At 39.5% G+C, this 72,089-nt stretch overlaps 2 protein-coding genes across 2 annotated transcripts; both read right to left on the bottom strand.

The window, feature by feature from the left end:
• Nucleotides 1-25,359: 25,359 nt before the first annotated feature.
• CA2 (carbonic anhydrase 2) lies at nt 25,360-41,976 on the bottom strand. The gene is made up of 7 exons (XM_032421877.1): nt 41,328-41,976; nt 40,008-40,205; nt 31,858-31,976; nt 31,262-31,354; nt 29,913-29,975; nt 27,619-27,774; nt 25,360-26,169 (listed from the first exon to the last, which is right to left on the bottom strand). Exons 1-7 carry the CDS (start codon nt 41,359-41,361, stop codon nt 26,050-26,052), a joined length of 783 nt encoding a protein of 260 aa, XP_032277768.1. The 5' UTR covers nt 41,362-41,976; the 3' UTR covers nt 25,360-26,049.
• Nucleotides 41,977-54,979: 13,003 nt separating this feature from the next.
• On the bottom strand, nt 54,980-65,912 carry CA3 (carbonic anhydrase 3). The gene is made up of 7 exons (XM_032421785.1): nt 65,804-65,912; nt 64,795-64,992; nt 62,321-62,439; nt 60,264-60,356; nt 59,166-59,228; nt 57,319-57,474; nt 54,980-55,940 (listed from the first exon to the last, which is right to left on the bottom strand). Exons 1-7 carry the CDS (start codon nt 65,835-65,837, stop codon nt 55,821-55,823), a joined length of 783 nt encoding a protein of 260 aa, XP_032277676.1. The 5' UTR covers nt 65,838-65,912; the 3' UTR covers nt 54,980-55,820.
• Between the last annotated feature and the right edge of the window lie 6,177 nt (nt 65,913-72,089).

Genomic DNA, 72,089 nt, shown 5'->3' with positions numbered 1-72,089 from the left:
CGGGGTGACACCCAGGTGATCACTTTCAGAGTTCTTTTGTTCTTTTATTCACAGGGTAAGAATGGGGGCATAATATGAAACTTAAGCATACACAAAAGCAGTTTTTAAAAATTGTTGTAGATAAAAGCCTAAAAACTGATGAGTCCCAATTTCCAATTTGTGAGACTTTACCCAAATCTGAAACACTGAAATTTGCTAGAATTCTAGATCAAAGTCAATGTGGCTTTTCATAATATTTTCTCACTGTTTTTTTTTTTTTTTTTTTTTTTTAAGATTCTATTTACTTATTTAGAGAGAGAGCATGACGGGGAGAGGGAGAAAGAGAATCTCAAGCAGACTCCCTGCTGAGCGCTGAGCATGGAGCCTGATTCAACTGGATCTGACAACCCTGAGATCATGACCTGGGCCAAAATCATGAGTCCGAGGCTTAACTGACAGAGCCACCTAGGTGCCCCAGTATTTTCCCACTGTTTTTATGAGAAAGTTTGCACATAAGACTTTATTGCAACTGGCCTGTAGGCTGCCCATTATTCCACAAAACTCAGTAGGCATGAGGGTTCGCACCTGCCTCACAGCTTCCGTGAGGCCAGCTGCTCCTTGGTGATGTCACTGTGTGAGAATCCCAAGACAAAGAAGCTGCTAAGTGAGCTAGAGTCTTCTCTCTGGCACAGTCAGGTAATACATACTTGTCACCAGCAGGAAGACAAAGAGACGGCTAAACTAGCAACTCCTTGTCTTGCACAGTGCTAGAAAATAGAAATAAATACATTGAAGAATGCATCTGAGCAAATGAATAAGTCTGGCCTCATGAGTCCATACAGGCAGATTGTTTTTGATACAGAAACAAAGTCAACTGTACCACTAAACTTTATCATTGAGTTTTCCTTCTTTCAATGATTGTTAGAAAAGACTGTAATAGTATGTAAGCATCTAGTGAAGGAGTTCTCCTGAAAGGAAAAGGTGTCTTAACCTAACCAAACTAGTCAATTTAGATATTTTAGTATATGTGCTGCTGAAGCGAGCACTAGTCAATTTAGATATTTAGGAATAGTAGTCATTACCTATTAGTGTGAGGAGTTATTCTTTTATTTATTTATTTAAGATTTTATTTATTTATTTGACAGAGAGAGAGTGAGAGAGGGAACACAAGTAGGGGGAGTGGGAGAGGGAGAAGCCGGCCTCTCGCTGAGCATGGAGCCCGATGTGGGGCTCAATCCCAGGACCCTGGAATCATGACCCGAGCCGAAGGCAGACGCTCAACTGACTGAGCCACCCAGGCGCCCAGGAGTTATTCTTTTAAAACAACAGAATTTACAATGTTTTCTACTTCAATCTTTTCATTTTAAGTCTCTTTAAAATTGAGTCTCTAATAAATCCTGTCAGCTTCACAAAAAAATCATCACACCCAAGTAATCAAAGTCCTTTCAGTAGCCAAGTGACAAGTCTGTTAGGGCCTAGAGAAAGTCAGAGAAGTAATCTGTTTTGACTTAGGCAAAGGTTTAGACTCTGTCCTACTTGGCATATACTGTAATAATCTACTTCTAAAGTTCTACTGGCTGGAGAATGGAATCTGTCAATTCATTAATTCAGTCAGTCAACAAGCATTCTCTGTACGCTTACTGCCTGCCAGGCAGAGTGCTCGGTGCAGTCTGAGTTTCCAACATTACCACCAGCAGCACCAACTGAAGGTTGCAAAAAAAGGGAGTGAGGAATAAAGGAAGTTAGGGGAGGTGAGTGGGGAGAAGGAAGAGAGAAAGAGAAGAAGGACAGGATAAGGTAAGGGGAAAGGGGAGATAAGGAAAAAGGGGAGAATATTTATCCTTTGCTGGCCAGTTAACGTTGGTAGCTGGCTTCTGTCTTGTTTAGTGAGAGTAAAGGGGAAAAAAAGCAGAGGCAAAATGAGGAGAGAAAACTCTGCCCAAGAGCGCTCTACCATCCCCACTCAGTCAGCCTCAGTGCCGTTCTTAATCTTCACACCATCCCGGGGGCGCCTGGGTGGCTCAGTCAGTTAAGCGTCTGCCCTCCGTTCAGGTCGTGATCCCAAGGTCCTGGGATCGAGCCCCACATTGGGCTCTCTGTTTAGTGGGGCGTGTGCCTCTCCCTCTGTGCTCTCTCTCTCTCTCAAGTAAATAAATAAAATCTTAAAAAAAAAAAATCTTTTGCACATCCCACCACCAACCCTATACTCAGTGGTGGGTCTCTAGCCCTGCTTCCCTGATTCCAGAATGTTGAAGACAACTCTAGTGCCTTCAAACCACCAGGGATGAAACAGAAGATGTGGTCTTGGCTCCCTAGGATGTAACTCTGAATGAATATTCTGCTAACAATTAGAGTCTCTATTACTACCTACAGTAGTTCTGTAGAATTAATTTTTTGAATTCACCAACTCCTGCATTGAAGACCCACTATTGTTAGTCACTATTCTAGGCTGAGAGAAGCTGTGATTACCTACTAGCAGAGGGAAATATATAATATACAAAGAAATTAACAAGAAAGTATCAAGTGGTAGATTTTTGGAACTACACAAAGAATTAAAACAGGATAACAGAATAGAAAGACTAGGTGGCTAATTTACCTTGTGTGTCAGAAAAGTTCTAATAGTTAAGTTGAGTCTACTAGGCAGGTATACCCAGTGACATTTTTTCTGAACGTGTGAAAGACAAGAAGGAACCAGTCTTGCTAAAATCAGAAAGAACACATCTAAGTGAGAAAATAACGAGTGCCAATGCTCTAAGGTGGGAACAAATCTGATTATTCAAGGATCACAAGAAAGACCAGTGTGACTGGAGCACAGAGCAGGAGGGGAGAGTGGTGTGAGGTGAGGTGTGAGAGGAGGCAGAAGGCACAGCACACAAAGCGTGGTGGGAGAGTAAGGGGTTTGAGTTTTACTCCTGGGTAAGAGGAAGTCATTGAGTCAGCCCTATTGCAACACATTGGCATCGTATGCTGCTAGCGTCGTCAGTACGTATTGCAAATCTATTCCATGTTAAATAAGTTTGTGGACTTTTCTGGGGTCCAAACCACCATGAGAAAATGCTTTCTGAATTACAGACAAAACACAGAATTCCAGCACAATCTCTTCAGACCTGATCCATTTGTAACCTGGGTGGGGATCTTCCCTTGGCTTGGGCATCGTCCCAATATTGCATCACTGTTTACTTTTATTCTTGATGAAAAAATTTGGAAAATGGACAACTATAGACTATTTGAATCTTCTAGGCCTCAAAGAGAATGTGGTTTATCACTTCTCTCTTTTCCAATGTATATAGAATCTTGCCACTGGCAGAATACATTTGAGAGTGGTCATTTACATTAACTACGGCTGGGTCTACAAGTCTTAAGTCTTGTTTAATTGCTTTAAAATATTTTCTGACAAAAAGAAAAATTAACTCATACCATCTTCTCCACAGTTTTAATTAAGATGACTTTCACCTTGAATTTTTTTCATAAACCCTTTTGACTTAAAAAGCAATAGAAACAAATCATCACCACTTCAAAAATTTCATTAGTAAGCAAAATGTGAAATGCAATTATATATTTAGTTATTTGTGAAAATTATTCTCTGAGGTTCAGTTACTTTATTTTGGGAAATATATCTTGTTTTATAGGATTAGGAGATCACTCTAGTATATGTCATGGGCCACATCAATATTTTCAAACAAATTGGGACTTAAGTAAATATATAAATGTAAAATGGTGTCCTTCAAAAAGCTTACCATGTGAATCCCACAGACCCACAAATCCAAATTGATCAAGTAATTTAACAAAATTAAAATATGATTTTCCAATTATGAATACTCATCACACATAATACAATAACACTTTGAAAAAACTTTATATTATGGAAACTTCAAACATACCCCAAAATAAAAAAAATAAGACAGTGAACCCCCATATACACACCACTCAGCTTCAATAATTATCAGCATTTTGTCCATTTTGCTTTATTCTCCAGCCCTACTTCGGACAATTTTAAGAGCTGAAAAAAACTATATGCGTAAACTGGTAGTTATTTTGACGTTAACTGTAAGATTGCTCTCATTTCTAACACTATTTACCTTTTTATAGTTCTCTTATTTTTATCACAAGTATTAGATCTAGACTTCTGGAGTAAAAATTTAGGTCAATTTAAGTAAAAATTTACCATATTTTTTTCACAGCATCACATCTTTGAGTGGGAATTCAATAAGAGATAAGTACTAGTTGTTTTGATGTTTCCAGATTTTCTATTTCCTTGTGGGAATTCAATAAGAGATAAGTACTAGTTGTTTTGATGTTTCCAGATTTTCTATTTCAGAATCCTAGTGGTAGGAGGTTGGGGTGGGGGGCGGTGGGTGGACGAATGCGCAAAGGAGTAAGATAATGCTGATAAGGACAAAACAGGAACTACTTTATTGTTTGATGATACTTGATGGATTTAGATTGAATGATGTTAACGATAGGAGAGGAATCTCAGGAATCACTGTATAAGAATAAAATTCTTCATGGGCTTGTGTCTAATGAATAATCTTAGATTTGTTTCCCCTACCGTAGAACCCAGTCTTACCAATCTCCATATCTATGGCCATTCTTCTGTTTAAGGTTTTTATTTCCCCCATACATTTCTGTGACTGCCTCTTCCTGACTCTCCTAACTCCAGTACATTTTCCACTTTATCTACCCACAGTCAGGGAAATATTTCTAAATATGAACATGTTGGAGTTCTCCAGTGGTTCCTCACTGACTTCAGGATAAGGCTATCTCTTTAGTAGGAGAACTTAGGAGAACATTATAAACCTGACTCCAGCCTACCTCTTTGCCACCACAGTATTCTGAACTTGTTACATGAACTAGGATGACTGGCCAAGGTGTCACTTCCTGGTGAAACCTAACTTCACACCATCTATTTATTCTTCAAATTGTCCTCTCATTAGAGTCCTGAGCTTCATCTGTATGAAGTGCTTCTCCCCTGCTCCCATAGCACTGATGTTGTAAAGTTTGTTGACATCTTAATTTCCCAACTAGACAAAAATTCCCTGAGGCCAGCAACCATGCTTTGCTCATCACTGCACCCTCAGTGTGTTTCCCATTGCTCAGCACATACCAAGTGTTTAATAAGTGTTTGTTCTAGAAATGGCTGAGTGAATGAATGAAAAATACACAATTCTGCTTTTTTTTTTTTTTGTAAAATGATTCTGCCAGAAATAAAATGAAAGAATCATCATTTGGAGTGTAATTTGCTATAATAAACCATGGTAGAAAATTACTTCTAGTCAAGTATAAAATTCTAGAGCTATTTGCATAAATATATTAATATTCTTCCTATATTCTTAATTTTTAAATCTATTTTCTTAAGTAGGTGTATTCTAGATCTGTAATCTTAAAATATTGTTATTCATTGTTATCAAATCCACATTAACAATATGCCTCAGTGGGGTTTCAATGGCACATTGTCATGGTGAGCGAAATGTGGGTCCTCCACCTTTCCACCCCACATGGGTCACTATCCTTTATTAGCAGCAACCTGCATAGCTCTATGTTCCCTAAGAGACTCCAAGGGAATAAGAATGGATGAGAAGAAGTTGAATCTATTTTTCGCCTCAAGAAAACAAGCAGACATTCCCCCAGAAACTGATAAGCACAGGTTACTTAGGTTTTTGATGGGATTTATTGATTTATTTGTATAATGTTTCAGTGTTTTATTGCAACTTTAATCCATTTGTATTCTATACACCGAAGTCCTTCAGAAACAGATGGAACATAAATTTAAAATAAATAAAAGTACAATTTAATCTATATATAACTACAGAATTGTCAACACTTATGCCACATAATATGTTGGTCTATTTGTTTTATGTTTATGAAATGAAATAATTGATTTTGTTACCTATAGGATGAATTTAAACCTTATTACCTTATTACCTTATGGAGAATGTGCCTGACTGCTTCATTTAAATAGCTCTGATCTTAATGCAGTGTATAATAAAAAAAAAGAAATAAAAAATTATGCCCCTTTTAAGTGCCTGGGGAACATACAGTCCTTTCAAATACACTTAAGAATGATTTGTCTAAGAAGTTGTAATTCAAGCTACAATTTATTTTTACTTCCAGCATTTTGCTATCATTTTTTTTAATATTGGTTCTTCTGCCAAAAAAAAAAGTTTGTGTCTGTCTCTAACAACATGTATTTTTAATGAGACTACGGAAGAACTTTCGGCTTTAAAGCACATAAGATTTTGTAAAGGTCCTCCAGTCTTATTTAAAAATTATAGGGAAAATTATGTGATTCAGATTCAACAAACATTTACTGAAAAGCTACTATATGCCGACCATATGCCAAGTGCTTTATCATGATATCTCATTTGATCTCTATAACAAGGTGGGGAAGGTGGTATTATTAGCATTTCTATTTTACAGATGGGCAACTGAGACCCACGGAGATTGAGTAAATTACTTACTATTACGCAAATAGAATGGAAAATCTCTCTAAACAGTTTGATACATGGTAGACATTCAGTAAATGCTTGCTGAACCTGAAACAATACAGCCTTTTAAGACAAATGCTCTTTCTTTTCAGCATTCTTAGATCCTACCATATGAAATCAGTAAACATGAGGCTTGGCAAGCATTCTAGCTTATTTATGTATTCATTTTTTAAGTAACCTGTTCCTTTATCTGAACAGAATATTGAACTGTCTGCCATTTTTTAAAAACTCTTTAAGCATGATTGAGGCCAAGCTTCTCAAATTATATTGTATTATTAGCTCAACACATTTCTCCCCTTTATTATTTTATTGAGGTATCGAAGAGAAAGTTTTTAAAGTGGAAGTAGTTTGAGATTCTTTTAGTCAATCTAGAAAACCATCTCCTATGTTTAATCAATGCTTATATGTACTAACATTGAAATTTGGGCTTTGCAAATGACAAATTGCTTTAAAGTCAAGCTTTATGTTTTCCTGATCATTTTCCCCCAGCACCAGATAGTGCCTTGTACATCAGAGATACTCAGTAAATATCAGATCAATGAAATAATAGATGAACAATTTCTACCTTGAATGCCTCACACATATAAAACAAATAATTCTTCCCTGAAATGTTTCTTTGGGTTGATTCAATATGGCTAGTTAGGACAGTGTTCAAACTCTCATCACTTGCTTGCTGTGAGAACTTGATCTAATCATACAACAACCTAAGCCTCAGTTTTCTTCTTTTTTAAGACAGTAACAGTGAATTCTATTCACAGAGCAAATTATTAAGGGATAAAGGTGGTTCTTGAAGTTTATACCCAATAAGGGTTGGATCATGCCTCCCCTCATTGTCTCAAAATGTGACTCTACTTGGACAGAGGTAATCAAGTTAAAATGAAGTCATTAGCGTGGCCCCAAATCCAATATGACTGGTGTCCTTATAAAAAGGGGAAGTTTAGAAAGAGACACACACGGGGAGAAGGAACACCACATGGAGGCAGAGATTGAAGTGATGCTTCTACATAGCAAGGAATACCAAAGATTGCCAGCAAACCACTAGAAGCTAGGAGTGAGGCATGGAACAGATTCTCTCCCATGACCCTGAGAAGAAATCAGCTCTGCTGACACCTTGATTTTGGACTTCTAGTCTCCAGAACCATGAAACAACCAATTTTTGTTGGTTTAAGTCACTCAGTTTGTGGTATTTTGTTATGGCAGCTCTAGAAAACTAAAGTAATGCCTGTAATTATTTCCTCCATTAAGAAGAAGTTCAAATCATGTTTTGTGGGGAAAGAGTTGGCATGGAGTGGAAAGCTTGAGAAGAGAGAGAAATTTCTTCATTCATTCCACCTATAATGTGGTGGAATTCCATGTATCAGCTATTGTGCTTATGAGCAGAGATATCACCATGAGTAGACCTTCACGACCACTACCCTCATGAAGCCAAATGACTAGTAAAGGTTTGGAAATGCTGTGGGGGAGAACAGATAATGGAGGCAACTTAGGATGAATGAACTGATTATCTCACTTGATAAAGAAGATCATTTATTATGGATTTTGCCTGCTTCTTTGCCTTTAATTTTAACTTCCAACCTCCTTTTTCTTCCTCTCCACTCCCACTGCCCATGTACTGTGTATACACACACACACACAGACACACATACACAAACACACACTCACCCCATGCTCCAGCCATACTCACTTGTGTTTTCCACAAACTCCAATATTATTCTTTATTTCATGACTTTATGACTCTACACATTCCATTCTCTCTGCCTGAAAATCCCCTACTCCGCTGTATTTATGTAGTAGGCCCCCAGATCTTCTAGGAGTCTAAACTCAAGCATTACCTTCACATTTTTAAGACTTTCCCAACCAAGTCTAAGTTGGAAGTGCCTCCTCTGCTCCCACAGTACCAGATACTCATTACCATGCTGGACTATAATTGGCTGTGGACTTGCTTGAGAGCAGAGACTTTGAGTCTTTCATCTCTTTCCCTCATGCTGAGCCAAGTTACTAGAATAAAGTGGATGTACAATACATGTTTCTTGGATCAAATATGTTAATTAGTGTAGAGAAACATCACATGCAAAAACATTCAACAACCTCTACAGACATGGCAAACTGGCCTAAGAGCTGATTTTTGGTATCACATGCACCTGCTACCTGGCCATATGTTAGTGTGTTCTATAAGACAATGCTTTCCACCACCACCCTGCACGTCCTCACCCACCATGAAGACACCACCCACTAGCAGCCCAGCTTGCTATGTGACGCTAACTGTAGGTTTACACTCAGTAGGAAGTCTTTGGAATATTGGCATTTATCTTTAGAACACAATCCTAAAGCTGTGTTGTATTTTCCTACTGCATAACTTTTATTTAAAAATGTATAACATGGACACCCTGAGAAGTCATTTAGCATTGAGTCCCTCTACAGTGATATATCAATCTTTTTGGAAATAAGTAAATACATAAAATAAAAGGAAAATTAAGGTAGTTGAAAAGTCTTAATTTTTATGCAACCATGTAACTCCAATGGTATGGATAAATGAACAAGTACTATTTAATATATTCTTATAAGAATTAATAATAATAAATCCCAATTTTTACTGAACATCTGCATTGAATTAATCTGCCATTAATCTTGGTTTTAATTTAGATTTTCTCCTGTTTATAAAATGGAAATGATTTAGGTGTTTCTACTATAACACATGTTCACTTTCTGCAAAACAGCAGACCAGAAATAAGAGAGCTTATGGGAAGAATAGGATAGAGGCAAATCGTTCAAAAGCTGTAGAACTTCATAACCAGAGCCCTAACAAGAGCAATTAACAATCCTAATACAAATATAAGCACAGTTAAATCTCTACTGGTATTTATACTTAATCAGTAAATCTTTGCAGCCTTAACTCCTGTTGCTGGTGCTTCCCTGTGAGGTAGATATGCTGGAGACAAACCATTCTAATAGATCATTTAATGAAAATTTAAAATCTAATTCATAGTGTAACATTTTCTAACTTTCCATTGTTTTAATACAAGAGAACTGTCTTTGCACCTTCTTCGTCTACACTCATGGCTTCTCAAGGAAACTCTATATAGTAGAAAGTACAGCAGTTCTTGAAGCCATTAAACCAACCTCTACCTGCAGTTCCTTATATCTCCACGGTTCTTCCTAAGGTCTCTGCAGATGGCTAAGGCTGCCCCTGATGACTTCAAAACATTAACCTGATGAGAAAAATCATATAAGAACCAATACATGACTAACATGTTAAATAGACATTGTTCTTCCATTTATCATGAGCAAATGGGATAATTAGTATCAAGAAAGCACATTTTAAAGTTGCTCAGAGTGTTGTTTTAAACTTTAATTGATGAACAAAATAATGAGATGATGTCAGAAAACTTGTTAAATTCCATGGGACAAATGCATTATGTAGCAATATCCAATATCTCTTTGGAGCCTTACAAATACTTGTTGCAATCACTTTCACTTTTACATTTAAAGGAAATGTGTTGTTAGTTAGGGCAACTCCTACCCTGGCTACCTTCCCAGAAAGTTGTGTGCTAAATATACTCAGGAAAAAACAATGAAGACTTGCTCAAATTTTGCTGTTGGAGTTCTTTTGTGGTTTTTGATGAACACCTTACTGACCAAATGATTTGGAGGACATACAAATCACCCCTTTCCAAGGCTACCAACTTGAATCAAAAACTGTTGGAATATAAATAAGTGTGATACTAGAGTGTATTGGAAAAATAAAAAATAAAAAGGGGTGTTCCATTACAACCAGAATACCTTTAATTTTACTTTTTAATACAAAACTATGTTTTCTGGAGTTTGGATGACAACTATGTAGCAATTATGCAGTATTCTTATGTGAAGTTATTGTTTTGCAATAGATATTTGGAATTCTTATCCTTCTGGATTGGTCCTAGATAAATTTCTATTGTATTGATGTTATATGCTCTTAATCCAACTACTCATAAAGTTATAGATTTGCAGAATGTTAGGATGGATTGGACCTCAGAAATCAATTAGATCATCTGTGGTTTCTTTCCATGGATCACAAATTTGATGGAAGAAATGAATGGTGAGCTATCACAGGGTATTGCAGGAGCTATTTTAACTAGGACAGTAAGGCGAAGTCTTTATAAAATGACATCATTTTAGCTGAGATCTCAAATGAGAGGAAATAGCCATTTGAAAATCTCAGAGAAAAGTATTCCAAGGGTATGGAATAGCAAGTGTAAAGTCCCTGAAGCACACACAAAAAGGGAAGTATCCTGGAATGAAGTGAAATGGAAAAAGAAGGCAATGAGTTCACAAGGGAAGGCTGAAACCAGACCACAAAGGGCCTTGAGAACAGGGTAAAGAGTTTGGATTTCCTTGTCAATTCTAAGGGAAGCCATTTGAGGGTTTCATGGAGGGGAGTAATATGACCTGATGTATACTTTATTTATTTTTTTTAAGGATTTATTTATTTATTTTAGAGAGGGAGGGAGAGAGTGAGCAGGGGCAGAGGCAGAGGCAAAGGGAGAGAGAATCCTTAAGCAGACTCCCTGCTGAGCAAGGGAGCCCAACGTGGGGCTTGATCCCAGGATCCTGAGATCATGACCTGAGCTGAAATCAAGAGTCGGATGCTTAACCAACTGAGCCACCCAGGTGCCCCCTGATTTATGCTTTAGATCGAGAACTCTGGTATCCATGTGGACAATAAACAGCAGGGTAGCCAGAACAGAGGCAGAAAGACAGGTTTGAGATGTTATTGCAGTAGTTCAGGAAAGATAAAATAATGGCTTGGACAAGGGTGCATGGAAAGTATTGGGGAAATAGAGGAATCAGATGAGATATCTAAATGTTTGGTTTGAGCAACTGGGTGGGAGGTGATGCCATTTGCTGATCTAGAGAAAGCTAAGAACAGAGAAGATTGAAGGGACAAGCTCAAATGGTCTTGTTGATCATATTAAAGTGTAAGGTGCCTCTTGGACATCCAAGTGGCAAAGCTGAATAGAGAGGAAATGCCGTGCTTCAAGGTAGAGGTCTGGAGTGGGGATAAAAAATTGGGGTTCTTTATCATGTGGGTAGCCTTTAAAGCTGAAATCCTGAATGAGATCACATAGGTAGAAAGTATAGCTAGAGGAGAAATGGACAATGATTAGGTCTGTTGGGGACTCAGTAGGAGGTCTCATAGAGAAAAAGTAGCCAGCAGATGAGGCAAATATGGGATAGGCAGTGAACTGGGAAGAAAACGGAGTGTGATATCATTGCAGCCAACTGAACTAATCATTAAATCCAACAAAAGAAAAAACAAAAAGAAAGAGCAATCAATTATATCAAATGTATCAAGATGCCAAGTAAGATGAGAACAGAGAACAGAGAGTTTGCTTTGTTTATACCATATCTTTGTAGTCTTAAACAGTGTCATTTCAATGGTACAGTGGAGACAAAAAGCTGATTGGAGACCACCAAGGAGAGAAGGGAATGAGGAAGTGGAGACAGCAAATATAGACAACCCTTTGAGAGATCTTTTACGAATAAAGACATAGATTTGTAGCTGATCTGGTTGACATAACTTGCCCAAGTGTACACAGATAGTAAGCAAGCAAATCCTTGCTTTGATCCTCAGATGTTCTGACCCCAAATAGGACAACCTCTTAACCAAATATACTCTGTCTTAATTTTTACCTAAATAGCATTTTTAAAAGTATTTTCTTTTTCTTTTTTTAAATGATGACTTTGTTAAAGCTTTTTTTTCTTTTTAGTCAAATCTATACCCAACATGGGGCTCAAACTTACGACACCAAGATCAGGAGTCACGTGCTCTTCCAACTGAGCCAGCCAGGCGCCCCTAGAAGTATTTTCTTAACATTTTTTTTTAAATTTTCATCTTTAATTAAATGTTGCTACAGTCAATTAGACAGTTGCCTAATACTGAGATGCTGTGAGAGCCAATTCTTAGATAAGAGGTCTGAGAATACTAGATAGTTGGAAGGGGCCCAAAGAACATTGAAATGGAGCACAGATTTTATCACTGAAGAGATCCGTATCTGTCACAGGGGAGAAGTAACTCTTTATTGCATACTTTTGGGGTCCCATTTCAGAGGAGAAGTAGTTCCTACTTCCCAACAGCTATATTGTGTAGAAAGAGTAGAGCTAAAAGTGATTTCATCATGGATTCACCTGAAAGCCTATCTATGACACACCAAGAAAATGATTTCTCTTTGGTTTGTATTTAAGGTCAGCCAACATATATAATATAGGAAATGAATGTCACATGAGGTAGGACTGACTCAGAATAATAAAATATATTGTTATTTAAGTTTGGGAATATGGTTCTTGAGGTAAAATTTAAAAGCAGGCTTTTAAAGACTGCATGTGATGTTATTGATAATAGGAATTGGAAAGGAAGAAGGGAAGGGAGGAAGGAAACCAAAGAAATGAGCAATTATTGATCAGTCTTGTGCTAAGCACTATGCTAAGTACTTTAAAATGCATTATCTTTTTTGATTCTCACAAGGTCTTTTAAAGTTATTACCTAGATTTTTCAAGGTGGCCAGAAATTGAGGCTCAGGGAAGTTAGTTCCCTAATATAATGTATCAGGGAACCAATGCATAGTCTAACCAAATTCCAGCTCCAGCCGTTAAATATAGTATCACTATCCATGCTAACAAACACTTCATCACAGAACTATAATGTATCACTTTATTTCTTATTTCAGTTTATTTTGAAGAAGAAAAGCAATGACATGGTGTGGGAATTCTTAGAATTCTGCTAAATACCGTTCTCTTCCTTCTTAGCTGTGACTGTATGTCTCATGTCACTCATGTGAGCATGACACACGAGGGAAGAAATCCTTGCACCTCTCATTCAAAATGTATTTGTAATCCATTTACAAAGTCTTTTAGGAATACAAAAATCAAAACAACAGAGTTTTGCTCCTATATTCATGGAAGAAACACATTTAAGTGGTCTCTTGTTTAGATTTTGAAAAAAGAACAATCCATAAAAGGTTTCTCCTGTACACTCCTGGAAGACTGGAAGCTTTTAACTGAGAGCTCAGCACCTAATAGGAGGGGCTTGATAAATATTCACAGATAAATCAATTTCTGTGTATGTCAGACACTTTGGATTATAAGAAGGAAAGAATAACTTAGGCTGTCTGAAGAATAGGGAAGCTAAGAACAGGACAGAGACAGAGATCCAGCTCTGGGGACCAGCTTCTCCCTCTTCTCTTTTGGGCTTCCAGAACTTTGTGTCATAGACCCTGTGTGCTGTTTTCTTCCCCTTTCTCTATCAGACAATCCTCTTGTAGTCTCTAGTCTAGTTTGTAAAGAAGTCTGCCTGATAGGTTCACCTACTCCCTATTATCTCTTTTGGGCAGAAATCTTTATTCCAGGGCATTTCTTGGTCCAAATTTGAGTGGGTCCCCTCCTCCATCCAGTAAGTGCTCATTAGTAACTCAGAATACAACCAAGAGCGTCTTTTTTGACCAATGCATTAGTTCCTATGATCTTTAACCTAAGGATCTAATTTGATTTGTATCAACAGCACGGAGTTTGGCTAAGCCTCTGCCCAGGTCATTTCAGGATAAGCCTCATGCTTTGCTGCTTGTCCTTGAAGAACAAAGGAAAATTATATGAAGTGTTGATTGAGAATTCTTTTTTTTAAGATTTTATTTTTAAATAATCTCTACACCCAATATAGGGCTTGAACTTACAGCCCTGAGATCAAGAATCACATGCTCTACTGACTGAGCCAGCCAGACACCTCGATTGAGAATTCTTTTTAAAAGAAACATAACTGAAATCCAGATTGCCAGCATATTGGACACTGAATAAAGAAGTTTGCTCAACACCAAAAAATTAAATAGCCCAATTAAAAACGGGTAGAAGACCTGAATAGACATTTAAAAAAAAAATACATATGGATGGCCAATAGATGCATAAAAACATGTTCAGCATCAGTAGTCATTAGAGAAATGCAAGTCAAAACCACACCAGTCAGCATGGCTTATATCAAAAAGTCAAGAAATTACAAATGTTGGCAAGGATGAAAAAGGAACACTGGTTCACTCTTGGTGGGAATGTGAACTGGTGCAGCCACTATGGAAAACAAGATTAAGGTTGGTTTTTCAAAAAATTAAAAATAGGAATATCATACAACCCAAGTATTTTTGACAGCTAACAAAGCTGTTAGAGCTTTATTTTATCCAATGATTTCAGGGGTGCCAGGGTGGCTCACTTGGTTAAACATCTGACTCTTGATTTTGGCTCAGGTCATGATCTCAGGGTTGTGGGATCGAGCCCCACATCAGGCTCTGTGCTGGGCATGGAGCCTGCTTAAGATTCTCTGTCTCTTCCCACCCACACATGCACTCGCATGCGCTCTCTCTCTCTGAAAAAAAAAAAAAAAGAGAGATTACAAAAATTTGACACACTGGTGGTAGTAGGTCATATTTTGAAGCGTATAGAAGTAGCTTTGCCCTCGTAAAAGAATATGTCTTATAATTAAGACCCTAGAATGACAAAACATGCTGGTAAAACACAGAATATGGGCAAGAAATTCGTTGTTTCCCCCCAAAAATGAAGCTGTTAATAATATACAGTTTAAGACATCAGGGACATGAGTATAGCTTGATAAGTGGGTTTTTTTTTTCAGTTTGGCACCTACACAAATATGCTGTAAAAATTTCTGCTTCTTGTCAAAGACAGATTTACATACAATATAAACACATGGGGAATGTAGATTGTGCATTTTCTCCCTTCTTTTAAGGTGATGAAAACTTGTCATATATATTCCATAAAATCCTTTAGCAGGAAGTAATAATAAATAAAGTATAGGCCCAAAATATTCAGGAATTTCTGAAGAATATAATTTTGCTTTGCCATATAACACAAATCTTATATAAAAGGATATTTGAATGGCGTTATGGGTTGAATTGTGTCCCTCCCCCTCAAAAAAAGATATGTTGGAGTCTTAACCCTCCATTCCTCAGAATGTGACCTTATTTGGAAATAGGGTAGGTACAGATATAATTAGTTAGGATGAGGTCATCCTGGAGTAGTGTGGGCCCCTAATCCAATATGACTAATGTCCTCATAAAAAGGGGAAATTTGGACACAGACCCACAGGAAGAACCCCTGTGGAGATTGGAGTTATACCAGCACAAATCAAGGAACTACCAGAAGCTAGGAGAGGTCCTAGAATAGATCCTTCGCTAGCCCCTTTAGAGGCCCAGACAACATCCTGATCTTGGATCTCCAACTGCTGAACTGTGAGGCAACAAAGTGTTGTTTAAGCCACTCAGTTTGTGGTACTGTGCTACATTCAAAGAATCCGTAAGAATGCTAAGCTTGCATGCTCTGGAGGAGCAGAGTTGGACAATACCCAACATGTCTGTTAAAATGAATTAGTTTATGTAAGAGCTGAAAATCTGCTGTTGAAAAAGACACAGGAACACTGACTCCATTGGCTTTCAAGTCTATAAAAACTTGTAAAGTGAGTGGCACATGACTAAAACCAGACTGAACCATGAAAGCAAAGGTACCACAAGGTAACACAGAGTCTGGACCTTAAGCTGCCCATAGTTTGAGGGCCAAATGGCCCCAGTGCTGAGGAAGCATTCTAGAAATGTGTGTGCACGTGTATGTGTACGTATACGTGTGTGTGTGTGTGTTAAAAAAAAAAAACAAAAACTGTGCCTCTCAGCATTTTGGAGCACTGAAAGCTCTTGGGTGGGTGGGGCACCCCAAGGAAGTATAATAGGTAAGAAAAAATGATCACCCCACCTCTTTTTCCCAAGAGCATCACAACCTGTGTGAGTTGAAGAAGGCCCACACTAAGGCCATGCAAGTGTCAGAGCTTAAGCTGAAAGCCCTGGCAAGGTTAATACTCCAGTGATGTGAGTGGGTTCCCAGCCCCAGTTGCAATGGCGGCTCTCCCGTCTCCTCACTGGTAGCAGCGTGATAGAGGGACACAGAGTCAGAGCCCCAGGGGTCCCTTACCTGTGGAGTCTGCCCACAGGGATGTCTGGTTTCCTCTCCATCAGCAAGCAAAAATAGCCAATTATGTCTAAGGAACTTTTTTTTTTAAATAAATTTTTGTACTCCTCAGATCTGAAGAAATACTTGGAGAGAAAGAATCTATCTCAAACCAACATTCTGCAATTCTGTCAGGTAAGATTGGCATATCACAAATTTCAATGTTAATATATATGTTTCCTGATTTGTATACAAATTTGGATATAGCAATCTTACTAGTACACATTTAAAGTCAATCTATTGTCTTTCATACAGATATAAAATTAACTATTTCAAGGACAATGGCATTTTTTAAAAATGTGTTGCAACTATTTTGTAATTACTCAGTACATTTACCTGAAAAGCAAGTAAATGAAAGCTAAGCATATAAATACACTGAAGACTTGCTCACTGGTGTAGTGGAAAAGGCTCTGGAAATGCTTGAGAATGCTCTTCAAACAGTGTTGCTTGAGCTCTATTGGACCAGTTGTAAAAACACAAAAAACTGGTGAGCCTGTCAGCCCTGACAGCTCTATCTCTACAGAAGGAAGCATCAAATACTTGTGTCTTCACAAACTCATTCCAGGACTGTCATTCCACAGGTGATGGACCATTTATCTGAATGGTGTCCATCTTGGAGATGTCACTGTGGGTGTTCCTCAAGTTACACCTAGAAGAATCAGACATTCCACTGGGCTTACAGCATGACCTAAGCAACTTTTTCAGAGTCACACAGTCGGACCATAAGTCTTTCAGCCCAACTCTGAAGGCTGTATTTCCTGCTCTAAACGTCCTTCCTTGATACAAAAAAAAAATTTATTTTTATTTGTTTGATACGTTACCTGTTAATCCCTGCTAGTAGTAATGATGTATATGAAATACCTTTTTCCTCACAGCTGATAATTATATTTTCACGTCACATCAAGACTAAGCTCAGCTAAGAACGTGCTCTCGGTAGTAATTTCCCGCAGAATGGTCTATTAAGTAAAACAAGTAAAAAATGTCAGTCTGAAACAGATACATCATCTCCCTTTCAAAAAAATAAAAGTGAAGGCCAGAAGGAGAGAAAAGGAGATGAAATCTTGAATGCTTGGAGCTTGTCTCTCATACCACCTTGCCTAGGAACTGTGGAATCATCCTGCTGGTTCCAATGGGAGAAACTCAAGTGGGACTTACTTGACCAATAACCACTTTTAAAATATACCATTCGAGGTATTTTGCAGAAGGCACTGCAATAAGAAAGCAACTGGATTTTATTTTCTGGTTACATAAGGGTTTTCTAGACGTTGAAGCAAATAGGAAAAATGCTTGTTCTTCATCCATCTAGTCTTTATTGGTTTCTGTACATAAAAAGACTTCACAGAAGGATCACAGCATAAATTCTTGGGGGGCTTTATCCAAGAGTGCAATATAGAAATACAGCTGCTACCTAAAGAGAGGAAAAATGATAGATGAATTCAGCCACAGCTGTTTAAAAGCAGCGGCCTGATCTGAATTGGACTCATATAGAAGACTCTTCATTTTTAGTCTCTTCTGGGGTCCACAGCTCTTCCTACTCGTCATAGCTGATATTTTTGGGGTGCTTTCTAAGCATGGTAGTATTTGTTTGACATGGATTAGCTCTCAAGAATCTTCTGTGATGGCTGGCATTATAATCCTCATTTTACAGAGGAGGAAATGGGGATATAAAGAGATTAAATAAAGAGATTAAATGCCCCAGTTCATGCAGCTAAGAGACAAGAAGCCAGGCATTGAATATAGACAACCTAATTCCACACTCCCTTATGATCAACTGCAGCATTTGCTACCCCCTTCTATCTGGCTCACGCTGGTGCCACAGGCTGGGATAAGGCCCTGTCCAACTTTTAAGTGGGATTTGTAAGTATCTATTGTGTGCAAACCATGCCTCTATTCAACTGACAGGGAAGAAGTTAATAACACAACAGTGGATAATGTAAAAGTAATTTACATTTGACTTCTTTAAAAAACTGTGACAAAATTTTCCATTTTAATCATTTTTAAATTTACCGTTCAGTGCTATTAAGCACATTCACGTCATTGTATAACTGTCACCAGTGATACATCTCTAGGACTTTTCATTACATTGGACATTAAAATATATTTATTCATTCATTCAGTAATATCTATTCAAAGCGTAGCTGAGCTTCTGCCCTGAACCCGGCGCTGTGCTAGACAAAGCCTGGCTCACTTTGCATTCTCAAATTCTCCCCCAAGTCTAACCAGCTGAGCCTGGTGAGCCCTATTCCTTGTGGAATGGCCCCTGAGCCAAGCAGTTTAGAGGAAGTGCAGGGCTGGGGCTGGGGAGTTGATATGGTCAGAGAGCAGCACTATCAAGGATCACCCTTTACATTGCATAGTGGAGGGCAGGAACGCAAAACTTGTATCTGCATCCTTTTTTTGCCACATTTGCTGTGGGGACTTCGATATGTTTCCTAGTCCCTCTGATTCCCCAAGGCTTCATCTGTAAAATGGAAATAATTTTTACTTTATTCTGTTGAGAACATGAAAGAAAATACAGGTAGGGTAGAAGAATTAAAAATACTAGTGACAAACTCAATCTCAGGAAACAAACTGAGGGTTGCTGGAGTTGAGGGGGTGGGAGGGATGGGGTGGCTGGGTGATAGACATTGGGGAGGGTAGGTGCTATGGTGAGCGCTGTGAATTGTGTAAGACTGATGAATCACAGACCTGTACCCCTGAGACAAATAAGACATTATATGTTAATAAAAAAATTAAAAAGAAAAATAAATATTTATAGGGGCGCCTGGGTGGCTCAGTGGATTGAGCGTCCAACTTGGTTGCAGCTCAGGTCGTGATCTCAGGGTTGCGACGTAGAGCCCTGCATCAGGCTCCACACTCAGGAGGGAGTCTGCGTGAGATTCTCTCTCCCTCTGCCCCTCCCCCTGCTTGCACACACACAGGCGCTCTCTCTCTCTTTCTAAAATAAATAAATCTTTAAAAATAAATGAATAAATACATAAATAAATATTTATAATTCTCCTGCTACTTTTATGAAAAGGAGATCTTAAAACTGGAGGCACTTTCCCTTGCTGGCCTTTAGCATGCTTAAGTGTAATATGGTATCAAGGGCTGGATATGTGTGTGTGTGTGTGTGCGAGTGTGTGTTCATGTTCACGTGTTCGTGTGTGTGCATACACATGTGAGTGTGCACGTGTGCGTATTAGGAGGGAGGAGGAGGGGAAGATGGAAACTAAATTACTCAGTTAGAAAGAGAAGAGAAAATGAGGCCCCAGGGAGGCTCCAGGGACAAGGGACCACAGTCCAGGGAGATAGAGTCCTTGAGGGGAAAGAGGATAGAGTTGATGAGTCCCTTTTTTCTTGCTATGCACTATATGATAAAAACTACACTTCTGTTCTCTCTGTGATAACTTCAGTCCACATTGCTCAGCAATACTTGAATTTTCTCTTTACTTTTGAGGTTATAGACCAGGGGAGTGACATGGAAAAGCTGTAGCACTAAATTCTACTGCATTATTGGCTCCTGAAAGAACCAGGTGGCTCTTTAGCTCTATAGCTCACTAAAGGAGCTATAAATGAAATATCTTATACTTACTATCATAAACATACACATTGCCAGCCAGCCAGCCAGTGTGTGTGTGTGTGTGTGTGTGTGTGTGTGTAAAACAGAAAATTGTTTTGGAGCTCTACATATGTGTTGCATGCAGAGATCTCAGGGCTGAAAGGCATCATTCTTCCTGCCAGAACTCTCTGAGAATAGACTCCAAACAAAGCCTGGAGACTTGAAACCTTTTAGAAAGTGGAAACCCAGGTGGAGTGAAGGGAGGGAGAGAATGGACTGGTGACTGAGCACTGGGGAGACCTGCCCTGGGCGAGCATGTTGACCCCTGCCAAACAAGCCAGAAACATCCTTCTAGGAGGAGGACCAGGAACAATACCTTCTCTAAAAACATCAGGGACATTTCTCTTTCCAAAGACAAGGTGTGTGGAGAAAACCTTCAGACGCCTGGGGCTACAGGTTTGGACGGCAGAGGCGGGCGGTTCCAGCCACCATAAAGGTGAGTGTGCAGGGGGCCCAGTGTGCACTGGACCCACTCTCTCCTAAGGCAACTGCAGGCCCCTGTCAGCTGAGGGCTGAAAGTTTGTTCCTAAACCTTTTCCAAGCATCTCTACTTATAAAACAAGTCCTTGATAATGAGGCCATCATGAGGCTCTGCAGAATATAATTCCATCAGAGGTGCTAGATGTGGTCTCAAGCCAATATGGTGTGGTTCTCCCCCCAAATCCCATAGAAGCCCCATCCTGACCCATCCTAAAGGAAATTGAATAATTCTCTTTTTGTGGAACATGAACTTTTCAGTATCAGAGCCTTCAGTGTTCTCTTTGGTTCATTCCACCAAACTGGTAAAAATATTAGATGAGAGGTAATGATACTACTTTTTTTTTTTTTTTTTTTTTACATATTTAAGCTCTATATTCCCTCGTAATGAAGGTAGGGATCAGGGGCAGAGAGAGGATGAGGAGAAAAGGGGAAGAAACACAATTTAAATTTCTTCCTTTCTATTAGATTTTACCAAACAGACTAAAGAAACCCTCTGAAGCCTTCAGGGGCGACCTATTGCCAGGTGTAATGTATATAGGAATTTAAAAATATTTTCCAATGGACCTTCCCTTATCATGAAACCAATTTCCTTTCTGGGCAGTTTGTCAGCTGTTGTGACCCTAGAGCACGTGGCCTCCCGAAGGAAGTGGAGTATAAGGGAAGCTCCTGTCACACAGGAAGAAGGGACAGCTGCCTTTTCTGAGCAGCGTGAAGTGTCGAGGGGAGCCGAAGCAAAGATGTCAGGTGCTGACGCTGTCGTTCCCTTTCCCCTCCACACATGCAGTCTTTCAGGGCCAAATCTGGGTGGTGAGGGAAATCTAGAACTCCAGGAGCTAGGATCAGAAGAGGTAGGCTGTCCCTGTGTCCTCCTGTGTAACAGGCGAGGTCAGGACTCTGCAACCCGAGGCGCTGGTAGGGGGCAGTTCAGCTAGAGGCATCTCCAGAGGCCCAGTGAAACATGTCAGCAGACGCAGATTGGTACGGGGCCAGCCTAGGCCAGCCCCCCCCATGGCAGAGGCCAACAAGGATCTAGGGGACAACTTACCCATCCAGGCCTGCTCACCTGTCACCGAGGCATCATCTGTGTGGGCTGGGGTGGGAGTAGAGATAAGACATCTTAGGGGTGCCTGGGTGGCTCAGTCGGGGAGTCTGCTTCTCCCTCTCCCTCTGTCCCTTCCTTCCACCCCACTCATGCTCTCTCTCTCTCTCTCACTCAAATAAATAAAATCTTGAAAAAAAAATCTAAAAACCTGCTTAAACCAGAGTATATTGAGATGACGTTTAGTGACAGGTTTGAGTTTTCAACCACCCTGCCCCACTACATGTAGGATTAGAGATGAGAGTGATCCTAGGGAAGAGGAGATGAGCCGCAGTAAATAGAACTACATTGTCTATGCCCACGAAGCATGGAGTGCATGTAGGAAACAAGGTTTCTCCTCCCCCTTCACCCACTCCACTTATTTCAGATCTAAGACAAAGTTTACTCCCCTCAGAAGGCTTTTCCTAATGCTGCCCAACGCACACGTACCAAACACCAGCTCCATACACAGTGCCCTGGGGTGAAAGACAAGCTGCCTTCCAGGAGCTCCCAGGACCAATAGGGAAACGGCCGCCATCACAATTATAGCACCAAGTCGAGGAGGTCATGGATGTCAGAAGCCACAAAAGCACAAACTCTCCCAAATGAGAGGTTGGGGTCAGTGGTAAGAGCTGATATTTGAGCTTGGCATCCAGGAATGGTTAAGGGGTGCCTGGGTGGCTCAGTCGGGGAGTCTGCTTCTCCCTCTCCCTCTGTCCCTTCCTGGTTAAGATTTCACAATTAGGGATGGAGAGAAAGGCCATTCTGGGCAAAGGGAATAATCACAACCAGGGCCCAGAGGCTGGGCCGGTAAACTTCTGGCTACCCACAGCTTATTCTCATATGGTTTTCCCATGTTAACCCTGGATATCTACGACTATCCCATTGTTGCTGTAACAAATTAGCCACAAACTTTGGGGTTTAAAATAATACAGGTTTATTGTGCTACCTTTCTGAGGTCAGAAGTCCAAAAGGAGTCTTCTGAGCCTAAAATTAAGGTGTCAGTGGGGCTGATTCTTTCTAGAAGCTCCAGAGGGGAATCTGGTTTTCTAGAAGCTGCAAACATTCCTTGATCGTGGCCACATCACTCCGGTCTCTGCTTCTGTCGTCCCATCTCCTTCTGCTTCCTCCCTCTTCTAAGAACCTTTGTAATTAATTTGGACCCACAGGATAATCTCCTCATCTCAAGATCTTTAACTGAATCACACCTGGAAAGTCCCTTTTACCAGCTAAGGTAATGTAGTCCCAAGTTCTAGGGACAAGGATATAGGCGTCTCCAGAAGGCCATCATTCTGCCTACGACAGTATCCTTTATGCCCCCTCCCTTCTAACTGAGTGTGAATAACTGACATGGGACCCTTTCAGTGAAAGTCAAAAGAGGAATTCAAATACATTTCTTAAAAGATTTTATTTATTTATTTGTCAGAGACAGAGAGAGAGAGAGAGAGAGCACAAGCAGGGGGAGCAGCAGAGGGAGAGGGAGAAGCAGGCTCCCCGCTGAGCAAGGAGCCCAACCCCGGGACCCCGGGATCATGACCTGAACCGAAGGCAGACGCTTAACCGACTGAGCCACTCAGGTGTCCCTCAAATACATTTTCTAAACATGCTAATACCAGTTATGATATCCATTAAGGTGGTACACACTTTATTTAAAGCGAACGATTGTCCTTGAAGAACAAACATAATCAAAATCCTCAATATTTATTATTAGGTTACACTTCTCAAATTGGGACTTCCAGGGTCTCAGCAGGTACACCTGATGACCAGAAGTAATAAGTTGCAGGATAAATATTCCCAGAGTGCCAATTTCAGTAATTATAATAAGCCAGTTGAAACATTTTATAATAAAGATGAATGTGGTTATAATATAGAGTAGAATGTAAAATTTGAAAACATTTAGTAAAAAAAAATGAGACTTTAAAGAAGCAATGGTTTGTTTCAAATTGTGCCTGAGTACTAAGACTATACTTCTCTGCTTTAAGGAATATTTTGATGGAACATTTAAAAAGCACTTATATAAATTAGAATAGTTTGTGGCACATTACAAATATGACAAAAAACTTTCTCAAAAAACTCAGAAAATAGTATCTCCTGGTTAAAATTAATTTTAGCTAAGAGTGAAATAAATGTTTTCATTGCAGTATTTGGAGATCATCTGTTATGTGCCAAGCACATAATAATTCATCTTTATATATAGAACTCAGTTGTTGGTAAATTTCTGGTTCAGTATATAACTGAAAGCCAATATGTAAAAATATGCACAAATTAAACTCTTCATTTTATGTTTAGAAGAGATCCTCAGCAATTCACCTGAAGTAGGTTTACTTTTAGTTTACAAACAATTCTAGTCAAGGTTGGCTGTATGGGTTCCATACCCAAGGCAATAAAAAGTGAATTAGAGGAGAAGCCTCATTCCAGGAAACTAAGAAAAATTGATGGTACAGTTAACAGAATAACACACACACACAAAGTTTAAAAAGTATTTTTGACCACCTCCAATACACCAGACATTACCTCATATAATTATCACAATCCTTGGTGTTATCCTCTTTTTTTTTTTTTTTTAAGATTTTATTTATTTATTTATTTGCCAGAGAGAGAGAGAGAGAGCGAGAGAGGGAACACGTCGGGGGAGTGTGAATTACAGAGGAGGGAGCCCTATTCGGGGCTCGATCCCAGGACCCCGGGATCATGACCCTAGCCAAAGGCAGACGCCCAACAACTGAGCCACCCAGGTACCCCGTTGTTATCCTCTTTTTATAGCTACGATCAGAGAGGTTGAGAAGAGCTGGGATTCAAAACAAATCAAGCTCCAAAGCTTGTGATCTTTCTCTTTCGCAAAACTCAGCATAGTTCTTTAGTAAAGCAAGTGAGGGGTATAAATGAGTTTAGAGACTTTTTTTTTTTTTTGAGAGAGAGATAAAGTGAGTAGGGCAGAGGGAGAGAGAATCTTAAGCAGTCTCCACATTCATCACAGAGCCCAATGCAGGACTCAGTCTCATGACCCTGAGATTATGACCTGAACCAAAATCAAAAGTCAGACATTTAACCGACTGAGCCACCTAGGCACCTTGAGTTTAGAGACCTTTTTTTTTTTAATCTCAAGTAACAAAGAGGTTTTATTTTTCTGAAGGGTAGAACTTGAGTTATGTGTTAAACTTGGCTTTCCAGAATAACTCATCAGCCAAAAATTCATTCTATGGTCTAGGCACACAGCTAAATCCAGAACAGTCATAATAGTGGGAGATATTGATTTCATGTATTCTTTTTTCTTCCTATCTGTAAAGGGTATAATTTACCTTTCTAAGACTCAAATTATTCTTTTGCTTGTGGGTACCACTTGAATTCCCTTCTTTAAACAAAATGGACTTTTATTTGTTTTATTTCCAAGGAGTATATATTGATTCCGCATGTACACCTTTCTCTACCTTGCTTCTTTTAGTCTAACCAGTTCCTCTCTCCCTTGCAGGATTCATTCTTGTAGAGTTCTCATGAAGGTCACATGAGTGAGTGCTCAGAAAGCACTTAAAACAGCTCTTGGCAAACAGTACATGACCTTCAAGGTTTTTCCTTTTATGGAAACTCCTACAATTATGAGTCCCCAATTATGATGGCTTATTATTAATAATGAATTAATAGGAGTTATAAAAGTACACATTTTGCTCTTCCATTATTACCCAATGCCCAGCATAGAATAAAATAAGACAAAATAGAAGTCTAAATTTTATTAAAGAATATATCTAAAATACAATATTTATTAAGTTATATTATTGGAATGGAAATATACTCTGTATCACAACTATAACAATTTTTACAGATAATACTTCATATACATCTCTGTAATTCAAAAGACACTAAATTACAACATAATTCATTTTCAAGATAACATTGCTACAAATATATAAGAATTTAAAATTTTTTTCTTTAATATAACATCTCAGAATCATGAACATTTATTTCATCTGATTTACATTACATAGAATCATGACTATTTCACCTGATTTACATTACAGAGCTCCATTTATCTCATGGTATGGATTTGCACTCAATCATCCTACTTTCCTATGTTTTAAAGTTAGCATTCTTGTGAACAACTGTCAGTGCTCATCACCCCATGTGCTACGAACAAAGTCGAGATGTTTTTTTCGCCTACTCCTTATATTATATTCTCTAGTACAGAAAGGCTATTACCATAAGCAAAGCTCTAGTCACAGCAATTCGGTCAAGCTCGACAACTGGTCAAGTTTTTCACATTTTACTAATAAGCACAACAGGTGAGAGATAAAGGATCTAGAAAACCAGATGCAAAGCAGCCAAGGTCCAATTCACCAAGGTAGATTTGTGCTTAGCTAAGGGGAAGCCCAAAGATCCACTCTTTGGCCGTGGGCTCTGGGGCCATCTTATTTGAAGGATGCTTTAATCTGTCTGTTGTGCAGTGGCTGAGCCGGGCGCCAATTGTCCACCATCAGTTCCTCAGGCTCGCCCTCCTTACTGAAATTAAGCCTACGGAATTTCAGCATCTAAAAGGCAAAATAAAAGATTAAAAAATTTAAAAATACAAGTTTCCCAATAGTATTCATTTATGTGCTTATTCTCCAATATTCACCAATATTCACCATACTATGTATGTATCAATGTTCAAAGTTCACTTTGGTTCCCAAGAAATATACAATCACATAAACATTATATATGTATGCTTTTAGATAACAAATCAATTCCTGGAAAATACACACAGGATTGTTGGTGTCATTGGAAGGAAATTGTCAGTGAGCTTGTTTTTTTCCCTCTTTTAATTTTAAAATCAAACATCAAAAGCCTATGAAATGCTTCTGAGATATAAAATAATAATAAAAATTTTAGATCCAAATTATCGAGTTTTGTTTTCTGCCCCAGGAAGATAAACTACTGTGTCTATACTATTGGATAAAGTTGTCCCGGATCCACTAAGGGATAAGGGATTGGAGGGCATCTCTGTTTCAATGTGTAGAAACACATAAATGAATCTGCCCAAACTGGGATTTCAAATCCTTGACATTGGCTGATTTTATTCCCTTTTAACTTCGTTTTATGTCTCTGGCCCAATGATGCGACACAGACAGTCCTCAGTCAGTCTCCTACTTCTTTGAGGTTCTTTTTGCAAACTGGTCCTTCCCTTTCCCTTCGAAAATCTTGATCTAAATGAAGAAGGGTGGTTTGGGCAGTAATAAAGCAACCCACAAATCAATAGCCTTTAATGATCTCTCTGGTCCAGTAATATTCCCTCAGTCTCAACCCTCAAAGTCAATTTCAATGTCAGTCAGCTACTGTAACATTAGTTAAATTATCCGGGATCCAAGTTCTTATGGATCCTACTGAGGACTGTCCATTTTCTACATTTCAATTGTGGGGGGAATAGAGACAGTCGGTGGCAGCTTCTCAGTCACTGACAGTGAGCATTAATAACTTGAACTCATAAACTATATTGTATGGGAAAGGTAAGAGTCTGTGGTCTGGGCTGTTAAAGCGATTTGGAGTGAGTTTTGATGATACTTTTTCTCCAAGGGATGGCTTTTACTTTTGTCAGAACTCAGAAATGTATTCTGATAGAAATAAAACTGCCACAAGTTCTCGTGAGTGAGCCGTTGGCTGTTGAGTTACCACTGATATTTATGTAACCTTGAATGTGAAATCTCATTGTTCTGGGCCTCAGTTTCCTTGTAGCTTACATAAAAGCATTTATTAGGTGACAGACACCTATCTCACTTAATCCTCATGATTACTTGTTCCTTTACAGAGCAAACAAACTGCCTAAAGTTACGGATAATCACAGCAAGTATTTCTTGAATGTTGCTTATCTGTTCAGCACTGTTATGGACGCTAGTTCCACAGCTAGAAGCAGCAGGAGGAGGGTTCAACCCCGGGTCCGTGCGAATCCAAAAGCCAAGCTCCACTGCCTGGAGAAATGCTCTACCTCACTTTAGAAAACCGACCTGCTCACTGCTAACACTGATGGGCTCCTTGAGCACAATCCAGGTCACGCATTCCAGAAGGGGAGGAGTGGTCAGTGAGCCTAGGTAGGTCCAGTAGTCCAAACTTTCAGGAAGGAGGCCACTAGGGTCAAAGTTAGTGAAGTCAGCACTCTTACCCTGGAACAAGGCAAACACACGCGTTACAAATGTCACGTGATCAGAGCGGGAGGAAGGCAGGGGAGTGGGAAAGACATATTTCCTCTTTGGTTGCTGGAACTTTTTTTCTTTCTTTTAAACAGAGGTCCCATGTTTATCAGGAAACAAAGTAGAAAAGAAATTAACAGAGATATTTGACTTGGAAATATAGATGAGCAGATATGGGTGAGAGAGCCTGACTATAACATGTCAAATTCTCATCTTGTCCTCTCAAATCATCCCTTATCATTTCCATTGTTACTAACTGATCAGATCCAGTATTTAAAATGAAACTGCTGCCTCTGAAATAATGCAGTTTTAGGCCACAGTAACAAAAATATAGTATCTTTAATGAGGAGGTAATTGTCTTGCTATTCTATCTGATGACTCGGTCAGGACTAAAGAACCACCTTCCTTTCTGGACACTACACTTTTAAAGCCATAGATGCAAACAGTAAGAGTTACAAGTAGAGGGATGAGGTTGTTACAAAGAGAGAAAATTGTTGTATGGGAATAGTTAAAGGGCACTAAAGATAACTAGCCTGAGGGTACGTAAAATGCTGTTAGAGAATGGGGTCAAAAAAAGAGGGATCACATTTTTTACTTTATTTTGTTTTGTTTTACTGAGGTATAATTAACACATAATATTATATTACCTTCAGGCGCCCAACATAATGATTTGATATTTGCATATATTGCAAAATGATCACCACAATAAGTGTACTTGTTAACACGTAACAGTCTGTTACCATGCCTAGTTACTAATATTTTTTCTCTTATGATAAGAACTTTGAAAATCTACTCACAGCAACTTTCAAATATGCAATGCAATATTATTAATAGTCACCATGCTGTACATTATATCCCCATGACTTATTTATTATTATTATTTTTAAAGATTTTATTTATTTATTTAAAGAGAGTGAGAGAGAGAAAGCACGAGAGGGGGTAGGGTCAGAGGGGGAAGCAGACTCCCTGCAGAGCGGGGAGCCCGATGTGGGACTCGATCCCAGGACTCCAGGATCATGACCTGAGCCGAAGGCAGAAGCTTAACTTACTGAGCCACCCAGGTGCTTGATTTATTTATTTTATAACTGGAAGCTTGTACCTTTTGATCCCCCTCAGCCAACTACCCCCCCCCCACCTCTGATAACCACCAATCTGTTTTCTGCATCTAGGAGCTCATTTTTCTGTGTTTTTGTTTTTGTTGTCTGTTTTTTAGATTCCACAAATAAGTGAGATCATATGGTATTTGTCTTTTTCTGTCTGACTTATGTCATTTATCCTAATGCCCTCAAGGTCCATCCACATTGTCATAAATGGCAAGATTTCCTTCTTTTTTATGACTGGACAATATTCCATTGTACATATATATATGTATATATGTATATATATACATATATATAGCACATTTCTTTATCCATTCATCCAGTTTGGGACAGTTAGACTATTTCTGTATCTCGGCTATTGTAAATAATGCTGCAATGAACGTATCTTTTTAAATTAGTGTTTTTGAATCAGGTTTATTCCACATGATTCAAAGGGGTCAGCTAGGAGTAATGAGTGAGACTTTCAGAAGATAAATGTGACTTCAGTTTGAGAATGAGCATTATAAAGCCAGGGCTGCCCTTGGTGATTGTATTTAGCAGATGTTCAATGACCTAAACGTGGGTCTGCTGTAGAGAGAATTTAAACATGGGGATGGATTATTCTTCATGCTCACCATTGCATCTCCTACGTTAACAAAGTGATTGGCACAGAGTAAGTACTCAACAAATATCTGCTGCATGAATGAGTGAATAATTTGACCAGATGATCTTTCAGTTTCCTTGCAGTTATGAGAATTCTTTGACTCTTATAATATGAATGTTCAAATGATGGGGAAGCAAGATTAAATAAATGTAAGTCTTAAAATTATACTAGCATTAGGATCAACTTTTGGATATAGAAAAGTTAAATGAATATATAAGCAACATCTTACTTCTATTAACTCCTCATCGAAACATCACATGTCAAACCAAGACTATTCATTTTGATCCAAAAAATTTCCTAAAACCAGTGGGATAAAAAAAAAAAAAAAAATAGGTACTCTACTGAGGTGGCAAAAAATTCAACTGTACCTTTGTTTTTATAGAATCCAGTGCATCGAGGACTTTTTGTAGGCCTGGTTTGGCATCACCAATCTATAGGAAGACACAACATACAAGGTACTGTAATCCGGTTGGTACTACATCAGTTTTGATTTGAGCAGCTCTACCATAAAATGTTTCCAAGTAGTGCACCAAAGTCTCCCACTTGCTATCTGCCACCCAGCCAGCCATCTTACTCTGATTACATTGGCACCATGAACTTCCCCACTTTCACTGAGAACTTCCCTCCCAGTCCTGCCCACCCCCTGACCCCACCCCATGGTTCCCCTGATCTACCCTCTCAAAATCACCAGTGACCTCCAACTGACCTCCAACTGCCAAAACAAAGAACACTGTTCAAGTGCTTACCTTAATCTTGCAGGATTTTACACTACTGACTTCTCTCCTTTTTGAAATTCTCTCCTCCTTTGGCTTTCCTTCTGCCCTCCAGCCTCCGCACTCTCCCTTAACTCTTGTATTCCTTTTTAGTCTTTTCATTATGAGCACCTTTACCACTGTCTTTTTTTTTTTTTTAAGATTTTTTTTTTATTTATTTGACAGATAGAGGCACAGCGAGAGAGGGAACACAAGCAGGGGGAGTGGGAGAGGGAGAAGCAGGCTTCCTGCTGAGCAGGGAGCTGGATGTGGGGCTCGATCCCAGGACCCTCAGATCATGACCTGAGCTGAAGGCAGACGCTTAACGACTGAGCCACCCAGGCACCCCACCTTTACCACTGTCTTAAATGTCTTACATTTTGCAGTTTCTCAGGACTGCATGCTCAGCAGCTTTATCATCTCCCTCTTCATGCTTTCCTTGGATGATTTCATATTCACGTGTAGCTCCCACCTTGACATATGATGTCAGGCCCCATGAATCTCCAGCCTTTCTTCACTTGCTTTACAACTGTCTGGAGGGCAGCTCAACCTGTATGTCCCACTGTTGCCTGAAATTCTCCAATATTGAGTCACTGCCTCTGAGCCCTCCAAAACTTGATCTTAATTTAGCAGTCTATCACGGAACAGTACTATCCAGTTAAGGATGAATTTTAAAATAAAAACCAGTAGTCATCTGAAATATACCTCTTCTTCCTTTCACATTTCCCATGTATACACCCTTCACATTTACATATAAATAACACCTAATGAATACCTCTCAGATTGTTTCTTTGTCCTCCATCTCCTCAATCTAGCAGATATGGAGGGGGACAGAAGCCTGAAAATATTTTGGAGCCAAAGGCATTTCCTCAGCTCTTTGTAGAATGTCCTGTCTATTATGAATGTTCTGTTTGGTTAATCTTTCTCAAAAACAGGGAAAAAAAGAATTTGGGCCATCAACTAACCTTCAAAAAAATACCTAAAACAGCAAGTCCATCAGGTTGCTGCACAGCTTTTCCAAAATCCCCATATTTGGTGTTCCAATGAACCAAGTGAAGCTAAAGAAGTGGGAGACAAAACCACAATGAATGATACACATAATAAATCCTACAGATTTTGTCCAGTGATCTTTTCTTCATAGCTAGAGGTTACTAAAGAAAGTGAATGTGTGGATAATTTAAAATATAAACTTTTCTTTCATTTTAATTCTAATTATCCACTATTTGGCATAATAGCAGGTGACTTCATCAACTCTAAGACAAAGAGTTACATATTCTTGCGGGAAGACACAAAGTTTATTTCTAGATTTATATTAAAACAGGATCCTCCAATTTGAATTCATTTTACTTTTTGCAAATGATGTCCTTGGAAGTAATAGGGAATGTTTTGCACTATTAATTGTAATATCACAAATAAAAGCTATAAGAAGCAAATGTGAAGGTCCTTTGTAAAAAAAAAATGGTTCACTTAGATTGAGTCGAATTTACAAAATTAAGGTTTTGAAATTAATGCTGAATATCAATTTACATCTTTCCCTGGAAAGCAAAAAAGCATATCTTACCTCTGCAGCATATTTCTTTTTATCCACAGTATGCTCAGAACCTTGCCCATCAGATGAACCCCAGTGAAAGTGAAACTGAATCAATCTGTAAGTGCCAGTGAGGGGTCCTCCTTTCAGCACTAAAATTTAAAAAAAAAAAAATATATAATATATGTATATGTATATTATACATGTGCATATGTGTGTATGAGTGTATATATGCATATGAATGTATATACATACACATAATCACATGTGTACACACATATACATACATATACACATGAAACACACACAGTACTAAATATTACAATCTAATTTAATCCTGTTTCAGAGTTCTAAATTTATGCTTGTAGCAACATTTTCGCTCTGTGAAAATTAAATCCAGACTCAAGTTTAGTCTAAGTGCTGAACAAAATCATTTCAGCTGGCTTTTCTCCTCACTTGTGTTGGCTGGAAGGATGGGTGCTTTTCCCATCTGTTTTCTGAGCACAGTGGTACTTCTCTTCTGGGTTTGGTTTGGAGTCATAGGTGCTAGTTCAGAGACAGGAAGTTTTAGGTGGAATTATTAAGTCCTCTGTGAACCACTGAGGAAGGGCCCGTGTGGCTGCTTGCCAATGCGGTTCTGTGGCACACGCTGACAAACGTGGGAACCTCTGCTCTACACGGCCCGGCGGCTGTCCTACCACCTGCTTTGCTAACCTCTGAGGCCTGTTCTTAGGTGACAGAATTTGTGAAAACGTAAGCATTCTATTGATCTTAGTAGAATACCCAATTCTCCTTGCCCTGGCTTTCCAAATTCTTCAGAATTTGGATTGTCACTGGTACTAACTAGTTTTGTCCCATTAAAAAAAAATTTTTTAAGATTTATTTATTTATTTGAGAGACAGAGAGAGCTGATGCACAAGTAGGGGGAGGGGCAGAGGCCGAGGGAGAGGGAGAGAATCTCAAGCACGGTCCCTTGGAGCCGGATGCTGGCTCAATCCCCGGACCCTGACGTCATGACCTGAGCCAAAACCAAAAGTCAGCTGCCTAACCAACTGAGCCGCCCAGGCACCCCTCCCAGTAAATTTTTTATTGAATATTTCTGACCCTAATTTCCTCATCTGTCAAGTGGCTATGTTCAATTGTTTATTACTTCACTAAGAATTTGTTGATCATCTAACATATGCAGTACTCTATTGTCTCCAAAATCTTAAAATTCTAACTTTAATAACTGTCTTAAGATTCTACTATTCTGGTATTAATAGGACTTTGTTAGAGTAAAACACAAGACAGAAGAATATGACTAGATGTCATCTTCTTAGACCACAGTCCATTTGCAGATAATTAATGAGTTGTGTGTTATAGAGAATTAAAATAGTATGAAATCAGTTTCTCCCATCCTTCCCATAAAACTTGTTATTTAAGTTATATGTATTAATGAAATTTTACCAATATATTTAAAAGATTTTAAAATTTAGTTTAGTTCTACAATCTGTTGTTATAAGTGTATTTTATTAGCTTTGGGTTATAATTCTATAAAATAATGAACCTAAACTTACTTTGGCTTTGCAAAACAAAGCGACAAAGTCTATACAGTCAAGTTTGCTTAACTTCACCCAAATACGCATAGATGGTAGCAATACCCATTCATCTACCCAAAGTGAAAAATAGAGCTGGCTGGAAGACATTTAGGCCTTTCTTACGGCTCTTAATACAATCTCTGGTTGCCATCTCTGCCTTACAATAGGCCAGGGAAAAAAAGAAGGAATAAAAAAAAAGAAAAAAAAACAATTATAAGTGGTGTTATATTATAGATCTGGTTAAGAAACATCAATTTGGATATATTCTGATAAGATCACATCTTTTGAAACTTAAAAACAAATTATTGTAAGTTTCTTTTAATCTAATTATTCTGTAAGGAAAGAATTAGCCTTATTTGCCTCCTCCTCTAGGCTTTTTCTTTTTTCTTTTTTTCTTTTTTAAAGATTTTATTATTTGACAGAGAGAGCACAAGCAGAGGGAGAGAGAGGGAGAAGCAGACTCCCTGCTGAGCAAGGAGCCCGATGTGGGACTCGATCCCAGGACCCTGGGATCATGACCCGGGCTGAAGGCAGCTGCTTAACCGACTGAGCCACCCAGGTGTCCCTCTTCTAGGCTTTTTCAAAAACGAGAGAATTCCCAGTTTTCATGATGATATACCCTCAAAACAAAATATATATTTATGAAATAAATTGGTACTGAAATAATTCCTTTATAATAACTTTAAAGCTACTAATTGGCTGATCCCCAAAAGCAAATATCCTCTGTAACATCGTTAATTCTACCAAGTGGCAAAATAAATGAAATAACACCATATTAAGCATCCAAGATATAACTTATCTTTCTAAATGTATCTCCTTTCCCTTGTGAAGAATCATATCAGAATCTTAAATTTTAAAAATAATAAAGCTTATCTGCTGTTTCCTATTCTTATTCACTCCCTTGCAGATCTTAAGATTCCAACCTAATTTACTTATTTCAGAGAACATTTAGAATTAGGCAAGAATGTATATGAGTTTTTATTAAATAAGCTTTGCTAATATTTAAAAAATGCTCTAGGTTCAATGATTAAACTCACTCAGTGCCAATCTATTATTACCAGACACCTGTTTTAGCTCCTGTTAAAATAAAACTATGTCGCTAGGTAGATTAGAAGCCCATCATACCTAGGAGAGGTTATTAAATTCTTAAAATTAAGTTGCTACAAAAAGAAGCATTTCTCCTCTTCTTCAGCTAGTTAGTTATTTCTCAAAGTCTTAGCATGGAGTTTAGTCAATGAAGTCCTCCCAAAAACATTGTTATAATAATCACTACAAACTCTAATAAAGGTAGCATATATTTTTTTATTTGTGAAATAAAAAAAACATTTGGTTGAAAGATAGGGAGCTTGCACTTTTTGTAGAGCTACTTATTTACTTATTTGGATGGCTACATGCCATTTCCAAACTGTCCCAGTTTAAAATGAAGTCTGTTTTTCTGATGCAAAAATAATTTGAAAAAATAGCAGAATCTGCAAACTGAGTATATGTTTCCTCTTTAAAATCCAGCCCTGCTAGTGGGGGCTCTGAAGAGTCAATGATTATTGTATCACAGAGATGTGTTCCACAGGGATAGAGAGATAAATATGGGGTTTTCTACCAGGATATCTTTTTCAAGATTCCTAAAACTTAATTTAAATCCAAATCTCAACACCAAGAGCTCCAGCTAATTTTAATTTCGATGGTCTGCCATCAGTTATACGTACTGCATACGTAACACACAGAATAAGCACTAACTATATTATAATCTGTCTTCCTATACATATTACTTAGGGAAATTATGTAAATTATATTATTTGTGAAAATTAAGACATTCATTCCAGTAATAAGTAAGACTATCTACACAAATTAAAAACTGAAAATTTAACTTTTTCTTCCTAATCACTTTATTATTACTTAACGTAAGATGTATCCAAATAACAAACTAAAGACCTTAACGAATATCAAATACTTCTCTTAAATCCAAAATACAAATAAGCCATTTCCAATAATCTTCAGTTTAAAATTCAAATCGATGGGATTTCTTATTAATGAAGTAAAGGACTAAGTCTACTAAAAATGTGGCATTTTTCAGCAGGTAAACAATCTTCTTTTATGAATAATTTGAAAATTATTAAATCATGCATTGCTGTTTTGCTTTTTTAGCAGTAGCCAATAATCCTAGGGTTGACATACTGAAATCAAGAAAATGAATGAGGAAAAGATGTCCATAATCCATTTCTTTTAAATAGTGAGATGTTTAGCTGTCACTTTCACTAGGGTAAACAACAATTAAAAATCAAGAGAACAGAAGTTTTTAGTTTCAGGTATATGGAAATTATATGAGAGTAAAAAAAAGAAAAAAGAAACTCTTTTGACATGAACATAATTAAATACAGTATTTCGAATGCTTTGGTCAGTTTTATAAATACTTAGGTTTCTGCTTACACCATTAACAGTATGCACAGCAAACCCTTCCACTTGCTGCTATTATGTTTCCTTTTAACTTAAAATTATTCATGGGAGGATAATTTTAAAGTTTCAAAAGCAAGTCCTTGAAAATCGAGCAAGACTCATGTATGAAGTTCTATTATGTCATACAGGCAGTGGTCTGCTTGAAATGAGCATAGGTACACTGTCTGTTTCCTTCCTTTTTTTTCTTGAAATAAAATAAACAGATAAAAATATTTCCATTTCTAAAGAACAGAAATGATATGAGAGTTGTATATGGATGGGCTCAATAATTTCAGGCATTGGTTTTTCAATATTTGCCTCTAAGATTGCAATAAAGCAGGAGAGTTTTAAACTCATTAAAAGTTAATGAGTTAGCAGAAATTAATAATTTGACTAGTATTCTTTTCTCCCAGATAAAGCTAGTAATAAAGGAACTCAAGCAGAGTTATTTTTTAATAATTTTTTTGAAAACCTAACAGGATTAGCAATTTTTCATTAATTAAAGGTGGTTTATTTTTAAAGGAATTTAGAAGATTGATGAGAGCTTCCAGTTAAAGTCTATTACCCCCACATTTTTTTTTTTATTAACTCCGCACTTAAAAAGAATTCTCTCAAGCGTAAATATACTAATAAACTCAACCAGCTCAGTTCCTGATACCTTAGTACTCAAGTTTGAGTCTAAGATAATATTTAGGATATATTTGAAAACTTAAATCTATGAGAAGTCCTAGAAGGCTGAAATCTCACTGAAATAAAAATCAATAAATCAATAAAATGAACTGAAGCACTTAAGTGTAGAAAACAAGACATAACAGATATCTAAAAATGTTAATGCCATAAGAGTAACTCCTAACAAAAAGAGATGTTAAGTTGTTGATTTAAAATATCGAGTGACCAAAATGAATAAGTTATTTTTAGACTTAAGTGTATAGAAAAGCATATCAATTTTTAAAAACATGGTATGTACACATTAAATATTAACTATGGTTATCATTCAAAGATCCTCATTCAACTTCTATTTTTAAGTGATGGTCATTGAGTCTCACAGCGACAAACCAGAAAGGAGATGACTAGCAAGTTATTTAAACTCCTTAGCATTCTGTTTCATGTTTATTTTAAATGAATTTGACTGGAGTATCTCCATCATTTGTTTTAACCTGAGAGTCTAGGATTCTTTTAAAAAAAAGTCTAAAGGGTGTTTCTCTGCATGGTATGATTGTTTTATTCTATAGATGGGTTTTTCCTTAATGCCAACGTTTTAATGTAGTCTGCATCCTAGGAAAAAAAAATGCTTCCTTGTTTAACCAAAACAACTGACAATGTTGAAGAGGTTTGGGCAAAGTTACAAAGGGATCTTTCTTACATAAAAGACAGCAGGTCATTCTAACATTAACTCTTCCTTGTTTGACAGAGTAAATACTGCACTCTCTCAAATCCCCGGGTCTTTCCTACTTCTCTTTGCCTCGAGTCTCCTCCAAGACACCAAAATCCTTCAAGCCTCAGCACAAGTTTTATTGACCCTGGAAAGTCTTTGCTGACTTACACAGGAGGACTCCTAAGTCTCTTTCAGGTTTCCATTGTTCCTTGGAATGGAACAATGTATGTCTTTGTGGCCAAAAGTCACTGTCTGCATCTGTAATTCCTGTGTCTTTCTACTGGATGTTTCCCCAACACAAGTTCTAGGGACACAGGAGAGAGACCAGGTCTCTATCCTGCCTTCATGGTACCTAGCTGACCTTGCATTTAATTGGTGTTAGGAAGGGTTTTCTTGTGGTTGTTGTTGTTTTATAAGAACTGAGTGAATAACACATGTGTCTTTAAAGACATGGGTTTGAGACCCCACTTGGAACCACTTTTTTCACAATCTAAACATGGCTTTAATAAGATATGTGTTACTCACCAGGAGAAGTAGTTAGAACTAAGTGTGGCTAGCTCTAATCAGTTACTGCTTGTGCAGAAATCCATCAGAACTTGACATATTCATGCTAAAACATAACTATATAATAACATCACATATAACATCAGTACACACTTTAATATGATAAATGAGATGTTCAGGAACATATAAAAATAAAATTTTTAAATCCCATCAAGGGATGGCAGGTAATCTCACAGCTCATTAGAAACCTTCTTCAGAAATCTTATCGCAGGTGCAATCGCTAGGGCAATTGCTTAATAAAAGCAGTCAAATGATATGAAGACATGGAAACAGCAATGGTCACTTAGTGTGGAGTTATTCTGTGCCAGGTGCTGGGCTAGGTGCTTTATATCTCTGTCCCATTTAATCCTTCTTCTGTGGTAAATATTACTGTTACCCCAATTTTACAGTTAAGGAAGTTAAAAATTAGAGAGACTAAGTTGCTATTGTTCCCAGGGCCACTGAGCTAGTTAGTGGCAGGGCTGGAACTTGATCCCATGACTATCCAATCCCATTCTAAGCTTACAGTTGCTTTACTAAATGCTGAAATCCGCTTTCCAGGAATAATATACTACTGGAACAATTATTTCATGATCAGATTTGTAAGGAACATAGGGATTTATCTCATCTGGTTCTATTTGTTAGACATTTGTTTCCTCATTGTTCCAAAAAAGTATTCAATTTCTATGTAGCATCCAATGAGGTATATAACTGGTGGACATAACACTCACTGAAAACAATGATCTCACTGGCAACATTGAAACATACATTCACTGTATCTCTTTTTGTAGAAGTTGATAGCTAAAGACTAAAAGAGCTCACTTTTTTGGTCTTTAAATAACTAAACGTGAAATTTTATAGCATCCTTTCTATACATACAATACCACCAAGACCTGTGGTCTTGTCCTATTGTAATCAAAATATACAGTATCCTTAACAGGAAAGAAATATATTTGTTTCCCTTATCTTTAGCCTAATCACTTGAGCATTGTTTCTTTGGAGTGGGAGGTTTACTTGGAAAGACAGTGTAGCAGAATGATTGCAGGAGTGTCTTCAGTGAACATCCTCTACTAAATCTAATCAAAGTCTAATTAGTCATTACACTATGCCAGAATGTGTGTGTGTGCATGTGTGTGTACTGGGGGGGAGGTGCACACAGGGCACAGGTGGGTTGAAAACATTTCTTAGATGATCTCCACATCATCCTCCATCAAACTGTCTTCCAGAATCACTGCTTCAGAAATCCAAGTGTCAAAAAAAATTTTTTTAAAGGGGAGAGGAGGGATTTTTTTCCAAACTGGACCTAATACATTGGATAGCTACTAAAAAAGAATGGTCAACTTGGCTATAGTGGTTATAATTACACATTATATATTAGTACTATCGGTCATTACTCCAAAATTTTGACAGCATTATTGAATGCGTCCCTGTTTGTGTTCTCTTTTTGCCCCATGCTCTCCCCGCTCCCATACTAACACCACTCATTATGTGTTTGCAACGACCTTCAGAGGAAAGCACTCAGGAAAATAGGGCACTGGCAATTAAACCAACCAGTGGGCAAAGAAAGCTGCTACCATGTCTGAATGGGATTGTTCTCCTGTTTCTAAATAAGAAAAAAGAAGCTTTCAATGGGCATCCTGTAAACAGCTCCAATACAGATAAATTACGGTAATTGGTTTTGTCAGCAATGGGCCAGGTGGGCCAATGCCCACCAACTCTAAAACATCTTCATTTGTGGAATGTATTTCTGGGTGCATATCAAAATATACTGCCACCTCTTATCACATTTGTATCCACAAATGTAATGTTTCAAAAAAATTTCACTATTTTAAATAGTGAGGTTTTCATCACTCCCCTCACTGCTGCCTTGAAGAGAGCACTAAGGTGTACTTTTATTGGATAAGACCAATTCCGGAAAGCAAATATTTTAGAAAGAATCTTAAAAGTTCAGTTTTTGCAAATCTCATCCTTGCTGATCTTCACTTCCTGGCGACCTTGATTTCTGTGACTTTTCACAAGCAGGTCACAGTTATTCAATGCCCTATATAGAAACCAGGAATTTTATAGGGGAGCAACAGTCCCAGGCCACTTCAAAATAATTAGCCTACTTCTCAGAGCCTGGGACCTAATGAAGATTAGCAAAGTTGCATCTTAGAGTACTGAGATAAACAGTATTAAGCCACTGCTCCTGATTCCTCCCATTAAGCTGGGAAAATAGTCACTGGGTAAAAGGCACAAGTTATTTTTTAAACACTGACCTGCTTTGTCCTGGGAATCATCAAATTCCACATTGAAAGAGTGACCGTTGTTGAGGATCCTCCGAGAAACCGCTTGCTCGTAGGAAGGACTCAAAGACTTCAGGGCAGGGTCATGAAGGGCTGCTTTGGTGTCAATGTCAACAGGGGACTGGCGCTCTCCCTTGGCAATGGGGAAGTCCTTATGCCAGTTCTCCGGTCCTAGCGTTCAGAAGAGACCTGTGAATCCCCCAGTGCTGGGAAGGGCACACCCAGCACCTAGAAAGGGGCAGTGATTCTGGAGCCAATCTGCTCCGTTCCAATTTTGGTGGCACCACTTAGCTGAATACCTCTGGCAAAGCCCTTAATTCGTGCCTCAGTTTCGTCATTTGTATTATGGGGTAATAACATCTGCATCGTAGAAGTTGTGAGAATTGGAATCAATACATGAAAGGTCATTGAACAAAGACTGAGTGCCGTATAAATATTACCTTTGTTTACCCTCATTTTATTGAATTCAGCGACTGAAATTGCGCAGACACTACCGTCAGGGCTGTGGATAGCATTTAGGATATTCAAGCTCATTTAAGATTAGAGCAGGTTGGGATTTCTCCCTAGTGTCCTACTGAATGTAAAGGCCGAGTCACTGCTCAGGCCCAGGCACCTCTCTTGTAATCATCAGGATCCCCACTCCCTGGGAAGCCCCACGCCACCCCCAGACACGCAAGGTGCTCCAGACGCATCTTTCTCTTGCGTCGGTTGGCTCTGGAGAACCCAGATCGGTAGCCATGATAAAGCCGGCTTTCTGGTGACCCCCTAACATTAGGAGATAAGAGATGATGGGGAAACTCAGAAATCACCGCAATGGATTCAAACCAGCCCACGAAAATGCCCCGGGACAGTTCGTGTTGAGCGCCTTAGCCACAGGTGGTGCTGAGAATGAAGTGTGTAGGGGGGAGGGGGTCCCCTAATTTTTCTGCAAGCAACAACTAAAATTTTCCCGTTACAAGCCTTCCTCGCTTCCTCCTAGGTCGGGTTAGGATAGTCTCCGGCTCGGGGCCCGGGGGCAACTGTCCTCCAGTCCCGACGCTGAGGCTGCGCTCCTCCTCCCTCGGGCCCTGCGCGCCACCGCTGGATGCGGGGATTCCTCGACAGAGACCTCGGGGGCTGGGGCAACAGGGGCATCCCAGGGCCGGGGAGCGGCGGGCGGCGCAGGCTCGGGCGCACACCTTGTCTCGGGTGCTTCGACTAGCCGCGGTAAACAGCAGGTGCGGGCGTTGCGGGGCCGGGGCCGAGATCGGGGCCCCGGGCGCCGCCGCCGCGCCGCCCTCCGCCTGCACTCACCGTTGTGCTTGCCGTATCCCCAGTGATGGGCCATGGTCGCGCCGCTGGTCGAGGCAGGGCAGGAGTTGGCGCCGTTCTAGCGGCGGCGGCTCGGGCGCCTGCACCGTGTGTCCGCGGGTCGCGCCGTCACCGGCTTTTATAGGCTCCCGCCAACTTCGTGTTCGGGGGCGGCCCGGGGGAGGGAGCCCCGGGTGGACCTAGATGAGGGGAGGAGGAGGTGACGGGCGGAGGTGATCTCCCGGTGCTTGGGGCGGGTCAGGCGGGCGAGGCACCGGGGGCGGGGAGAACGCCCTCTCGGCGGGCGCTCCGCTGGGCTCAGGACCTCCTCTCCTGCCCCCCGGCTCCCCTCGGCCCCGCGGTCCGGGCCGCAAGTCCCTGGGCTGGCAACGAGGCTCCAACCGCTCGGCGCGCGTGGTGGCGGCGGCGGCGGTTCCCGGGCTCCTGGGTGGGACTGGGGCCGGCAAGCGTCTAGGAGCACCCCATCCCCCTCCTGGGCGCGGAGTCTGGCGGCCGCGCTGACTGCTCGGGACCCGGGCCCCTGGTGCCTTTCATCCGTCGTCCGCATTGTCATCGCATCCCTGGCCTCAGAGCCCTCCCGCCCCACCCTATTGGCCCCACCCGCGCCGGGGTCTCCAGCCCCGCGGGCTTACTCCCTGGTGTCCCCGGCCCGGGACTGGCAAGCTAGGTTAGGAGCTATGACCTTGGGGCAAATAGGGATACGGTCCCTGAGGCTCTGGGGAGCCAGCAGCTTCGGCTACTGAGAGCCACGCGCCCCCTGCTGGACGGCCGTGGAATAAAGCGCGCAAGAGGAGCGAGAGTCTGTTCTGCCCTTAGTCCACACTGAGGCGAGCATGGGAGATTGCATTTCCTTGCATGCTGTCAGGGTATCATATGAAGTGCTCATCTCCTCCTACCTTCCTCCTTCTCTTTAAAAAATTAACTTTGGGGGAGAGACTTCCTCGCTGAATACATATTAAGTTAAAACTTGTTCCCCAAAACTTCTAAAACAAATTACTTTTCTCAGAGAAATTAGGTAAAAGAAAGTATTTCTTGCAAAGGGTGAGAACTTTCCCTGGCTGAGAAAGGAAGCTTGGCATCTGGGATACGTAAGAAATAATTCCAAAAAAAAAAAACAATTGAGAGGACTTTGTGGGGCAAAATGGGCCCCCTTCTTCATATACATACACACATATATTTATCGTTGTATTGATATGAAGATTAATATTTTAACATTATATATTTCAACATTTTCTTTGACTTTTTTTTTTTTTACCTTCTGACTTGACAAGAAAACATTTCTATTGACATCCTAAAGTGCTTTGGGCTTGAAGCACTGTCCTTACTGTACCCAATAGATAAGTCAGGACTGTTTTTAGGTGGGGACAGAAGTCATTTGCTTCAAGGGACTTTGCCACAAAAATGGGAGGAGGATTTTCTGTCTTGTGGATCTCTGTGATCTTTGAGAGCTTGTATTAAAGTTAAAACTGAAGAAGCAGAAACAGTTTTATACAATTCTATCAGCCTTGACTTCATATTACTTTTACAGATAAAGGAATAAATTGTAACATTAGTATAAATTTCTGTAATGTTGATCTCAAAATCTTTATTTACTATATATTTCAGTCACAAATATAATTCATGTTTAGATTTATTTGTTTTTGTCCTAAGATTCTAGAAAAGTGTGTACCTCTGGTTTTGGGAGGAAGGGAGGTCTTTTCGCTATGTCACAGTGAATTCTTAGGCAAAAGGAACAATGAACTATTTTTGGTTTCTAGGACCATCACAAAATGTAGTTTGTAGTTAAGAAAAACTTTTTATTTGTGCCTCTCTAACTACATAGTCTTTTATGGGGCTCAGTGAAAAAATTTTGATTCTTTGCACAATTTCAGGATATTTATTTAACTCAAAAGGAGAGGGCTTGGCAGTTGCTATGAGACTCTTCTCTAGGCCCTGGTGATGTACAGTTGACAAGTACCAGGAGTTGAGAGTTGAGTAAAGTGAGTTCTAAAGATTCTGTGAAGGTAGCCAGGCTATTAGATAGGCTGGCATCCTTGCCTCTCAGTTTCTACAAAGCTGGATTGTGGCTTTACTAACAGAGAGGTAATAGGAGCATATTTTGATTATTAATATCTCCAAAACTTCAAACACCACCAAATTGCAGTTAACCAAATAGAGTCTTAGTATTCAAGTTTCCCCTTTCTCTTTCACTTCTAGAGAATGAACTAATTCTCAATGGAGCAGGCCCTCCCCACAGAGCTGCTACTGGGGAGAATGTCACGCTCCCTGCAGGGCAGAAAGTGGCTCATCTTTGTATACTCAGCAGAGATCTAAAAAATGTTTTTTAATATTTTTTGTGTTACAGTGATTGTGTTAGCATTTATTTCTATCAGTTTTTTAATATCTTTCTTTATTTGTATTTATTTTATGATGATGATGGCTTTATGCCTTCGTGTAGATCATTCAGAATCTAACTTTATTTTACTGAGAGCATTCTTAGAAGACAGCTGTGATTTAGTAACACATAAAAAGACTACTCTAATACTGGATTAATAATTATCTTATACACCCACGTTTCTACTAGAGGGAAGGACTGGTTCATTTAAGAATAATTCTAAGTAAACCGTATAGTACTTGAATAAAGGTGCTTTTTTTCTACCCCAGGAGGGAAAAAAAAAAAAAATGGCAGGCTGTATATCAGGAAAATATAATACAAAAATCTTTAAGTCTGCATTCTAATTATTATAATAAAAAAGCTTCTAATATATTAATCTTGGTAAACATATAAAATAAAATGGAAAAGTGCTTTTCCCTCCAAAAGTAAAGATATTGTTAATATATTCTAACAAAGTGAGATATGCATGGTTTATTAATGTTTAACCATAAAACCAATAAGATAATAAAGAGCCAGATAGTCTCATGTTTGTTACAATTATAGTATCAAAGTGAATATGGAGGCTAAGAGCCACTCCCTTCTTGGGGCTCTTATAGGTCTTTACACACACATCCCTCTATCTTAGTATTTGTGACACAGCATTCTAATCAGACACTGTATCGTAATCACCAAGTTGTAATCCACCACCCCAATGAGCTGTTGGCTGCTCATTTGTAAAGCAGAAATGATGACACCCACCCAGCTCAGAGTTGTTGTGAGGATTCAGTTAGTGACTATTATAAATTACCTGCTACATGAAGGCATTCAGTAACTAACTGGTGGCTATTCAGTTCCTCCCAGACAGTGCTAAACTGTTAGAATATAATGTAATGAATGTAGAATTAAATACCTGGGCAAGGTTCAAGGGAATAACTAAGGAGAATGATCTTCCAGAGATACAAGTGTTTTTGTTGGGGGGTTGGAAGAGTGCTTGGGTCATGGAGACATCCACGCTAGCACACTTGCATTTTTTTTTTTTTTTAATTAAACTGAGCGCCCTGAGGTTGAGAACTGTATCCCATTATTCACTTCTGGATCCTAGGTACCTACCATGTTTTTGTAACCTGAGCCCCAGGACACAAGTAGTAACTACCCAAGAATTCTCTTTGAAATTATGTAGTCATTAATCCAAATGGAGGTAATTTCAGTTTCTCTTTGCAGAAATCAGTCACTTAATGAATAACGTTGTGCTGAAATTATACTTGCTTTTGAATCTGGGCTAATTCACTAGTCCTCTGACCTCGGGCCAATTGCTTGGTCTTGCAGAGATTCCGTTTCCTCATGTGTAAAGCTAGGATATTAATAATGTCTACCTCATAAAGGTGTGGTGAAGACTATAGGAGATAATTCATATAAAGGATTTAGCACAGTGCCAATAATTAGAGATTGATAAACGTTAGTTATCATTATTACTATTATATGTTTCTGAGCTCCAATTACGTGCTTAACATTTTTAGGTACTACATAAGCTGTAAAAGCTTTAGTCATCTATCCATTCATTCATTCAACAAATCTATGAAGTACTATAATGTGCCAGGCATCAGCCCAGGGGGTATAGCCATGAACCAGATCAACAGGATCCTTGCCCTCGTGGAGCTTACATAGGGATGGATGGGGGTAGTATACAATAAATAAATAAGCAACAAAAAAGTTAATTTCCAACAGTGGTAATTACTACAAAGAAAATAAAGCAGGAATGAGGTAGAAAATTATGAAAGGGAGATGTTACTGTAGACACAGTCAGTGGTTATGGAAACTCTGGTGAAGGAAGTGCCATTTCAGGAAAGATCTAAGGAAAGACATTTCCGGCAGAGGAAACAGTAAGTGTAAAGGCCCTGCCTGAAGACATTTCTAGAACAGAAAAGCTTGTGCCTGGAGTGTTGTGAATGAAGAAGAGACAAGTAGGTGTAGGTGGAAGCAAGCACGGGCTACAGGCTGCAAAGCCTTGCAGACCGAGGTACCAGGAAGGATTTTATACCAATTACATAGCGGTACACACCAGGAGGCTGTAAGAAAAGGAATGATACAAACTGCAACAATATAGCATTTCAGAAGGAAAAGCAGTTGAGAGATTTATGTGGTCCAAGTCTTTATTCTATGGATGAGGAAATTAGCAGAAGTTCCCAGAATGCCTTTGATCATCTGACAATGACCTTTCACAAAAAGATCCAAACTCCTCTTCCTGACATATAAAGCCACTTTAATCCAACCTCTGGCTTTCCTCTCAGCCTCTGAGTTTCTTGACATTCGTCTGCCATGGGATAGGAGGCAATATCACACAGTCACCAAGAGCTAAGGTTTTGTGAGTTCGGATTCAGCTTCTAGGACTTATCTTTTATATAACCTTGGATGACTTACTTCAGAAGCTCCCCAAGCCTCAGTTTCCACATCTGAAATGTAAAAAGGGTACCCTGGACTGTTGAAATGTTAAATGGACTAATTTGTGGGATTTCGTCATGTAAATTAGCCTGATGTCTGGTATACTACTAGGTGCTCCATTAGGATTCTTGTTCTTGCAGCAGAGACATAGAATTGTGTGATGGGAATCAACTTTGCAAGAAGACAGACCTGAGTTCAGATTCTACTTCAGCACTCACTTGCATCACCTTAGGCAAGCTAAGTAGTCTCTCTGAACTTCACTTCCTTATTTGTAAATTAGGGGGCAAATTCAAGCTCTGGATCATTATGATGAGAAGTAATGTCTGGAAGATACCACTTACGGTTCTGGCACTTTTAAAAAATTGAATAAATAATATAATTATCATTATAGTACTTTCCACTGTAAAATAATAGATTGGCTTTTCTGTTTCTCTAACTCACATAAAAAAAAATCACATTTACTTTGTGAACATTTTTGGAGTTCCTACTCTTACAAAAATAGCACTTACTGAAAACTGATTATGCTTCAGGCATGGTTCTAAATGCCTCACATAGGCCTACTTTATAGCCAGGGATGCTGAGGCATAGATGAAAGTCAGTTTCCCCCAGTATCCACTAGGAAGCAATGGAGCCAGGTGCAAAACCAAGTAGTCCTACTTCAGAGTTTGAGCTCTTAGCAATGAGCTTCACTGAGGGCTGGCTACGTGTCTCTAAGGAGTGTATAAAGGCTCCTTCTCCTGCCATTGTAGTAAAAATGCCTTAGGATTATGTCTGCAATTCTACTCTGTAAAACAGAAAAGTTATATCAACATACTGCTCATTTTCAAGGTTTCCTACCAAACCCCCTCTAACCATAAAGTGGCAGGAAAGAGCATTAACTCCACATCTAATGAACAGATGAGTTCACTTCCCTGAGTACACTGCTTTTCAGACTTAAAAAATTTAGTTCCTCAATGTGTCTTTGTTTTTTCATGACAACTAGTAGCATTTAAACTTTTCTATAAGTAATTAAATTCATTTAGGTTTTAAGAGTCGTTGGGGAATTCAAACATTGCTACCAAGTTTCAGTTTCAACCAGAACTAGAATGGAAATAATAAGTGGGACAATTACATGAAAGAAATGTAAATTCTGCTTTTTAAATATTTTGTGTTCCGTGATAGCTACCACACGCAGTACCAAGAAATATTCAGTTTAATAAGAATAAAAGTCTATCTCATCTTAGAGCATTGGTTCTCAGCGAGGGGGCAATTTTGCCCCCCAGAGGATATGGACGATGTCTGGAGACATTTTGATTGTCACAGCAGGGGTGTGTGTACTAGCAGCAGGAAAGCTGCTAACCATCTTACAGTGCACAGGACAGCCCCTTATAAAACAAAGAATTATTCCACCTAAAATGTTAATAGTACCAAGATCACAAAGCCCTGCCTTAGGAGTATCTATAAGGTTATGCTTTTGTGGAAGGTCTGAAAAAAGAGCTATATATGTGGCCAGCCACACAGGAGCCCTGGGACAGTGCCTTGCCCATAATACGTCCTCGCTGATTTTTTTGTTGGTTAGACTAGGCAGAAAAGAATAAAATCCCACCTCTGTACCTTAAGATCATTGTTTATTCACTTTGCTTCAGCATATTTCCAAAGATGGCTTTCCTACCAAAATCGTGATAGCTTGATTTTGTTAATAGTAGCTTCATCACAAGATTGAACTTCTCTTTTGCTTATACATCACCATGTTGTATGTGGAATTTTTTACTTCCTTCTAGAAACAAGAACAATTGAACATTTTCCATGCAAGGGGAATTTACAAGTAAGTTTTTCCTCCTGATCAAGGGCAAGCATCAGGATTCACCAGTGTCATAAACTAGAGGCAAAACATACTTTGCCTCCCCAAATTATCCTCTTCTACTTCCACCCTCAGCTAATCCCCACTCGGTGAGACAGTGGGTAAAACAGTGGCCCAGCTCAGCGTGGAACCATAGAACAGAAGAGAGTTGCCAGCTGGTCAGAGACTATAACTTGATCTTGTCAGCAGAAGGTTCCAAACCAGCTATCTCCACGGCGTAACGCATCTACCCCCGGGGGGCACATGTGAGGCCACTCCACGGCAGGAGGAAAGTGTGAGCACTACAATTTATAGTTATTTTTTCACCCTCTAAGAATGTCTACTTTGCTTAGATTTTATAATATATATAATAGTGCAATACTGTGTGTATATAATATATTTTTAGAAATCTTATATTGGGAGTTCATGCCCTAAAACTATGCCCTAGTGGCCTACATCATCCAAAAGAAGTATGGAGGGGCGCCTGGGTGGGTCAGTCAGTTAAGTGTCTGCCTTCAGCTCAGGTCATGATCCCAGGGTCCTGGGATCGAGTCCCACATCAGGCTCCCTGCTCAGTGGGGAGTCTGCTTCTCCCTCTGGCTCTGCCCCTCCCCCTGCCATGCTTACTCTCTCATCTCTCTCAAATAAGTAAATAAAATCTTTAAAAACAAACAAACAAACAAAAGGCGTATGGAGTCCATTGTTGGCCTAGAGGCCCAGGTGCCCCAGAGCCTTGTTTTGTGGGTGGCCCGTACCCTTGGTTCTGCTATCCGCTCCTTCTTTCAAATGGCACTGATATCGCCATTGAACATATATTTCGTGCCCAGTGTGCTGGGTACCGTGGTCATGCCTGATAAGCCCTTCCCTTCCATGGGCACAGCCATGTTTAGTACAATTTCTTTTCAGTAATGTTTAGACATTGCCCATTTCTATTTTTTTCTTCTCCTTGATGCTTCTCGGTAGTTCCTTGACTTACTTTTCTTTAGTTCTAACTGGACACACTTTTGAAAAGCATGAAATCCTTTCAAAAAGAGGGTTTCTTTAGTCATTTGCATATACTTGTAAAATGATATCTCAGATACGGAATGTTTTTGCCCGGCTAAAAGCGCTACCCTCTTAGCAAGTTGCAAACTTTGTTCTTTACTCCTTGTGGTTATTTCATAATTCCTCTGAAACTCCTCTACCCCTCTGAGGGCCTAATCAATGCTTCATACCAATTAAGCTGCTAAGGACAAGAGGCTTTTTAGTACACCTCGCAATCTTGACAACAGGACCTTAATTTTTAGAGAAACGAAATCAGAAGGAAGAAATGAGACCTTCTCTGATGAAATACCATGAAAATAACTTTAAATAAAAAAAATTTATAATAGAGAGCCAGAAATTTACATATCAAATTATGAGTTGAGCCATAATATACCACCCATCCCCAACCACAACCAACAACCAAAATAGACCCTGAGTCTGATCTGGTAAATTCACTATCTGAGTAAATGTTTTTCTCAAAGAATTCTCAACTATACGATGAAGTAAGTTCTGGGAAGTAATTACAAGTACATGAGTACATATGTGGTGGATAGATTTATGTTGTTTGTATAGGACAGGAAATTTACCTGAGTTGACCATCTACTGATTAAGGTGGAGCAGAATGTGTCAGTTGAAAATGTTTATTGAATTTTTAAAAGTATCACCCTTTGCTTATCTCTGGCCAGGCCACAAAGATTTGAGTCAGAGAGAGTTATCTTTATTACGTATGTACAATTACTATGAGCATCTTCACACCAAGCTGAATGAAATGGAGAACTGAAGTCACTAGTGAGAAAATGAAGGCAAGCTCATAAAAGTTCAAGCACTAGTATGAATCATGCCAATCAGTATCACCAGAGGCCAGTGCCACAGGCTCATTGCCAACCTACCTCTTCGATTTGCACATTAGAAGCACGAGTGCTAAAAGAGATAAATATCCGGGTAGAGGATCTCCTTTTATATCTCTTAAAACATGTCTCCTCTACATTAAGTTCATTTTTAAAATTTAAATTTTCAAATGATAAGTTCTGAATATATGTGATGTGAAACTGCTTCTCTTCTCCCATTGTTACTCTCTCTCTCTCTTTTAAGGTTTTATTTATTTATTTCACAGAGAGAGGGAAAGAGAGAAAGCACAAGCAGGGGGAGCTGCAGGCAGAGGGAGAGGCAGACTCTCCACTGAGCAGGGAGCCTGATGCGGGGCTCGATCCCAGGACCCCAGGATCATGACCTGAGCCAAAGGCAGGTGCTTAACAACTGAGCCACCCAGGCGCCTCCATTGTTATTCTCTTTATAGACAAGCCTGGGTAACAACAAAGGACCTTCTGCATTCCTCCAAGAAGTCTTTGAGACGCCAGTCTCTGACATTCCCAGGATGAGAGCATAGGTCCCATCAACTCAAGGTCTTAAACTGACATTCAGTATTTTAAAATTCTTATTGCCCCATCCATCCATCTGTCCATTCCTCCCTCTATCAACAAATACTTTTTGAGCACTGACTAGGCTCCGGATACTGTGTTAGTGCGGGGGCCTCAATTGCATAACAAGACGGATAAAGTTCTTATCCTTTTAAAACCTCCCCACCCCCATTGCTCATCTCTCACACACACTCACGTACACATACGCGTACACACACACGAGGCCTACATTACAGGTAGAATGTAAAAATATTCTTGTTACTCCTAAGATTGGCTCCTGGTGCAAGAACCAGACCCCTCGAGGTTCACTGAGCAGCAGGCTCCTTGTTGCTAAATTTCTGCTTGCTCCTTTTCCCACTTAGTTCTCAGTTCTTCCCCTTGGCTGGGCCCTGACTTATGCCTGCTCTTCTTGGCTTGTTTCATTTTCCTACCCTTGCCAGGCCCACTCTTTGGGGTCTCCAGCGAATGCCTTAGGCCCTCCATTAAACCAATCACACAGAGGAGCAGAAGTGTGAATTTTACAAGCCAAAGTTGCATAATATTTTCAAACACTTCCATTTGTAATATACTTTCATGGGAGTCAAGTGTCCTTGGGGGGATGACTTCCCTTGAACAAATGTGTTTGGAACCATCCAAATTTCAAATGAGTTGAGTGAGTATGATAGAAATTTATGGACATGTTTGAAACAAAGAATATGCGCATTTAATGGTCTAAATGTTTTCCCTGAGTTTCCAGCCTTCTCTACCTGGAAATGACTTAACTACAAGGGAGAATCTGATTCTCTGTTTACTGCACAGAGTTGATTCTCACCAGGCTAAAATTAGCTTTCAAATCACTGGGTTTCATGCCTCTGCAGCACACTTGGTCCCTTGTGACTGCACAGTTAGATTCGCTCTTACTCCTGCTGATTCCCTGTGTTTATCTACCTGGTCAAGTTGTCAGGTGGCTGCCATTAAACACCTTTGAATCTAAAGTAATTCATCAGCTCTCTAGTCATTCATTCCCTTGGTCCTAGATTTTATGCCTACCCTGTTTTATTTCCTTTTGTATAATTGGGGTTGAGTCACCCCCAAATGGATAAACTCTTCTCCCAGGTTAACTTAAGCACCTCATTCAGGATCCTGACTTTATGACATGCCCAGACAAGACCCAAATTAATTTCATGGCAGGAGACTTTCTGTATTTACAATTAGGATAGATTTTCCACTTCATGCAGCACTCCAAGGGACTCCATCCTGCCCACATTTGAAAGTCAGTTAAGCAGAATGAATGTGATGGTTTTCCCACCTCTCCTCTTTGGTTTATATTCTGGATGTTTTCCTAACCGATACACTTCCTCAGGTAAGGTACAGAGCTCCTGGAACAGAATCTTCTTCAGGAAAAATTCTCTGGTCCTCCTCCAAATCACCCCTTCTAGCATCATGCTGGTTTCTAACGTGGCCACATCTTGATTTTCTGCTGCCTAGTATGGGGCAAGAGTTATTGTCATTGTCAATGCCAAGCACAGACAGAAATCCATTAGGGGAACCCTTTACGGTAACTCCTTTACCATCATCTGAATTAAGATGTGAATTCATGATGTTACTAATAGATACGTAAAGAAAAAACATGATTTTAGGTATCGAATAAGCCATTAGAGTTTTTCCTGGTTAAAGTAAAATTAGTTTTCAGGAGAGAATTAACTCCTATTGAGAGTTTCATTACATGCTACAATAACTATTCTAAGAAGTTATATGTACTAACTCATCTAATTCTTTAAAAAAAAAAAAACCCTCTGAGCAAGTATCATTATCATTCCTATTCACAGTTGAGGAGATTGAGGCCGGAGAAATTAACTTGCCCGAGAGGACATATGCAGCAAGAGCTGTGTGACTTGCAGCCAGGCCTCCAGAAGACTGAACAGGGCTATAAAATGCTTGCCTCTCATTTATTTAAGTTTTGGTTCAACAACTACTAAACTCTAATCTCTAAGGCCTCACTTTTGGCTATTAAAATGCTCAAAAGTAAGAATCCCTCACCATCTTTTCTTTTGTAGATAGATATTAATGGTTAATATTAAACATTTGAGAAAAAGAAAAGGAGTGTTCTGGATTTTAAAAAACAAGCAAACAAACAAAACCCCTCATTGCTCTGCAACTAACAGCCTGGCTTTTCATTTCATCGTCATTTTTGTAATTGTTTTGCTGCCATCTAGTGACCCAAATGAAAATTAAATACGAACATAATTTTGCCTTCTTATTTTCATTTTAAATCTGTAAGCGCTAGCTTAGGGATAGTTTTTAAAAATCATTAAATTTTCATACATTAAATCTGAAAAATTTTACAGTTCTCATTTTTTTACAGTTTTCATTATTTGTAAGATTTATTTCTTTATTCGAGAGAGAGTGAGTGGGAGGAGGGGCAGAGGGAAGAGGGAGAGAGAATCCCAAGTGTGAGCCAGATTATCCCACCACCCTGAGATCAGGACCTAAGCTGAAACCAAGAGTCCGACGTTTAACCAACTGTGTCCTAGATGCCCCAGTTTTCATTCTTACCTCTTCTCACTTGTTCTTCCTCTACTAAGATAATATTTTTACTCATATCCAGAATTCCTCTTTAATATCAAATAAGAAGGCGTTAGAAGAGAAACTAAAATCTAATTTATTTATGTGCGGTCTCTGATGTGGTTTTGGACTATAGGTATTTGTTTTAGAACAACTTTATTTGTGGCAACTTTTTACATGTATCCAAGCCAGTTAATAGCTGATCAATTTTACCCATATTTATTTGATTACATAAATGAGTACAGTTAGATGCTGAAACCTACATGTCCTATGTAGAACACTTCCCGTTCACCTATATAAATATTCACTAATTGCACATAAAGAGTTTTGGATCAGTGGCCTTTTCATAAGCATATTGTCTCCCCGTTAAAGGGGTAGGATTATAATATATTTGCACTCTCAAATCTAACAGTACCTTATATTCAGTAAATTCTTATTGATTATGTGCCATTCATTGACTTTTAAGGATATAGTTATCTGAATATTCCGACACACTTAATTCGAATTAGTTTCTGTTCTGTGTTGAAGTTTAAAAATATCTACGATGATTACATCCTAAAGAACAAACGTTGGCAGATGCCGAAACATGTTCCACACAGCCCCTAGCCACGTCTCCCGCGTAGGCTGCGTATGTCGGAAGTGCAATTGTTTGGAATCATGCGTGATCGTAAAAATGATCCCTCCACTGAATAAGGACATATGTGTGGTTTCAATATTCTAATGAGCATATATAATAACTCAGCATTTTGAGTGCAGGGAGAAATTGGAAGTCTTAAGTTGGGTGATAATTGTGAGCTTTGACAATGACTCGGGTTGGAGGGGAAAATATGTTCCAACAGGGAAGCTGTCATCTGAAGCTAAAGAGAACATTTCCCAAGGAGGTCTAAACTAAATAAGGTGAGCAAAAAAGCCAGTATTAGTCTTAATTATGTGGAGTAATTTGTTGTTCAAGAAGATGAGTATTCGTCCTGGGGTCATCTGTGTTCATCACATCATTTATTCACCAGATATTTATTGAGTGCTTATTAGGTGCCACACACACCTACTAAGGCCATAAGGGGAGTTTCAGTTTATAAGATTCACATCTGTGCATGGAACTCACAGTCGAGGGAGATAGCCTTTCTTGATTGGACCTTTTTCCCTTAAAACGGTTCCAGCCTTGCGTAGCCTGTGTTCTTGAATAAGGACCACTGTAGCTGGTGTTAAGTTATAAGTTCCTCTCCTACGTAGAGTGTATGTTGGATGCATTTTAACAGTGCTTTAAGCATTACTAAGTAAGTATCCTGAGAGAATCAGCTTGTGTATTACCACTAATTGATGAAAGCTCCACACCTCCTAATTTCAAGGGATTTAATTAACACATCCACTTCGCACTGACCAACCTGGTTTTACTTCACCCAAGTGGTAATCTATTAAATAACTTGAGTCTCCTAGGGCTTTGTCACCTGACTTGACTTCCAGCATCACAGGACTCTCCTGACCCAATAACATTTTCATTCCTTTGGGTGATGAAATTATTGCTGTCATTTTCTAAGGTAAGTTAGTATATTAGCCAGTGATGTGACAAAAGACATATCAAAGCCACTAACTGCAAAATTAGACTTTATGTCTAAACATATTAAATGTTTTGAAGGTCTCAATGTATGGGCTTTTGTAGTATTAGACTAGGGTCATCCCAATGCACATTTAAAAATATAAAGATGTAAAAGCTACAGTTTGACTTGATTCCATGCCCCTAAGTAGCAATCATGGTACTGGTATGGACCCCAGAATCCTAAACCAACTTCGAGGCTTCTGGAAACTAGTCCACACTCTCAAATATATGGCCACACATTCCTCTTCTTGTCTGCGATTTTCTCTGAGGGCCCTCACTGATTCTTAGCCGTTCCGTGAGGAATGTAACATCCAATTAAAATCAGGACCTGAGTTTGTCATCATCACCCTTCAGTTATGAAAACAAATTTTGCTATTCTTAGTTTTACTCCATGTCTGTCATTTATGACCGTTTTCTTCACTAAAAAACACAACACGATTTTTCTCATTCATGTCTTTATTAGTTTTGACAATCAATACAACTGCTTTTACTTCAAGTGCAGTCATTAACTCCTTCATGTTCTAGGAGTTATTATTCTACCCTCAAATTAGAAAGATATCAGAGGCAATTTTTATTTTAATAAGCATGCAAAGAGAAAAGTAGTAAAATTAAAAATAAATGGCCCTCCTTCAGGTAAAGAAAAATGTTAGGATAAAGTTAGCTATCTTTATGAAGAAGAAATTCAAATACAGGATCAAATTTTTTAAGCTCCTGGTTGAATGTGTTTTCCTTTCATTGATAATCAAAACCAGGTAATCTCTACAGTAGCTAGAATTGTAATAAATAATGGACCTCTTACTGGTTTTATTTAAGGGTTAAAATGCATCATTTCATTGCTTGGTGTGCATAGTCATTTTAATTTCTGGCTTATGTTTAATTGCTCTACGATCTTCATACACATCTACTCCTACATATAGAATTACTCATTATTTCTTTAGGATGGCCAACTCAAAATATGAAAATAGTAAAACTGAAGTTCTGTGAAATTTAAGAAGACAGAAAAATGGTGCCCAATACCCATTTTTCTATATCTTTACTCTCCCACTTGTTTCTTCTTTGAAACCTTACTAACAATGCTACTTTTATAGGAAAGATGATTATTACAAAGGCCAAAAGCTTTCATATTACATCTTGTCAAAAGTAACTTTGGTTTCTCGGTTATTGCACCCTTGCATTCGTTGCTCAGTGTGGAAAGCTGAAATATACTTGGAGTAAGGAGCACCAAAAGGAACCAAGCTCTCCAATGGCAGGTTTCCTTTCCTGAAGAGGGCAAGCTCCAGCGGCCTCATTTGAAGGAGGCTCTCACCACCCTGCCCTTGATCGGCTGCGGAGGACGCCAGTTCCCCACCAGGGGCACTGGGGGCTCGTTCTCAGCGCTGGAGAAGAGGCTCCGCAGCTTTGCCATCTGCAAGGGGCAAGGGAAGACTGTCAGCGTGACATTCAGACCAAGTGCACATATTTGTACGTGACAGAAATTTCTGGCTTTTAAAACAAGACAAACCACAAAACCTGTTGGCCCAGAGTTATTTGGCTACCAGCTCCTGCATAATAGAAGCCTTTTCTGTATTTGTAAAAACACTTTTCTTTTCTTCATTTTATATAGGATCACCATGCCCTCTGGTCCAAGTGTTACCTCCTGAATTCTGAAGCAATTATTTTAATTTGACCAGTCAGTATGAAGCATATACTTTATGTAGGAGGGGATGACAATATCAGCGCAAATAATAAGCGTAATTGGCTCTTCGTTGTATACGTTTATGGAGTCTCTTCTTTTTTAAAGAACACAAAGAAATTAGTCATGCTATATTTAAAATTTCAAGAACATTTTTAAAGATTTTTTTTTCTTAAGGGAGAAGAATTTAGGAAACTATCATCAGTACTGTATTTCTACATGAAAATGTTTTTAGCTTTCTCCTTAAGAAAATTTCATTCCTCTTTCAGAATATGTATATGAGTGAAACTGACCATTAAATCTGATCTTTTGACAAAAGAGATCGTATATACTTGAGTCTGTAACTGGCAGAAATATGAAAACTCTTGTCTTAAGTAAGGGAAATGTACTGGTAAACTACTATTAAAGTAGACATTCATGATCTTTTGTGTGAGTTTCTGTGTTGTCTACTTGCTTTAATTTATTCTTCTCCATATCACTGCCTACATATTTTTTCCCAGTCTTTCCTTGAAAGTCTCTTTGATAAATGTTGCAAGGACATTCTTTAGATGAACACTAAGAACAAAGGCCTGAGCAAAGGAGTGAAGAGGTATGGGAAGCAGACGGACATTGAAATCTCAGCTCCTGCATTTGGCTGGGTGATCATGGACAAACTTGTTAACCTTTTAACCATATCTGTAGAACTGGAAAAATTGCATACAGCTCACAAGGATGTTAAATTGCTTCCATTAGTATCCTTCTCCCCAGGCCTGTATTTACAATCTCCTAACCAGTACTTAGTAGAGGGAGCTCCAAATTAACAAAGGTGAACTCATATTAATAATCTAAACCCTTAAGTGTTTTTAGAGCATAAACTCAGTCATTGTTCAGTATCACAACCACCGTTAAATGATCTGTGTTCATCCTGGTACTTTTGGGAGCCAAGTTTTAGAAAGTTGAACAAACTGACTGTAATTAACCTGAGCAAACGCGGAAATGCCTAGTCATAGAGCTGGTCTGTAAGCATCCTTGTAGCAGTTGTACATTTTCCATTTAGCATCTATATCTTATACAGCCACTCAGCGATGTAAGTTCGCATGTTCTCAAGGCTCTGCCTGGAGCTGCCATTTACCTGGTTGGAGCTCACGGTGATGGGCTCCTTCAGCAGGAGCCACACGATGCACTCCTCACAGGGCGGCGTGGTGAAGGAGCCGTGGTAGGTCCAGTAGTCCCGGCAGGTGGGGAACAGAGAGGACGGGTCGAAATGTGTGAAGGGCGCCTCCTTGCCCTGGGAGAGAGCAGGGCACAGGCCCGATCAACAGGTGCACTCACACCACCCACCCCAAGGGTCTCACCATTTTCTAAGAATGGATTTCAAATGCACTAAAGAAAACAGAATTATTATTATTATTATTTTTTAGTAGCCTCCACGCCCAGTGTGGAGCCCAACTCGGGGCTTGAACTCAAGACCCTGAGATCAAGACCTGAGCTGCCATCAAAAGTGGGATGCTTCACTGACTGAGCCACCCAGGCACCCCAAGAAAATGGAACTTTTATTTTTTATTTTTTTTAAGATTTTATTTATTTATTTGACAGACAGAGACACAGCGAGAGAGGGAACACAAGCAGGGGGAGTGGGAGAGGGAGAAGCAGGCTTCCCGAGGAGCAGGGAGCCCGATGTGGGGCTCGATCCCAGGACCCTGGGACTATGACCTGAGCCGAAGGCAGACGCTTAACGACTGAGCCACCCAGGTGCCCCGAAAATGGAACTTTTAAACAAAGTTCATGCCTTTCAGAAATAAAGGTCAAAGAGGGGAAGCCGGTTTATATTATGACTTTGGCACAGTTGTTGTAACATTTTATTCCCTATTATCTGTCGGTAGAACTATAATTCCTCACTTCTCAAGAAAAAGAAGAAAACTCACACTTAACTGTAACAGAAATATTTCATATTAAGTTAATGCTTATGTTCTCAATGATAAAAAAAAAAACCAGGCTTGCTTGAATATTATATTTGGAATACTTTCTCTGGTGGTAAAACTTAATAGCATTTGATTAGAACAGTTCCAAAGGCAATGAAAATGAGTCTGTTAATTCGAAGATTCTACTGTTAAGATTTAAAATATGTAGGTGTCATCCAGGAGAGAAAGGGCAACACCAGGACCCAAATATTTAGTACTTCTGCAAGTGTGTGCATGTATGCATGTGTGTGTGTGTGTGTGTGTGTGTGTGTGTGTGTGTGTGTTGGGGGGCAAGGGGTGACCATTCAACTTCTCTTATATCCACTTCAGTAAGAAAGTCATTATCTGACAGACTGAGAATTTAATAAGGTGATGTATGTAAAATTGCACTAAAAATTATAAGCCATACAAATATAATAGCATTTGTTTGTATACATATGCTTAGCATATTCATCAGACTTAGTAACAGTCTTTGGGTGGAACAAATGCACTTGAAAATGTAATAATAGGGGCGCCTGGGTGGCTCAGTCATTAAGCGTCTGCCTTCAGCTCAGGTCATGATCCCAGGGTCCTGGGATCGAGCCCCGCATCGATCCCCTCATCGGGCTCCCTGCTCAGCGGGGAGTCTGCTTCTCCCTCTCCCACTCCCCCTGCTTGTGTTCCCTCTCTCGCTGTCTCTCTCTCTCTGTCAAATAAATAAATAAAATCTTAAAAAAAATAACAGACAATTATTCCCTCAGAATTGCCTAGCTTGGGGCACCTGGGAGGCTCAGTTGGTTAAGCATCTGCCTTCTGCTCAGGTCCTGATCCCAGAGTCCTGGGATCGAGCCCCGCATCGGGCTCCCTACTCGGGAGGGAGCCTGCTTCTCCCTCTGCCCCTCCCCCTGCTTGTGCCCCCTCTCTCTCTGACAAATAAATAAATAAAGTCTTTTAAAAAAAAAGAAAGAAAGAAAATGTAATAATAAAAAACTGCCATACCCTGCTTTATGTTCTAGGAGGGAACATGATTTATTTTTACCTTTGTCTTAATTTTGTCCAGTGCATCCAGAAACAGCTGGAACTCGCCTTTCTCACGTCCTATCTGTCAGAAAATCAAAAACCAATGGTTACATTTTTTCCCTTCTCCATAATCTACGATTATCTTGAAAACTAACTTTGATCCATCCACCCGCAACTAGTGTTTATAAATCTGCCAGACTATCTGGTACTAAGCAAAAGCATAAGTTTATTTCTTCTTCAAGATTTTAGGGTATATATTTTCTGAACTAAATTTAGACCCCAGGCCTCTGAAGTACAAAACCACAAAATTATACTTTGATTTATTTCTATGTCCTCGACCTTCTTGGCAGTCAGTCTACTTTTTTTCTTTTTTCTTTTTTATAGAACTCAAGCTAGGATGGATTCAATGTATGCAAAGCTAAATCTACTGTCTTGTGGCACAGACCTACTCCACTTCCTGTTGCATTGCATTCAATCACTAAAAATGACCCAATGAGCTCAGGACATAAAACAAATTAGGTCATTCAAAAAGAAAGAAGCTAGATTTTCACCTCTGGCTTAAAATCTAGATTGTGTTACCACTAAATTCATGTGTTAATGACACTAAGTCCACTTCAAACCGAAGCTGGCCCAACAACACACACATTCCATGTGCTATCTTAGCCTGGGATCATGTGAGTGGTAGCCACCCTGAGCTGAAGGGATGTCCAGCCAGGGACTTGGCATCCCAGCAGTTTCCAACATCGGCTTTTCTGGTTTCCAGTGCAACTGAGGTAGAGTAACAGGAAAGGATAATGAAACAAGGTTGCTTTTGCCCCACCCCACCACAATAAGCTCCTTCCAAGGCTTTGTCTCCATTGCCCCTCCACAGGCCCACACACTCATTCTTGAGAGAATTTAGAAGTGTTAGGGGGACTGAAATATGGCAAAAGGTACACTTTTAAGGGAGAGCTAAATATTTTGAGCTGATCTTACCAGAAATGTCTTGCTCAGTTGAATGAATAATGAAATTCATTCCTCTCTCCCCTTTAAATAAAAGGAAGGAGGGAGACACATGCTATCCTAACCATTGACAAGGAACTAAATTTTGAAAGAAGATGGCCAATTTTTACCTCACCTTCAGAAAAATGCCAACCACAGCTATCCCGTCGGGTTGCTTGAGAGCTTCTCCAAAAGTGTTATACTTTGGATTCCAGTGAACCAAATGAAGCTGAAACCATAGAATACAGGTTATGAGGTAAATTTCTAGAGTAAGAAAATAAGTATAAAATTATTCACAATAAATCCAATAATTTTACTAATCTAAAGTTGCTGAACACTCTCATAGAAAGTCGATAGAATTCTAAATATCAACATGCAATATTTTGGTAAAATTTTTAGTGGTTTAAATAAAAAGTGTATAAAATTATTATAAATAGATTCAGAAATTTATAATAAGCAATGAGTGAAAGTCGAACTTTGGTTAAACTAATTCAAAATATTTATTTTAGTTTTGTGCAACATCACTCCCTTTTCTAATAAATCAAAGAGTGAAACACAGAGCTATAAGCAAGAAGCTGATAACATTCTAAAGTTACAATTAATTAGGAAGTGGGGAGAACAAACAATAGGGAAGTCCTTGGGCATTTTCATACTTTCCTATCTACCTCCTTTTTAGCAGGCAGTGTCCAACAACCTGGTGGGAACCTTATCTTAAGTTAGAACATAGGCACCAGTTAAATTAGTCAAATTTCCCATATCAACTTACATGGAATGGTACGGGAATACAAGAGTTCAGAGCAGTTAAAAATACTGTATTCAAGACCAAAAGTGTTGAGATCATCCCATGTGTAAAGGCCAAACGGCAAGCCGTGCCCACAGTTGTAAGAAATACACTAAACTTTCCCCATTTTCAGGGGGAAGGTATCTAGAAGACATTCTCAATAATTTATTTATCCTGTCACTGACTTTCTAGATGGGTTGTGGAGAAATGGAATGATCATAGTGAAGTACTTTGGGTCTCCCAGAGTTTAGTTTAACCAACAATTAAGCTGTCTAAGGATTCTGCCCGAGAGAGTGTCCACAGTGCCTCCAAGATTCCGTCCTAGCTCCTGCGTTGGCCAGAGCCTACCCGTGGAAGACTGTGCCCGTAAAAATGGAATGATCCTCACCTCTAGGGCATTTGTCACCCCTCATAGCCTTAGCTTTACAAAAACAATATGTGGAAGGCTTGTCTCATTTCCTTGTAATTTGCTGCCTTGATCGGAGCTACAAATCATGCTTTTCTTTAATGGGTTAACTGAGACAGTAGTATTTGCTCATATTAAATTGTAGATGTATCTGTATTTACCTATTCATCTATGTGTGGGGGTGTGCGTGTGTAAATATATACATATATATATAATCTTGTACACATACATATGCACACCCTTCATTAAGAGACTAGAACACAAGCATTAGCCAGAATTACTAAAGGCTATTTTTAGAGCCCTACATTCTTATAAAAGAGGCCGCCGAGGGCATTGGACAAGATGATAGATTCTGGGGGCACCTGGGTGGATCAGTCAGTTAGGCAGCCAGTTTTTGGTTTTGGCTCAGGTCATGATCTCAGGATCCTGGGATGGAGCCCTTTGTCCCTTGTTGGGCTCCCCGCTCAGCGGGGAGTCTGCTTCAGGATTCTCTCCCTCTACCCCTCCCCTCCACACTCTCTCAAATAAATAAATAAACCTTTAAAAAGAGATGGTAGATTCTAAAGCCCATCTACATAAGGTAGAGCACCAGGCTTAGCACTCTTCAGCTCTGTAACTTTGTCATGTAACTTTCCTGTGCCTCAGTTTCCTCATCTGTAACCTATCTCATAGAGTCCTGAGAGGATCAAATGAGTTAATATTTGTAAGCACTTCATGAATGCTAGCTATCCTTATCTTTTCTGTTCCATTCAGGAACTTGGCCTTTTTTTTTTTAATTATTAAACCGCTCTCCAATTTCTTAATATAACCTTGAAAATTTTCATGCATGACACCAATTCATCTACACTCTCTTAACCATCCAGCCTAGACTGTTTGGCAGCTTCAGCTTATGCTAAAATTACTCCAGGTCTTTTCACAACCTCAGGCTTGAAGGAAGGGCAGTGGATGCTATTTTGTTGTTATTTTTCACTTCTCAGTTTTCACTTTGGGAGACAGTTGCTCCTACCTCTGCTGCATACTTGACTCCATCCACGGTGTGCTCAGAGCCATGATCATCAGCGGCGCCCCAGTGAAGATGAAACTGGCGAAGTCGATAGGGTCCAGTGAGAGGACCACCCCTCAGCACTGCGATTCAGAGAAGCTGGGTCAACAGTGAACTCATGCTTCGCTTACAGAGTCCTACCTTAAACAAGTGCTCTTACAGCCAAAGTTCGATGGGCAAAGGTTGTCAGTCTGCTGGGTAGACGATACTGCTCTCAAGCACACTGGTCTCTTTCCCACAAAGTCTTGGGATATATCAAAATAAATGAATTCTCTTTTCTGTCTTGTTTTGTTTGCTTGTTTTATTATGTGTAAAATGTCAATTTAACATTTATGACAATAAAGTTAAAACAAAAAATGGACAATAAGGATGTAGACAGACAACAAATGAGTCGGTTGTGTGGTGCGGTGGGAAGAACAGGACAGTCGAGAGCCAGACTGATGTAGGTTCAAATCCTAGCTAATTGTGTGATCTCAGGCAAGTTGCTAAACTTCTCTGAACCTGTTTTTGCATCTCAGTGAAGGTGATAATAATATCAACCTTTCCGAGCTGCCGTGAGGATTAAATGAGATTAAGGACTTTAAAGTGTTCATCACACTGCCCAGCACACCAATCACTGAGCAAATGTGAATTCCTTCTCCACGTCTTGCTTCCAGCCCCACTTTTCTTTAAGACTACTCTCATTCACATCTAACATAAACTGTGTCTATTCGAATAAGATAAAAAGGAAAATTCAGAAATTTCCTAGGGAATCAATCAATGTGGACAGCCAAACTAGGTAATTCTCAGTGGCATTGATTTTTTGAGGTTTTTTTGCCCAAATACCTCACCACAACACATTACTTTGATCTCACTTCATTCACCTGAGGAATGATTTAGAGGTTCAAATATTTTCTGCAGGACACTGGAAATTATGCAAAAAAAAAAACCCAAATCAAGATCTAGCAATATAAGAAAGATCAAAGTAGAATTCAGAATAGCTATTCTAGAAAGGACTGACCAATTATTGGAGCTGAAATGGCACACTGGAAGCCACATAATGTAAATCTAAAACAATAGAGCTAGACTCGGATGAACTTAGTCATGTAGATATAAGTGGTTTGATTCATAGCATTTTTCCTGTCCAAGCACTACAACTTGGACATAGGAGTCCAATTGATTAGGATAACTCATATGGAATTGTCAATATTTCACCACTTTTGCTTACAAAAATGGTATTTTCATGTGGTTCCACATAATAGGGACTGTTTAATTTTGTTGTTTATACTTCAGAATGGAACTTGATTTAAATGGAGAAGGGGAAAAAAGTAATAGCAGTGTGAAATAATGGCTTAAGAAAATATAAACTTCTATGATACCCGTTATTTGGAGCCTCCTAGTAGGTAGGAATTATGACACTATTGCTCTTTCCTATAACATCATTGAGGATATTTATTTATGTACATCAATAAAGATAATTTTAACTCTTTTTACAAATGTGGTTATAAGAAAAGGTATTATTGTACATCAAGCACCAAAATATTAAAGGTAGATTCTTTCTTACTTCATTTACTTTGAAATAAAGTATTTCTAAGTAGCCTGTTTTTATTTCACTGATTTGCTTAATAGTGTAGTAAAATAGAGTTTTCGGGACATGTGATTTTTCATTTTCATGGCACACAAATCACTACTCACAAAATTGTCAGGAACTTCAAAAACACTCACCAAAAGGATTAATCAGATGAACCCCACTGAAGCACTGAAGGCAATGTTCCTGACTCATATAATGACCTTATTCTCTCCCCTGGATTGGGCCCCACCCACACACCACAGGGAGAAAGTGCCTACTTTGTTTCTTTGCCATGCCTTGCTTTGTAGAATGGAATCTCTGCCACACGTGGGAATGGGAGCCTTGCCCTCCAGACTGCGGTCAGTGACCTCAGGTGTAGGCCATCCAAAAGGACACTCATTTGGACTCATTGCCATCACCTCCCTATCAAGCTGCATTTCAAGAATGCATTGCCTGGGCACCTGGGTGGCTCGGTCGGTTGGGCGGCTGCCTTCGGCTCGGGTCGTGGTCTCGGGGTCCTGGGATTGAGCCCCACATGGGGATCCCTGTTGGGCGGGGACCCTGCTTCTCCCTCTCCTCCCCACTTGTGCTCTCTCTCGCTGTCTCTCTCTCAAATAAAGAGGAAAAAAAAAGAACGCATTGCCAACTATTGGCTTGGGCATGGGCCCATTTTGTAGCAGCAAAGTTGACTAAGGTTTGAGAGTGAGGCATTCTTATTCCGTGCATAAATATAATTCTTCATGACAAGAGCAAAATGGAATGTCATCTCCATTTTCAGAGATGAAGTGACCCGTCTTCCCACTAATTCTGTTACTGTGTCATCAACCTCATTTTTGCCAATATGGGCATTGAAAATGTCCATGTGCCTCTACCTAAGTGTCATACTTACTTGACCTATCATAGGTATCATCAAACACAACCCTGCAGGTCTTCCCATTGTTCAGGATGGTCTTGCAAGAGGCAGGATCATAAGATGCTGACCATGGCAGCAGAGAAGGGTCGTGCCTGATGTCTTTAGTATGCAGTTCGATGGGCGACTGGTTGTCTCCCTTGGCAATGGGATAAAGTTCATGCCAGCGGTCAGGACCTAGGAAATCAAGTTGAGGGGATTTATTTATTTGGTGGCACATTCCAAGCCCTCTTTCTAATCGACTATATCAGCAAAATACATGGAGGCTAGTCAGTGATTATGAAAAGGCCTTGGATTTCAGTTTGGGCAACACAAGTCTTAGCATTTAAGACCTTCTCATAGTTTCATTAATAGTGTACCTAGAAATTATATTTAACTCAGAGTATTCCCCCTGCTTGCTCAAGAATATAGCCTCAAAAGCTAATTTTTGAAATGCACTTCATCACACGTTTTACCAATGCTATCTTCCACCATATCACTGGAATAAATAACACTGACCACATGAGGTTTTCAAAGCACACCCCTATTTTTTTTTTTTTTTTTGTTTGTTTGTTTACTATGGGTTAGGCAGAAGCCAGCAGGCAGAGCAAGGATTCTTAAGCCAACACCAGGCTCAGAGAGGTTAAGCGCTTGCCCAGGATCTTGGAGTAAGGGACAATCGGTACTGGACCTCGGGTGGTCTGACTTCTCAGTCAGAGGCAGTGTGATCTTGGGCAAGTTACCCAGCCTCTCTCTGCACTTCAGTTTCCTCCAGCGCAAGTAATAACGGCTCCATACCAAGGACAACTAAATGAGATAAAGGTAAAAGGGTCAGCAGCTTTTGGCACTTGGTAAGTGCTCAGTAAATGTTAGTTTCCATCGACTCCTCCGCCCATATTTCCCCACGCACTCCCTAGAGTTGCCCACTTTCTGTGCAATGCCAGGGGATCCTCTGGCCCCATCCCGGACCAGAGTGGGTGGGGGGGGGCGGGCGGCTGCTCAGACTCACCGTTGTGGCTGGCGTAGCCCCACTCCTTGGCCATGGTAGTCTTTGTAGGCACTGGACCGCAGCTGACTTCTCTCCCCGGTGTCGTGCAGCGTCCCTGCGAGCCCCTGCCTTTTATATAGGTCCCCCACACACTGCATGGCCTTATTAGGTCAGCGAGGGTGGGGCAGGGGGGCTAAACTGGATTGGGGTGGTATTTGGGAGGCGGGGTGGGGAAAGCCAATGAATTCCAAGAGCTAGACAGCTGTCCGGCGTGGGGGGTGGGGGTGGGGGTGGCGGGGGAGATGGGCGGAAGGAGGCCCCTACCCCCTCCCTACCCTCTCCCTGAAACCTCGGCTCCTGGCTCTCCTACCTCTCCCTCCCGCCTAGCAAAGCTGCCTGTCTTTCTAAGGAGCGGCGCCGACGTGCAAAAATGCGGGCGACTTTTGCCTCATCCTCCCTCCCTCTTCCAGGCTTTTCGCTGTTGTTTTTGCGGGAGATGGGGGATCGTAACTGTGCTTAGCCACCAACTAAAATCTGCAGCCCGGCGGCACTTGCAGCCTCAATTCGAAGTTGCTTTTAGCGCAGGCTGGTTGTCTGGCTGCGGTCTCTGGACGCTTCTGCGAGTTTATTTCGCTCCAGCGATCCGATTACGGTAGCTGGAAAGAACACGTCTCTTTGCCTGACCGGTGTTTGACTCCCTGGCAGGCAACTTGTAAAATCTTAGGAGCAGAGGATGGGAAGAAAGAAGCCGGGAGGGCAAGTTCTATAACTCTGCTACCCTTAAAGAGATTGACAATACCCTGGTCTTGGAACCGCACCAGGCAGCATTTCCCAACCTAGTGGGTTCCTTTGGTCTGCAGGACGCTGAGGGCTAGATCTCTTGGAGAGCTCGGGGAATCCGGGACAGGTCTGCATCCCAGGTTAACCGAGAGAAGGAGCCTGGGACTGACTGACCCGTGTTGTGTGAGCTGTACGTCTGCTCACGAAAAGTCGAGAATATTCTGGAGTCTTGGAAGGCCACAAACATAAAATGAGTCATATTGTTTAAAACGTAGGGCCTCATTCCTCAAGGCATAATGAGAGATTAGAAGAAAAGGAAAAGGAAAGTCTTCCAGAATACTTTGTATTTTTTCTCCCCCTCCCAAATTGTTTTATAATATGATGACCCATGCAAAAGGAGAATAGAACGGGCATATCCAATGCACACATGTCAGAGATATATTTTTAAAGGTCTGGTTATTGTTTAAACTGAAGAAGCCCGTGTAGAAGATATTTATAACTCTAAGAGTATGTTGTAAATTTCTTCTTTATTCTAGGTCAGTAATAATTTTATTTATAAAAAAGACAGCAAAGAGACATAAGCCTAATTTCAGTGTTATCTTGAACAAGGTTGCAATATATATTTCCTTAATTACTTTGACTTTTATTGATGCAAGTATTTTGTATTTGGGGATTACTAAACTTGAAAAGGAAATCTCTCATCATGGTAAAGATAGCTCATCCCCAAGGCATGTGGAATGACTGACCACACTCATAACCTGGACGCCAGGGGAGTCACTCCCCAGCGTATTTTTGTGAGCAGGGATCATTTGATCCACACAGTAGCAATGTGGAATCAAGAACTGAGATAGGTCGGAAAATCCAAGCAAACAGCAAAGCAAACGCCCTTAGACTCTGAACTCAAATATGTCAGTGTTGGATCAGAAAGCCTGCAGATTTGGGACGTCTGGAGTCAATTTTCTGCTTTACTATGGTGTGGTGCTATAGCTTGTGGTTAATGGAGGTGTTTTCTATTTCTTATTGAATGCATAATTATTTATATCAGTAAACTATGATCTTTGTTTCAATACATCAAATCATTATAATCTCTTTTTCTGGTATGTTTGGTTAAAGGTTGGTAGCTACATTTCATGTTATTGGTATAGTAGTAATACAGGTAAAGTGACTTTTTATTGGAGTAGAGTTGGCATACAATATAATATTAGTTTTGGGTGTACAACATAGTGATTGGACATTTATAGACATTATGAAATGACCACCCTGTAAGTCTAGCTACCATCTGTCCCCATACAAAGCTATTACAATATTAGTGACTATATCCCCTATGCTGTACTGTTCATGCCAATGATTTATTTTTTTTTAAAGATTTTATTTATTTGTTTGACAGAGAGAGACACAGCGAGAGAGGGGACACAAGCAGGGGGAGTGGGAGAGGGAGAAGCAGGCTTCCCGCTGAGCAGGGAGCCCGATGCGGGGCTCGATCCCAGGACTCTGGGATCATGACCTGAGCTGAAGGCAGACGCTTAACGACTGAGCCACCCAGGCGCCCCTCATTTTTTTATTTTATAACTGGAAGTGCATACCTCTTAATCCCCTTAGCCTATTTCAGCCATCCATTCCCTTATCCCTCGACACCAGTAAACACTGGTTCGTTCTCTGTATTTATGAGTTGTTTCTGTTTGTTTTTGTTTGTTCATTTGTTTTGTTTTTTAAATTCCACAATAAATAAAATCATACAGTATTTGTCTTTCTTTGTCTGACTTAATTCACTTAGTATATACCCTCTAGGTCTACCACGCTGTCACAAATGGCAAGATTTCATTCTTTTTTATGGCTGCATAATATTTCACTACATATATCTCCCATATTTTCTTTATCCATTCATCTATTGATGGACACTTAGAATGTTTTTGTGTCTTGGCTATTGTAAATAATGTTGCAGTAAACATAGGAATATATATATCTTTTCGAACTAATGCTTTTTCTTTCTTCAGATAAATACCCAAAGTGGAATTGCTGGATCATAAATTTTTTGAGGAATCTTCATACTGTTTTCCATAGTGGATGCACCAATTCACATTCCCAACAACAGTACACAAGAGCTTCTTTTTCTCCACATCCTCAACAGCACTTGTTACTTCTTGTCTTTTTAATACTAACCATTCTAAATGGTGCAAAGTTGTACCTCACTTTTGCTTTGCATTTCCCTGAGGATTAGTGATATTGAGCATCTTTTCATGCATCTGTTGGCCATTTGTACAGCTTCTTTGGAAAAAATGTCTATTCTGGTCCGGATAAAGTGTTTAATAAAATCCTTATACCGAGCAAGGCCAACAATCTGGGGATTCATCATATTGTTATTGTTTATGTGTAGAAGAAATTTTATTTTATTTTTTTAAAAGATTTTATTTACTTATTTGAGAGAGAGAGTGAGAGAGCATGAGCAGGAGGAGGGGCAGAGGGAGAGGGAGAAGCAGACTCCTTGCTGAGCAGGGAGCCTGAAGTAGGCTTGATCCCAGGAAGCTGAGATCACAACCTGAACCAGCAGACTTGACTGAGCCACCCAGGCTCAAGGAATTTTATTTTATTTTATTTTATTTTATTTTATTTTATTTTATTTTATTTTATTTTATTTTATTCTATTTTATTTTATTTTTTATTTTTTAATTTAAATTCAATCAATTAACATATAGTGTATTATTAGTTTCAGAGGTAGAGGTCAGTGATTCATCAGTTGTATATAACATCCAGTGCTCATTACATCATGTGCCCTTCTTAATGCCCATCACCCAGTTACCACATCCCCCCACTCACCTCCCCTCCAGCAACCTTCAGTTTGTTCCCTATGATTTAGAGTCTCTTATGGTGTGTCTCCCTCTCCGATTTTGTCTTATTTTATTTTTCCCTCCCTTCCCCTATGATCCTCTGTTTTGTTTCTTAAATTTCACATATGAGTGAGATCATATGATAATTGTCTTTCTCTGATTGACTTATTTTGCTTAGCATAATACCCTCTAGTTCCATCTACATCCTTGCAAATGGTAAGATATCATTTTTTTCTGATGGTTGAATAGTATTCCATTGTATATATACATATATATACCACATCTTCTTTATCCATTCATCTGTTGATGGACAGCTGGGCTGTTTCCATAGTTTGGCTATTGTGGACATTGCTGCTATAAGCACTGGGGTGAGGTGCCCCTTCGGATCACTACATTTGTATCTTTGGGGTAAATACCCAGTAGTGCAATTGCTGGGTTGTAGGATAGCTCTATTTTCAACTTTTTGAGGAAACTCCATACTGTTTTCCAGAGTGGCTGCACCAGCTTGCATTCCCACCAACAGTGTAGGAGGGTTCCCCTTTCTCCAAATCCTCACCAACATCTGCTGTTTCCTGACTTGTTAATTTTAGCCATTCTGACTGGTGTGAGGTGGTATTTAATTGTGGTTTTGATTTGTATTTCCCTGATGCCGAGTGATGTGGAGCATTTTTTCATGTGTCGGTTGGCCATTTGTATGTTGTAATGAAGGAATTTTAAGAATGGGTTGCCATTAATTAAAATAAATAAAATCCTCTCCACAATGAGTAAATAATAAAGACTGTACACAAGGCCATATAATTTCACATAAACACTGGGTAGAATTTGCAAAGTGAAATATTTAATAGTTTTAGGTGTATGGTCTCAAAAAATGATGGCTGGTGTTTTCAATGTATTTTTCTATGAGAAAGTTAATAAAAATTAGAATTTCAAACCTGTTAATATCAAATCATGTCATTTCGACCGTAATATATTTTTCAGAAACCACAAGTTAATCATCTGCACTTTAATTGATTTACTCCAGAATGTTTGCTTTTAAATTTCAAAATTCCCTGTCAACAGTGCAAAGAAATAATTTAAATTATGTTGAAGACGTTAAGATTTCTGGAGTTAGCTTTAAAAAGAAAACTGTTAGGTATACACTGAGATAAATAATGCCAGAAAAAGAGCTAGGAATGATTAACTACAAATTATCTTCCTAGCATAATGACAGCATTTCTCCCAGCACTATTATTGGAAAGTTGATGGAGTGAGCAATTAGTAGGATTTTTCCCCCAAAAATGAGTGTGCTTATACAAAAAAAAGAAGAGGGAGGTCAGAGAAAGAGAGTAAAAGAGAAACAGAGAAAGACAGACAACAAAGCAACCAAGAAAGATAATTCAGGTAAACAAAAGTTTTTGGGGGGTGGAATGTCTGAATGTGGAAGTTTCAACTAAGCCAAAATGGCTAATAAAAATCAAAACCTTAAATAGAACTTTCATACATAACATAACTTTTACCTGCTTCCCTGAGAATGCTTTTTGGTTTTCTTTTTTTCCCAAAAGGCTATCAGGAAGCTTGACTCACCACAGTATAGAGGAACTTGATAGACCTAGTTCCTGAGTTTGTCACCAGTAACAACTGAACCTCTTGGATTTGATCCTAAATTTTAATCCTGTTCATGGCAAGTTTGCAAGAGGCCTTATCCCAACTGGTGTCCCTTACTAAAATATATCAATCTGAGATAGTTACTTTGAGAGGGAGAAGCATGAATTCAAAAGTGAGGACCCTTAAAATCTATGCACTGAGATTTGATCATCAGGGTTTATAAATTTAAACTATTTTCTTTTAAATTCAAATTCTTCTTGTAAAATGCAGTAATAGGGGCGCCTGAGTGGCTCAAAGCGTCTGCCTTCAGCTCAGGTCACGATCCCAGGGTCCTGGGATCGAGTCCCACATCGGTCTCCCTGCTCGGGCGGGGAGCCTGCTTCTCCCTCTCCCACTCCCCCTGCTTGTGTTCCCTCTCTCGCTGTGTCTCTCTCTGTCAAATACATAAATAAAAAAAAAGCTTAAAAAAAATAAATAAAATGCAATAATAACACCTTAAGCAGAGGAAAACTCATTAAACTTTATGGTATCTTTCTTAGGATCAAATTTAGATTGTCAAATCCAGTTTTCAATAACTTAATGATACTATTTGCTTATAAAATTAACAAGCGAACTGTATTTTGTTTTGCCATTTCATAACACTTAGGTGGCCATTTCCCTAAATTTTTTTTTGGCCTCAGGCACCTCATCATGTGTGAAACAGAGAGAATAATGCCTGCCTTACAGGAGTCTTATGAGGCTTAAATGAGATAATATGGTAAAGTACTTATTTCAGTGTAGGCCAGTGTATTTTGTACTCAGCAAAGTTAATACCCTTCTCTGGCCTTTTTCATTTGTCCAGTTTCTCTTTGGGCAAGCATTTACTCTAAGGAACCCTTGTTTCTTGTTGGTCATAAACAGTGCGTTCTGAGCATGTTGTAGAACACAGGTGTTAAAGCACAGACATCATCCAGATGAACTTGTGTGAGATAAAGTTGGTACTCACAGCATTCACCTTCTTCTTGAATTACTTTGACCTGCTCAGTCTAATGCCCAGTTGACCCTTCCAAGGGTGGGAGTCAAAGTAAACCTTCTCAACCATATGTGACCAATTATGTGCAAAGTGTATTAGTCTAATA

Source organism: Phoca vitulina, unplaced genomic scaffold (assembly GCF_004348235.1).
Source record: "Phoca vitulina isolate PV1807 unplaced genomic scaffold, GSC_HSeal_1.0 scaffold25, whole genome shotgun sequence".
In the NCBI taxonomy this organism is placed as follows: domain Eukaryota; kingdom Metazoa; phylum Chordata; class Mammalia; order Carnivora; family Phocidae; genus Phoca; species Phoca vitulina.
The sequence above is the reverse complement of the archived record's forward strand: the minus strand, read 5'-3'. Positions and strand labels throughout refer to the sequence as shown.

What these genes read in the sequence shown, in the direction of transcription:
- CA3 (XM_032421785.1), bottom strand. Translation starts at nt 65,837, where the DNA reads ATGGCCAAGGAGTGGGGCTACGCCAGCCACAACG. An exon ending in TGGACAAAATTAAGACAAAG is followed by an intron (nt 57,475 to 59,165) that starts GTAAAAATAAAT and finishes GCTCTCTCCCAG; the next exon opens with GGCAAGGAGGCGCCCTTCAC. An exon ending in TCACCGTGAGCTCCAACCAG is followed by an intron (nt 55,941 to 57,318) that starts GTAAATGGCAGC and finishes TGCCCCTTGCAG; the next exon opens with ATGGCAAAGCTGCGGAGCCT.
- CA2 (XM_032421877.1), bottom strand. Translation starts at nt 41,361, where the DNA reads ATGGCCCATCACTGGGGATACGGCAAGCACAACG. An exon ending in AAAAGAAATATGCTGCAGAG is followed by an intron (nt 31,355 to 31,857) that starts GTAAGATATGCT and finishes CCACTTCTTTAG; the next exon opens with CTTCACTTGGTTCATTGGAA. An exon ending in TGGATTCTATAAAAACAAAG is followed by an intron (nt 27,775 to 29,912) that starts GTACAGTTGAAT and finishes GCCTTGTTCCAG; the next exon opens with GGTAAGAGTGCTGACTTCAC.